General features: G+C 36.5%; 6 protein-coding genes across 12 annotated transcripts in view; 2 read left to right on the forward strand and 4 right to left on the reverse strand.

Annotated features, from left to right (window-relative positions):
* Positions 1 to 1,878: 1,878 nt before the first annotated feature.
* On the reverse strand, positions 1,879 to 20,368 carry LOC109068575 (protein kinase C iota type-like). Its single transcript, XM_042776845.1, has 18 exons — positions 20,008 to 20,368; positions 16,849 to 16,970; positions 13,900 to 13,989; positions 12,501 to 12,551; positions 12,304 to 12,389; positions 12,045 to 12,182; positions 11,754 to 11,811; positions 10,891 to 10,946; positions 8,822 to 8,998; positions 7,955 to 8,052; positions 7,627 to 7,713; positions 7,338 to 7,473; positions 6,268 to 6,355; positions 5,945 to 6,070; positions 5,776 to 5,855; positions 5,481 to 5,570; positions 3,249 to 3,364; positions 1,879 to 2,948 (listed from the first exon to the last, which is right to left on the reverse strand). Exons 1-18 carry the CDS (start codon positions 20,085 to 20,087, stop codon positions 2,861 to 2,863), a joined length of 1,767 nt encoding a protein of 588 aa, XP_042632779.1. The 5' UTR covers positions 20,088 to 20,368; the 3' UTR covers positions 1,879 to 2,860.
* A 3,399-nt stretch (positions 20,369 to 23,767) lies between these two features.
* Positions 23,768 to 37,412, forward strand: LOC109068581 (polyhomeotic-like protein 3). 3 transcript variants are annotated; one of them, XM_042776856.1, is made up of 15 exons: positions 23,768 to 23,873; positions 25,899 to 26,119; positions 26,355 to 26,516; positions 27,908 to 27,997; positions 28,730 to 28,855; positions 28,975 to 29,064; positions 29,598 to 29,829; positions 32,280 to 32,878; positions 33,700 to 33,859; positions 33,942 to 34,186; positions 34,778 to 34,928; positions 35,007 to 35,121; positions 35,593 to 35,731; positions 35,836 to 36,091; positions 36,809 to 37,412. In XM_042776856.1, exons 3-15 carry the CDS (start codon positions 26,412 to 26,414, stop codon positions 36,961 to 36,963), a joined length of 2,463 nt encoding a protein of 820 aa, XP_042632790.1. In that variant the 5' UTR covers positions 23,768 to 23,873; positions 25,899 to 26,119; positions 26,355 to 26,411; the 3' UTR covers positions 36,964 to 37,412. The 3 variants fall into 3 exon arrangements, with proteins under 3 accessions (XP_042632790.1, XP_042632802.1, XP_042632794.1); XM_042776860.1 differs by having other exon boundaries at positions 23,778 to 23,869; positions 25,941 to 26,119; XM_042776868.1 differs by lacking the exon at positions 27,908 to 27,997.
* On the reverse strand, positions 37,374 to 46,642 carry si:dkey-127k13.1 (PWWP domain-containing DNA repair factor 3A). 2 transcript variants are annotated; one of them, XM_042776878.1, is made up of 13 exons: positions 46,496 to 46,642; positions 45,029 to 45,887; positions 44,704 to 44,947; positions 41,600 to 41,755; positions 41,440 to 41,510; positions 41,257 to 41,342; positions 41,029 to 41,089; positions 40,385 to 40,460; positions 40,153 to 40,203; positions 39,574 to 39,812; positions 38,444 to 38,659; positions 38,184 to 38,272; positions 37,374 to 38,097 (listed from the first exon to the last, which is right to left on the reverse strand). In XM_042776878.1, the coding sequence occupies exons 2-13, from the start codon at positions 45,836 to 45,838 to the stop codon at positions 38,022 to 38,024; spliced, it is 2,175 nt and encodes a 724-aa protein (XP_042632812.1). In that variant the 5' UTR covers positions 45,839 to 45,887; positions 46,496 to 46,642; the 3' UTR covers positions 37,374 to 38,021. The 2 variants fall into 2 exon arrangements, with proteins under 2 accessions (XP_042632812.1, XP_042632820.1); XM_042776886.1 differs by lacking the exon at positions 46,496 to 46,642 and adding an exon at positions 46,388 to 46,470.
* Positions 46,643 to 49,558: 2,916 nt separating this feature from the next.
* LOC109068582 (death-associated protein kinase 3) lies at positions 49,559 to 55,296 on the reverse strand. 2 transcript variants are annotated; one of them, XM_042776915.1, is made up of 9 exons: positions 55,174 to 55,296; positions 54,306 to 54,393; positions 53,233 to 53,593; positions 52,204 to 52,333; positions 52,064 to 52,112; positions 51,914 to 51,940; positions 51,636 to 51,788; positions 51,200 to 51,245; positions 49,559 to 51,111 (listed from the first exon to the last, which is right to left on the reverse strand). In XM_042776915.1, exons 2-9 carry the CDS (start codon positions 54,365 to 54,367, stop codon positions 50,578 to 50,580), a joined length of 1,362 nt encoding a protein of 453 aa, XP_042632849.1. In that variant the 5' UTR covers positions 54,368 to 54,393; positions 55,174 to 55,296; the 3' UTR covers positions 49,559 to 50,577. The 2 variants fall into 2 exon arrangements, with proteins under 2 accessions (XP_042632849.1, XP_042632854.1); XM_042776920.1 differs by lacking the exon at positions 55,174 to 55,296 and adding an exon at positions 55,013 to 55,141.
* Positions 55,297 to 59,184: 3,888 nt separating this feature from the next.
* LOC109068577 (signal peptide peptidase-like 2B) lies at positions 59,185 to 67,503 on the forward strand. Of its 2 annotated transcripts, none has more exons than XR_006162651.1 (15): positions 59,185 to 59,343; positions 61,305 to 61,421; positions 61,611 to 61,793; positions 61,883 to 61,972; positions 62,046 to 62,185; positions 62,306 to 62,448; positions 62,547 to 62,643; positions 62,720 to 62,836; positions 62,922 to 63,003; positions 63,088 to 63,162; positions 63,249 to 63,311; positions 63,402 to 63,501; positions 64,641 to 64,718; positions 64,899 to 65,133; positions 66,129 to 66,267. XR_006162651.1 is itself a non-coding variant. In XM_042776899.1 (15 exons), exons 1-15 carry the CDS (start codon positions 59,296 to 59,298, stop codon positions 66,300 to 66,302), a joined length of 1,668 nt encoding a protein of 555 aa, XP_042632833.1. In that variant the 5' UTR covers positions 59,189 to 59,295; the 3' UTR covers positions 66,303 to 67,503. The 2 variants fall into 2 exon arrangements, 1 of the variants encoding a protein (XP_042632833.1); XM_042776899.1 differs by having other exon boundaries at positions 59,189 to 59,343; positions 64,899 to 65,059; positions 66,129 to 67,503.
* Positions 67,504 to 68,925: 1,422 nt separating this feature from the next.
* Positions 68,926 to 70,464, reverse strand: part of LOC109101078 (rho guanine nucleotide exchange factor 18-like) — a 16,113-nt gene continuing 14,574 nt past the window's right edge. For both annotated transcript variants that reach the window (XM_042776956.1, XM_042776950.1), the window contains exons 17-20: positions 69,990 to 70,464; positions 69,649 to 69,907; positions 69,414 to 69,515; positions 68,926 to 69,088 (exon numbers count right to left, since the gene is read on the reverse strand). The exon at positions 69,990 to 70,464 is cut by the window's right edge and continues 35 nt beyond it. In XM_042776956.1, coding sequence (XP_042632890.1) covers positions 68,931 to 69,088; positions 69,414 to 69,515; positions 69,649 to 69,907; positions 69,990 to 70,464 — 994 coding nt within the window. In that variant the 3' untranslated portion in view covers positions 68,926 to 68,930. The remainder of the gene's footprint in view (positions 69,089 to 69,413; positions 69,516 to 69,648; positions 69,908 to 69,989) is intronic.

Here is a 70,464-nt window from a genome sequence, read left to right on the forward strand (position 1 = left end):
TAGTCAGGCAGCTGTCTTCATTACAGACTACGGGACTAAGCCCTAAGCACCCCCTGAGGACGTATTGCTTCAGAGAAAATCTATATAGAAATGCATCATCAGACAGCAAGACAAACAAACGCTTATCGCCAGCACTACTGTTACAAGGCAGACTTGTGCTGCTCTGAAAAGGAGTTTCGGGTTGTTGTTTAAACAGACGATCTAAAGGAAACACACCTGGCTTTAACACTTTTCTCAAGAATGTTTCAGAATAGCAGATGTATTTGTGTAAATACACTGTAAAAATGATTTTTCAAAGTTGTAAATAAAACAATTAATACTACATGAAGAGTAAGTTTTAGAAGACTACTATTTCAGTATTTTTACTTACATTATTTTACATTGCAATTTTTGAGAATGGCCACATTTTTTTCAGTGTACAAAGAATTTTAAGGAGTTGGTGCTTCTATCAAAAATGGAATCACACATACAATACGCAATACAATGAAAATCATACCAATAAAAGCTATAAATGACTCTTTTTTTTTTTTTGTTTTTAAACAAAACAACTATCTGTTCTCTACCGTTAATCAAACAAGGTCACACATCTCTTCTTTAGAGGGCAACCCTGTTCTTTCTTCCACAGGGAATCGTGTGCCCTGCTCTCATAAGAGGACACAGAGACAATGTCACAGAGCACAGTCTGGCACAGAAAAACATTCACACTCATCGTTCCTCACAGATTTACAGTAATGGCCAAAGTCATACAAGGTGAGTCGTTCCACCGGTACTGTCAAAGGCAGACGCGTGAGATGAGGTCCTCAACCATCTGGCCAACAACGTGCAGCTCCACACACAGGCATGTTATACATATGTTTATTTAAATCACAGGAAGTGGATTTAAATATTTTAAACTTTTAAAATCAGATTATATATGCATGGAGACCACTAGTTCACATCACTGTATTAAATTTTTAATATCATGTTTACATATTAGAAAGATTAGTTTTGGTTGCAGACGGCAAAGGAAATTACAGCAACGAAATGGTTTAATGTTGGAACTTCACATTTTTTTGAGCTTCATTTGTTTAGTCTACAAATGCGTATTATGTCTCTTATCAGATCGGTATTGATGTTAAATATGAAACAAGATATACTGTATACATAATAAACTAGCTCAAGATGACAAATGTTCATTTCTTAATCATTTGTTATACTGCTGAGGTTAAAAAAAAATATTTTTGTTTTATTGAACAGATGTTTCATCAAATAATAAAATACACAAAAGTTTTATGTAATCATTTTTGCACAGGAAATTCATTACAAGTAGTTAGATGTGAATTTTGTCACAACAAAACAAATTGCTTTGACACTTTGAGAGATTTAGATTAAAAAAGTGATAGAGTTTATTCTAGTCAGTTGATAGTGTTTTTCCATGTGCATATTAATATACAGAATACACAAAGTAAAAAACAAACAAAAAAACAGGTCCACTTCAGCCCCCTGATGCTTCTTTAAAGCATATTAGCACATCGTTTGTTTTTTTTTCTGGGAATGCATTGAGAGCTTTAAGCGATTCAATCATTTATAACGCCGGGTTGCTAACGAGTTCCTCACAGCTCGAAACCAGTGTGAACATCTGTGAAAATATAAGCGAGTTGATATGTGCGTGATGAGGAATGAGAAAGGGTTATTCTGTTTAAGAGTCGCTTGTGTTTAATGTCATCATTTATTCAACACATAAAAAAACAAAAACAAATCCACACATAAACAAACAAAAACAAATACATACACGAAAATTACCACCCAAAGAACTAAAAACACAATACAAGACCCCTAACTACATCATGCAACTGATCTTTTCCATGACTGTAAGGAGAAACAATGAACTCACATCCGTTGATGCTCAGTATTAAGAAGTATATTAAAGAAATATCTTAACCAGAAAGGCAATGTATCACATTTAACACGAAAAGCAAGAAATAAAAGAAGAAAAAGTGAGAAATACTTCATACATGCAGCAGCTGAAGAGTAAAAACATACGTTTACCTCGTCAATATGGAGAGCACTGATAGGAACATACTAATTTTAGTGTCTTATTTTGGTCCGGTGTTGAAGAAAGCTGTTGTACTTTTCTCCCTCCTTCCCCCTCTATACAGAAAACTTCTCCTTTCACAGTTTGTCAGTATTTACAACAGTTTTCATTAGTGTTCCCTTCTCCATTCTTACAAGTTTGATACCTACTTCAATCTACGACGAGGCCACATGCCCAATCATTTTAAAACAACTTATGGAAAACTCTGATTCAATATATTGTGCACATTCTATATAGATGACAGTAATCTTAAATAATAATAAAAAATAACAATAAAACAAAGTATAAAGTTTTTCTTCCTTACGCTACACTTATTTTCTGAAAGGCAGAACAGATAACCAGAAAAAAAAAAGTCTTTAAAAATATCCCATGTGGTATAGTGTTTAAAAATGGCTTACTATATATGCTCAATGTATTCTCTTTAATATATACAAATAAAATGTGTATCAGACATCATCACCATTAGGAGGTCCTGCGTACCATCCCAGTCATTCTTTTCCTTTAGTTTGCAGAGTGTTCAGTAACCCAAAACTGGTATTCCAACCACGTTGGTCAACGCACAAAGGCACTGATAAATTTCATCAGTGCTGATTTACATGTCACAAAAATAATCAAGAAAAATAGACTTAAGGACTAGTGGTTACAAATCACAGAAAGTGAAAGAAGTTTGGCAAAGTTATTAATGTTTCATCTGGTCCCAGAAAATGAAGTCAGGTTGTTGTTTCCTTTCTGATTGTTTGTGTCCATGCAAGAAAAGGCAGAGATGATATGCACATAACAGGCCGTTCACACACACTCCTCCGCTGACATCAGCAGAGGGTTGATGTACTCAAAGCCTTCAAACTCGGACTGGTCGATCTTCTTTACAGCATCACTGGGAGAGAGACAAAGACACAATCAATCAGTTTTAACTGCTACGGCACATTTAACTCACTAAAGCTTTCAAATAGACTCCAGACTGTAAATCATCTTCCTGGAAAACAGGGATATATGGAAACTAGGGAATCCTGTTCGCAGAACTATAATGTGTCATCAGGGATCGTAAATTTGATACTACTTCCTGATGAAACCTGCATTCCTGTGGCAATGATCTGAAGTAGATTAATGGTGCCTGAGGTCTGATTCAGAAAGCTTGAGGCATGACACAGACAGATACACATGTACAGACACTCACTCATCATCAGGCGTGAGCTGAATGGGCTCATTGGTGAACTGGGCATCAAAGTTATCCAGCCCAAACTCGCCAGAGATGTTGGGCTTGAAGGGCGGAACCACTTGCTTCTGCTCCATCTGAGAAACAGTTAACATGAGTCAATTAATGACTATGAATATGTGTCATAAAACAGTCTCACACTTCAGCTTGCAGTGCTCATCTTACTAAATATTAACCAGTAATTGCACATAGCAATGTTTTTTTTTAAAAAGAAAGAAACAAACAAACAGTAACCTATTTATATTATTTAAAAAGCATTAAGTCTCTTATGCTCATCAAGGTTTCATTTATTTGATAAAAAATACAGTAAAAACAGTAATATTGTGAAATATTATTACAATTTAAAATAACAGTTTACTATTTCTAACAGTTCCCCTGTGATGCAAAGTTGAATTTTCATCAGCCATTACTAGAATCTTCATTGTTACATGATCCTTCAGAAATCATTCCAATATGTTGATTTATTATTAATATTGAAAACAATTGTGCTGCTTACAGGTATAGTTCACCCAAAAATGAAAATTCTTTCATTAATTACTCACCGTCATGTCGTTCCAAACCTGTAAAACCTTTTTTTCTCTTCGGAGCACAAATTAAGATATTTTTGATGAAATCCAACTGTCACGTTCAAGGCCCAGAAAGGTAGTAAAGACATCGTTAAAATAGTCCATGTAACAGCAGAGGTTCAACCGTAATTTTCTAAAGCTGCAAGAATACTATTTGTATGCACAGAAAACAAAAATAACGACTATATTCAACAATTCCTTCTCTTCCGTTTCAGTCATCGAGCGTTCAGAAGACAACCATGATGAATGCGTGTGGTGCTGCTGTGTTGTGTAAAACAATCTTGTTTACAAGCAGAGGAATGTACACACATGCGTCATAGTACTCTCATGAACGCATGTCAAAGACTGACATGGAAGAGAAGAAATTGTTGAATAAAGTTATTTTTGCTTTCTTTGTGCAAAAAAAATTAAAAATTATCATAAAATTATGGTTGAACCACTGATGTCCAATGGACTATTTTAACAATGTCCTTAATATCTTTCTGGGCCTTGAACTTGGCAGTTCTGCTGCTGTCTATGCAGGGTCAGAAAGCTCTAGGATTTTATCAAAAATATCTTAATTTGTGTTCCGAGGATACAGGTTTGGAATGGCATGAGGGTAAGTAATTAATGACAGAATTTTCATTTTTGGGTGAACTATTTTTTGGAACCTGTGATATTTTTTTCAGGATTCTTTGATGAATAAAAAGTTAAAAAAAACAGCAATTATTCAAAATGGAAATCTTTTGTAACAATATACTACCATTTTTCTTTTCTCCAAAAACCACTGAAGAGCAATCTCAGCAAGGATTTAATATTATATTTAGGCAAACCGATCCTCTCCAGGGTTTTTTCAGTACCGCTATTGGTTTGGCCTTCTCTATGCTGTAAACTTAACAGGGCTGCAAGGTCAGGATCTGCTCTCCCTACAGGCTGACTCGGGCACTGCAGCCTGTCTGAGTAGAAAGTGTAATCTGAGCCCTTCAAACTGCCTGACCGCCACTTTGTGTGAGTGTGTGTGTTCACCCAGACCAAACAGGGACAAGAGGTCACTGTGTTCATCTGAGTCTTGTCTGCTGATTTGTCAACATTTAAATCTGCATCACACATGATACAGTTCACTGTCACAACCTCAGACAAGAAAAATCAATGATTTGACACCTTATCACCTTAATTAAACCACCAGCCTTACACATGATAGTTTATGTCATAGTGCAGCTGTATTAAAACAGTGATATATTACTTTCTTATTGATGACGATGATGATAATAATAATAATAATAATGTAAAGACCCACAAAATCATGCAGGAAACACTGTATAAATATATAAAAAAATAACAACAGGTGTGGAAAAAATACAGGTGTAAATATTGACTAGTTTTTAGGTGAACAATACTTTTAAAGCTGATGTTCCTTAAATGCTACTCTAAGTGGTAATAGTGCTGACATCAAATTACATGAATGAGTAATCAAATGGATGGTTACTCAAGGTCATAAACAACACTAAATAGTTCTTCAGGCTCCAGTAAGTCTTCTGTTTAGTTTCACTAACGTCAGGCTACAGAGAATGACTAATGCTTCTGTTGTGGGCTCAAGTCAAAACATCCAATAAGTAAGCTAAAGGAAACAGAGATAGCGGTGACTCACAAGATCCCAGTCTACATTTCGGAAAAAAGGATGGGCCATGATGTCTGCAAAGCCTGTCTGAGGGTGACATCCGAGGCGTTCCTTTGGTTCCTACAAAAAAGGGGGAAAATAAATAAATAAATCAGTGAGAAGAAACAAGAAAAAAAGAGACAAACAGATAAACAAAGAGAGTAGAGAAATTAGAGTGAAAGAAAGAAGTAAAACATAGGTGAGGAAGAAACAATGATTATGACAGCACTATAACAGGTTCATGTGACATAAGGACATTAACATTGATCTGTCTGGTCTGCTTTACCTTGTTGAGGAATCCCTTCAGCACACTAGCAGCTTTAACCGATAATGATCTGGGAATTCTGATCTGCTTCTCCAAAATTACTGCAAATGAGGAGCAGAAAAAAATGAATGGGATATACCAAGAGACATATAAAAATCTTTTTTAAAAAACAATCATTCTCATCAACCACCTAAAAAAAAATAATCATCATTTTTTTCGTCAGGGTTATCAGAGCTGCCGACTATGTCAAAGGGTGACCTCCCAGCCATCATCTCAAACATCAGGACGCCCAGTGCCCACCAATCCACACTAAAACCTGCAGAGAAAACATGCACACACATAAATCCTGAGCCTCTGAAATGGGAAGCTTAGCACTGACATAAACTCAAATGGCAAAAAGTCATGGAGAAGACACTAATAGCAATAAATGGATTAAGCACTGAGTGCTAGTGCACATAGTTGCCAACTCAAAGTCTTTGTGAAAAGGCTTGGCTGTGTGTGAATTGTGCTTACCGTAGTCTTCTCCTCTCAGAATCTCAGGTGCAATGTAATTGGGGGTTCCACAGAAAGTGCTGGTTGTGTCTCCTGGTCTCAGTCCCTCCTGTATAAGAGAGGAATATTGAAAGAAAAAAAAAAACATTCAGGCACAAAATACGACGAGTGATCTTTTTTTCTTTTTTTTTTGATGGCCAATGGCTATACCTTAGAGATCATATACATGGAATTTAGATATCATAATATTTAATAGTAAATGTAGTAAATAGCACATGGATCATTTCTGCAATGAATTGTTTTCTTTTACATAATATTTACTAAAATAAATAAAAGACAAGAAAATTTATAAATTTTTAAAAAACTGCATTTTTAAAACAAAGAGACACATTCTTGATGATTAAGTAATCCTATTATAGTATTTTACACAAATACAGGAACAGAAAAAACACAAATTAAACGAAAGTAAAAACTGTAACCAGCACTGCACTCAGTAATATGTTATGTTTGTGTGCACAGGGAATTAATTTAAAGAGCAGGTAACATTTTTACATACAGTACACAGTGAATCTGAGATAAATATGACAGAGGCAAACTTGATATCTCTTTGAATTCGCCAAAGTTTCAAAATCATTTTTATATTTTTCCATAGTGTTCAACATCCTTGAACACCACATTAGATTTCAAGGATGTTGCTTTGTGCTTATTTACTTCAAGTCCAAAGAACCCACCCTCAAATCTCTGATATTCTGGTCAGTAGGTATGGCTTAATCAAAATGGAGCTTAACTCTTTCCCCGCTGGTTTTTTTTCTGAAGTTGCCAGACCCCACCAGCATTTTTTATCATTTTCACAAAAGTTTAATGGCATCCAGAATATTTTTTTTGTCTTAATATCTGAACATGCAGTTCTGCTTCTTCGCCGTGTTTTGAGCCAGATGTTCAATACCTATTTACAATACACCAGTGAAAACACAGAAAACCAGAAAATTCTGTCAATGGCGGGGAATTGTTGTCTCATAAATAACAAAAAAACTCCATCAATGGCGGGGATAGAGTTAATCAACTGAGACAATGAACATATTCAGACTAACCTTACACATGCCGTAATCAGTGAGTTTGATGTGTCCCTCTGACTCCAGCAAAACATTGTCCAGCTTCAGGTCCCTGTAAATGATTCCACGCTCATGGAGGTAGTTCAAGGCGAGACTGATCTCTGCTGAGTAAAACCTGCCAGCATAAAGAACAATAGAAACAGTTAATGATATCATTTGTGTTTCTGTTCCTGTGGTGTGTCATTCAGACTGAAGTCAATTCCAAACCTGCTCAGGCTGTTCATTAACACTGAACCATGTTACTGATAGACAGCTCACATCCACATACCTGGCATGCTCTTCCGGAAGTTTTCTCTGTCGCTGCATGTGGAACATTAGATCCCCTCCATTCACATATTCGATTACAAAGAATAGCCTGTGAAAGAAAAGCATTAAATATTCATCAGCCCTCACCAGACAAACAAAACAGTTCACACTAAACTGAAGGGGTCAACAATAAGAATGGCCTGAGGACCTATATAAGAGCATTTTGGGGAGGAAGTTGATGGAACTGTTACTCTTATCTATTTACTAAATTTAATTTTTCAAGCCAGTTATTTGTTGTCACTTCGTCTTATACTTGTATTTTTGAATAAAAAGTGTGAGTACGGACAGACCTGCTCTCTGTCTGGAAGCAGGAGTGAAGTCCCACCAGGAAGGGATGGTTGGAAGCCTGCTCAAACACATGCTTTTCTGTTTGAACCCAGTCAATATCCTGAAAAACAAGAAAGAGTAGAACAAACAAACACGCACACAAAAATCAATCTTCCATTCAAAAGCAGAGCATTTTTTCTGTCAGTAGGGGAAACATTTGGAAGGATATTCAGGACTGTATTGAGTAGAAACGCCTCACAAGGCTGAATACTGATAAAGGTTTAAAAGACAGGGGCACCAGGTCTTCCCAAGGAGCTGTTCCTGGATGTGAGGAGACTCACAATGGATAGACACAGAGTGAAAAACTAGGACCTTTCATTGACAGCCTGGTGAAAATATCTCCGACCATGAGACTCTCTTAAAGAAGCACTGCAGGGCCAGTAGAGCGCATCTGCCACTATTGACCATCGACTGCTGCTGTCAATTCATCACACAAGGCTTAAGTACATCTAATCAACATTAAATGCCCATTTCATCAGCATCTAGTAATCTGTACGTCTACTTCAACACATCCTGGAAAGATTAGAGCCAGAGGGGGCTCTTTGCTTGTTTTATTCTCCAAGACTCTAATAGCTCAAATTACTGAGCTGTTCAGTTATTTAGTGTCAAAACAAACATTTCAAGTTGTGAAGTGTCAAGAACGCTTTCATCCTGGAGCACAGAGTTTGTTTGGTGGGCGTGACAGCAGTTTCCTAAAGGTAGTCTGGGATGTGGTTCATTTGAACTTGGTTCATTTTGAAACTGTTATAAATGCAATCTGACATAATTTATATAATGGCATATCAGTGGCATCTTTGCACTTTCCCATTGTATGAAATGTGAAATGTCACCTCATCATCATTAACCAGCTCCTTCTTCACCACCTTCATGGCGTAGATGCGGTCTGTCTTTTTGAGACGCACCAGCAGCACTTTGGCGTAGCTGCCCCTGCCGATCACTCGGAGCAGGTCGAAGTCTGTTAGCCCCAAACTGGACACAGACTTCCCTGAGTCCCGACTGCCCACAGCCTAAGGGATGGACAAGGAGAATATTAAACCACCAACATCTTTCATTTATTTATATTTATTTACACTTTGTGTGATGTAGCCAAATAGAGTGCAGTTATATGCCCCTAAAATTCCAGATATGAGGGCAAACAATGCCCCTGTATGGTTTTTGTTTTTTTTAATAATATGAAATAATTTAGCAAGATCACATGAGCAAGAGTGCTGTTTTTTTTACGCCCTGAATATCTGCACGATTGCAAATGTAATACTGGTTTTATACAACAGTTAACAAGAACAAGAAGTTAATATTGTGTTACATTTTAGACTCCATAGTGTCTGTTATTGCTCAATTTCACTGAAAAAATGTTTCAAACAAAGCCACAGCAGAATGGTTATATGTCTCCAAGCAACACACAGTGGTGTTTCGTTACTGAATGAATCCACGTGTTTTAACAAATGGAGTAAGTTAATGATTCAGTGACAGTCACTTTGCTTCATTCTTGAATCAGCGCTTTGAACAAATTGGCTGAATGAATGACTTGCCGCCACCTACTGGCAGTTTTAGTTTCATATTTAAAGTATAATTTTGTTTTTTAAAAATATTTTCAATATTATTGGCACATTGTAGTCTTAAAGGTTTGTGTGTAATTAATTCTGTTAAATTTAAATTTCTTTCTAAAGCTACTTTTTTGTAATGTCTATGCAATGCTTTACTTATCACAATAAAAACTTGAATTAAAAATTTAAGTTAAACGGAAAAGCATTGTTCGTCTTCGGAACACAATTTAAGATATTTTGGATGAAAACAGGGAGGCTTGAGGCTTGAGACTGTCCCATAGACTGCCAAATAAATAACAGTGTCAAAGGGTCCAGGAAAGTATGAAAAGCATCATCAGAATACTCCATCTGCCATCAGTGATTCAACAGTAACGTTATGAAGCTACAACAATACTTTTTGTACACGAAGAAAATGCTTTCCATACTTTCCTGGACCTTGACACTGTTATTTACTTGGCAGTCTATGGGACAATCTCAAGCCTCCCTGTTTTCATCCAAAATATCTTAAATTGTGTTTCCGAAAACGAACAAAGCTTTTACGGGTTTGGAACAACATGGGGTTAAGTGATTAATGATTAAATGTTCATTTTGGGATGGAGTATCCCTTTAAGGTAATTTCCGCCCAAATTGATTAGTTAATTTCAGATTAATTACATTAATTAATCAGCACATCGTGTAATCAGTTAGATTAAAAATGTTAAATGCTTGACAGCCCTAATATCTATATAATCAGTCAGTCTCTTCTCTCTGGTTTGCATCTCTTGGTGCTCTTCCCTGTCCTTTCCCTCTATTTTTCCCTTAAACTGTAAGATTTCCCATGACTGCAACAGAGCTACAGGAACACGTGCCCTTAATCAGATGCTAATGACCCTGATAGAAGGTTACTTTATTAGCTCCACTAAAGGAAATCAATACAGCGTGAATTCACCTTGTGGACACCCCCATCACTTTCTCTGAGTGACAACTTCAGCCTGATCATCTATCTGAGAATGGACTGCTGAAAGCTCATCTAATCAAACAAAATGTTTATAATGGTCCCATTTACACCTGGTACTAACATTCATTTTGACCAACCGGATCAACAAGTGGAAATTGCTAAAAAACATTTTATGATCTGATTGTTCATACTGCATTAAAAACACATTGCATTAGTAGTGTAAATGCTCATCTGCCTTGGAGCATCTGGGATATCATTAAACATGCAAGTGACCAAAGACAAAAATCGTGTGTCACCTTTTCAAGCTCACAGAGCTTTTAGAGATGGAGTTTGTGAGAAGGAGAATTTACCACTTGCGAACGGATCAATTGAGATGGATGTTAAAACCAAGAGTAAACAAGGCCAAAGCATGTCTTACCTCATGCTCCTCTCCCTCATGATTGATACTTTCCAATGAGTTCTTTTTGTCTAGAACTAGAAAACAACAAAGAGAAACAGGGAAAGTCATCACTCAGTGGCCTGTGGGCATTATTCATTAATATACATATAAAAATCTAATTCCCAAGCCTATAAACCAAACCAGGCACTTTGATTAATAAAGCACTTTGAAAAAACAAGGGGAAGGAAAAGTATCTGACCAGCACTGTAACTAAAGCCATGAGCCCTTTCACGTCATTAATTCCAACAAGCTTAATCTTGTGAGAAGACTCACGCCTGTAGGATGCTCAATGCATCAATCTGTTTCAGTGCAAGCACATGCCTAATTACTAAAGGGAAACATTGTCTTAGCCCAACCAGTCATTTAAAACCCCTCAAGATGATAAACAGTGACATCAATGAGCCACTATAGATCTTAATGAATCAATTTAGTGACTTAATGTATGTAATTAACACCTCTGCATTACAAGTTACTTTTATTTAGTGACTTTGCTAACAAAACACATGGCACGTTTATCTGTTTGACTTTGGATTTTTGCAAATGGATATGTGGGCAGTGTGTTTATGTAGTTATTCAGGACCTCTTGTTCCAGATTATTATGGAAATCAGGGAAAATTTTCAATTCAGGTTCAGAAAAGTATACCTGATTAAACTTTAATATTTATGTTCTGATGCTTGAAAAGTCTGAGTAAGGTACAGAAAGGTTGATTATTATGTGACCCCAGGCAGAATAACGGAATCTCAGATGGAAAGCCTTAAAAGAAAATTCGTTTTGAAAACTAATTGCAAGTTTAAAAAATACTGAGGTATGAATTTTTGCCCATATAGCCTAGCCCTAGTACCTTGATCAGCATGCTCTGATGGAGTGGACCCTGGATCAATTCTTCCAATCATCGGGTCCTAGAAAAATATTACAAACGTCCAAAAATAAAGACAGATTAACAGATTAACAGACTCTAAAAACTGAACATCCAAAGTTTCCCATCCCTTCCAAGTAGATTTATTAAATATCTATCCATTTGGTTATACTTTCAGCTATCAATAAGTCTAATGTCTAGTCTACTTTATATTTAAATTGATTTCACAGAAAATGTGAAAGAAGCATGCAGATTCCATGTGGACTAATGTCTCACCTGTATTACCTGTCTACCACACTCCACTGTGACCAATTTATGGCATTTCTTATGGACCAGCAGTTTACAGTTTATGCACTTATATCCCTGCCTGCCCAGGCCCCAGATACGATCTGTGCAGATGGCACAATGAGCACGCTGTACACAACAGAAAACACAGGAACAGGATAATTAAACTATATTGAAGGCATGTTCATATAATTCATACAAATTAAGTAACATAGCAGGTTTCAGAAATAAAAAAAGAGCATGTCTGTACCCTGTTAAAACGTTTGGCCTGAAATGCATGTCCGTTGGCATAGTAGAGTTTTCTCCAGCGTCGAGCTCCACGACGGTATATGGACTCTGAGTACAACATTAAGGCATTAATTAAATCTACTGATTACTATCATTATAACCCAATGCAAATTATTATGAAAACATTATGATCTAAATGACCATTACAAGAACACATACTGTCTTCTCCAGGACAGGGCATGCCAGGCTTCTCAGGAATACACGGAAACACTGTGGATAGAGAGACTTTGAAAAAAAAAGCACTGACAAACATTTCCAGAATGACCTCTCTGTGACCTCTCCTCATCTGACAGTGGATAAGGACATGGGGGTCAAGAAACAGAGTCTGTCCAGGCCTGCGAGGTCAGCTGGTGTGGAGAGTGGATATTGACGGACAGTCGGCTGGGGCCAGACGTCTCCTCCTCAGCATGACTAATTAACTCACACCGCAGGCAGAACAATGTATCTCTGTCAATCATGCCCTGAATCCTATCTCTCCTGTCCACTAATGATCTAAGGACCTGTATAATGCTGTAGGGTGTGTTATAAATAAATATATGCATGTAACCAAGCCAGAACATCAAAACGTGGAGCTCGGTCTGAGCTCATTAGCAGGGGCCTGCTACACTGCATGTCACATGTCATGCTTTAAAGGACTTGGCTGTTATGACTCTAACACAATGTCTGTTGTGACAAGTTTCTAGCAACAAGCTGAATGCAAAACCTCTGTGCAATGTGACAATCAAACCCAATTCAGTTTAAATGTACAATTTAAAATATATATATATATATATATTTATTTTAGGCATTTTCCTTTTATTTTGAAAGGACAGTGGCTGGGCATAAAGTGAAGCGGGAGAGAGAGATAGAGGGACAGGATTGGGAAAGGTCCTCTTCTGCTCTGAGAGTTCATGTCTCCAGCATTTCACCATAAAAACTATTGTCAGATAAACACAGAACCCCACCAAAATAAAAGTTAGGTTTACCTTAAAGAAATGAAACATAGAAATATATTATTATTGTACAGTAGAATGTACTCATATTTAAACATAATTTTTTTCCCAGGAATATCACAATGTTTCATCCATGTTTTTAATTTAAACATTAAATCTCTGTTGTGCAGCACTCTGCTTACTAAAAATGAGGAATTGTTCAAATTTCATTACAATTTTAAAAACTAATTACATTTTTTTTTAAATTATACATTTGATTATGATTGTTACATTTATAATAAATCAAAACACAATAAAAACAAAAAACAAAAAAACACAAAATTAAAAAAAAAAAAAAAAAAAAAAAACACTACTGTCATTAAAATTATAATAAAATTTTAGGAATTCAATTGATAAGACATAATTTTTCCTTATTAAATTTTATTAAACTATTAAAACAAAAACCAGAAAAATTTAAACGGAAATCACAGAATTTTGGAAAATTCACAGGGTCCTTTTTGTCACTTTTTTACGCCACATCTATATAATTACGCATCTGTCATAATTCTTTCAAGAATCTAAAGAAATACATAGAGTCCAAAAGCATATGAAGCCCACCCCACATCAAAAGCCAAATCCCAGCATACCATGAATAATAAGCTCCGAGTCTTTGTTGAGTTCATAGAGACGTAAGGCCTCCTCCAGCTCCAGCTGAGAAGAAACGGTGCATGGATCCCCTGCAATGACAAGCACAGTGAACCCTTGCAAGAAAACGCTACCAAAGACATCAGCATAAGTGACATATCTGACACTGCAAAGAGAAACAGAGAGAGTGAGAGAATTAAAGCAGAACTGAGAAAGAGACAAGAAACGAGCCACTGTTTGTGATCATATGGATATTGGTAGAACATAAAGCTAAAATCTATTAGTTTTTCACTATGAGCTAGTAACAGGGTTTGTGATGTTGTCCGAAGTTGACGTCAATCCTGTTGTTATCTAAAAAGCAGCCTGTGGCACTGACAGTCTCTGATTGTGTAGACACATGGCTCTGAATCAGACATCACAGCAGAGGCAATGAGTGACGGCAGGCATCGATGCCAAGGCTTGTGCAGACAGACGTGATTAAATCCTCTCCATGACGACCCTCTCAGATCAGCTAGATGCTAATGAGCAGCGTGACTCTGGGCTCAGCGTGGAATGGTGAAGATTTTAGTATTTAAATGAACGTTCCTCCATCTCCATTTCCCATCTAACATGACTAATGCAGCAGTTAATCATCACACACAGTCAATCTTTTCAGAGTTAAGCCTGCTCCCTGCTGTGCGCTGTACTGAGTTTCACTTTATTCCTCATGTAAAATCCATCCATTTTATTTTTGCTAGAGGAGTCCAGGGTAATTTTGAGACTCTAATGCAATCTACCAAAAGTGGGTTCATTTGTAATATATAAAATTCTAGTGCAAATGAAGCAGACATTTCAGCAGAATGGCAGGGGGAAGCTTGTTGATACGGTGACAGTTAGAGGAACAGAATGAGAGGCCACATTTAAACCTGGTATCACCATCTGTCTCAGGGGATCTGATCACAGGTGGACAGCACTAAATATAGGTTCAAACAGAGTTCAAAACATTTTGTGATCACATTAAAACCACAAATGGAGGCAGTCAGAAATGAAAGTGAACATACTGCATTTATAATGTAAATTGGGCTGTGACAGTATGGGATTTTTTCTTACGGTGGTGAAGAAACAACAAATCACGCGGTTTGGTGGTTTATTGCAGGCGGTTTAACAACCTGAGAAAAAACAAGCCGAGCTCAACATGCCCCAACATTGCTTAGTTCTGTTGAGTTGTGCTAAACTTTGATTCCTATTTCTTTAGACATTGTTTTTCAGGTAACAGTCTGTGGATATAAACGCACTTGTCCAAACACAACTTGTTAAAAATTTTAATTATAATATTTAACTATTAATTAGGCTACATTTATAATAACTACAGCCCGACCGATATGGGTTTTTTGGGGGCCGATGCCGATACCGATATTAGGCAGTAAAAAAAGGCAGATGTTCTTTATGTAGGCTATATTATAGTACAGCATAGTGAAAAGTTTGGACACACTTCTCATTCACTAACTTTTGACTGGCACTGTATATAGAATATGGTATAAACCCTACATAAACAGAATATTTTTGCAATGATAACTCAAATGTGGTGATCAAATGGAGTGGAGGCAGTGTTTTTAACAATTTAACAATAAACTTTATTATTCAAAACGAGTCTGACATCAGTGCACTTAACAGTAAACTTCACTTATTATAAATAACTTAAACACAAATAGAACAAAATATTTAAAACTTGAATTAAGAAATTTAAGAAGGTAACTGTGTAAGGCAAGCAAGCTACTGCCAAAACCAACAGGGACAGGTTTATGCAGGAAGCATAGCTTTTCCAAATGTAAACTTCTAAAATGAATAATTAATAATAATGAATGATATTTTTTCACAAATCCTGTGTTGTGTATTTTCTGGTGATCCAATGAACATGCAGAACATCGGTATTTAAATCGTCTTTTTGCAGTTTAATATTCACAGACACGGTATATATATATATCGAACGAGGGATCAGTTTACTGCATTGACTGAGTGGCCGTGATCAGCTCCGTTGGCCGTAACACAGGCTTTAATGCGCCGCAGACACGTGCCGTGATGCGCAGATCAGCTCTAGTTTCTAACATCACTGAATCTGCTGTTAAAAATTAACCATCCAATCATCATATCATCATGCAAAACTAAGAATTAGAATCATTGTAATGTGACAATCAAATATAGGTGCAGGTGGGTGGCAGGAAGATAATTTGAAGCAGCGAACTGGGGTGAAGTACACTTTCCTGAATTGGGTGGCCAGTAGCAAACAGTGGAGCTCGCTCTGCTGAACAAACGAAGTAATTACACCATTCAGAAGCATTTAATCTGCTTTATATGTTCTGTAAAAAAAATATATATTCGCCGATACCAATATATCTGCAACAGGCTCATATCAGCAGGTAATATCGGCAAAATGATATATCAGGCTCTAATAATAACAACCTTTTTTAAAGTGCAACATAATAGAGGCTTTTTTTCTGATTTAGGTTTTTCAAAGTGCAACATAAAAAATGAACATCAGGCTATAACCTGTACAAGGATATATTCCGCACCCACCCGCTCCCGCTATATGTTCACTCTTTGTTCACCTGCTGTCACCGACCATTCCCGCTAAATGTAGATCTCATTTCCAGAATCTCACATATAAATTTCCACTACTGTAACAGAGAGAGATAACAAAAATGTAGTGTGCACAAACATTGTATTTGTTATTTTTGTTTGTCTTGTCCAGAATCAAATTAGTTTTACATTTTGTGACTACATGTGTAGTCATGAGATCAGAGTCTCTCCTTAATGAAATCTGCTCATAAGAGGTCACAGAAGATGCATGCTAATACCAGGTGTACATGGCAATTTTCTCAGCTGACTGCTTGCAATCGGATCACCAGGGACAGATATTAATACCAGCTGTAAATAAGGCCAAATAGGGTAAAGAAACATATGAAATGACAAACCTTCTTCATCAATCCATTTCATGGTGAAGAGCTGGTCATTGTCCATGGAGCACATGTCCCGCACCTCATTGCACAGCCCCTCATAGGAGATGGAGGGATCAAAATGTGTGATCATGATGTCCCTAAAACAGAAAAAGGTGACATTCATTGACAATTTATTTCAATAATATTCTTTATTTTATTTAAGCTGATCATAAATGTGGGGAGACATTCTGTATACTTGTGTAACTCTAAATTTACTCAAAACACTATGAGCCTTTTTAAAAGACCAAAAGACAAATACAGTACAGCAGGGAGTATCATACGGTAAGTTTGTGGGAAGCTGTGTTGTATTACTAGCGCATTCCCAAAGTAGGAAGCACCCTAGCATCTTTCTTCCCTCTGTTGACTATTGTGTTCACACTGTTTTGGTTAATTATTGACAGCAGGGGAGTCCTTCCTGTCTACGAGCCAAAACACAAACCCACACATACCTTAACCAGGACCATTATAAAAAAGACAATGCAACAAAATTACACACCACCTTCTGACAAAGAAAAACACAAGGCTGGTTTTATCTGATCCAGGATCATTATGAAAAAGCTACTGTATGAAAGTTAAAGGGCAGCTCTGTGCTTTCTGTCATGCATATCTTGGACATTCTATAAGCTCTGCGTCAGTGAGCTGTGCTTTGTCTAATATTTACAGAGGGATAAATTTCCTCTTATTGTAGCCTCTTGCAAACTATATAAAATTATTCTGGCATATAATTGCCACTGTACCCACTCTCTTAGCATGAACAGATGCACCCTACAGGAGCTCAGCATCACTGAAAAGAAGGTGGATAAGACACATTCCTCTGTGGAGCATAATGAACATACACTCATCACGCTATCAAATAGGACTCACATAACCTCAAAAACTATTTTCTGAACCTGGAGGTATAAACAAGCTCATGGACACTAAAGTAAAAGGAAAAAATACACAAGGAAATAAGACCATTAATTCAAACCAAACAGTGGGTATGTAACATAAAAAAAAATAATTCTTACTATATTTATTTAGTTAAGAGTTGTTGTGCACTATGTTTTATTACTGACTGTTCATTCATCGTTTACTCACCCTAATATCATTAAAAACAAAAAAAAATATTCAGAAAAAATTCTCATACTCACCCTTATATCATTACAAACCTATATGATTTGGGAGAACCTATTTTGATCTGGGGAGTTTTTTGGAACATAAAATAATATATTCTGAGAAAATTCTCTCTTTTTTTTTTTAAACTAGATGAGGTCAAACAAACCCTAATAACAGTTTAACCATTATCACACAGCCCTATTACAGAAGAAATAATAAAAAGCACTGTTTTAACCATTATCACACAGCCCTATTACAGAAGAAAGAAAGGCATACAGGTTTGGAATGACCTGAGGATTGGTAAACAACTTTCAGTTTTAGTTTTAGTGAACTATCCCTTTAAGTCAGATGACCATGACATTAGGCAGAGACATAAAGCCATAAAGTAACATATCTACTGTATTCAACATCCATAAAAAAAATCAGATATGTGTTGCAATAAAGGTCAAATCTCCTTAAAGACATGCTTATTACAGACCTACAACACATAACAGTGAGCAAAAACAAACAAACAAACAAACAAAAATAACAAAAAAACAGATGAGTGACAGAAAGAGAGCAATCAGTGAATAAGTACAATAAGTACGAGAGAGAACCTAGGGCAGAGGAAGAGAAAGATTAAGGCTGTAAATTACATCTTTGCCAGGCTTCAGGGGGTTTCGAACAGAAGATAAAAATTGCAGGGAGTAAGATGTCCTTCACTCTATTCAAGACTCTACTGCATTCGGGCAGAAACCTGCCATTAAGGCCTCCATACACCAAAGGAACAACCTCTAACTGCCTGCATCACAGCCACAATAGAGGTTTATACAGAATAAGGACGCTGAAACTGGTTCAAAGATTGGCTAAAATGACCTACTGAAAAACAACAGAAACCAAAGAGAACACACATACAGGGACAAATGGTGGGGTTCAAAACTGTCCACACCCAGGAATTCTGTGCTACTATTTTATAAGGCAGGAACCATCAATTCAGGCTCTCCACAGAGCTCTTCTTTAAAGCCAAAACAAAATCAGCTTCACTGAAACTTTCTTTGAAGATCTTTAACATTACTGTGGCCAGTTCAGAGCCACTAATGGTGGTGGACCTGTCACTTTCCTATAATGATGATAGTAATAGTAGTAGTAGTATTAATAATAATAATTATGATGACAAGTATTACTATTATTATTATCACTATCATCAGCAACTGACTGAAACTGATTGAATCATAAAGACAGCTGCACACATACAATAGTGCTCATGGGGAGTGTGAACAGATCAGTCTCCAACAGGTCTGGCAAAAGATACTAGTCATACAAGTATTTCAAGTGATTAACAAGTGCACACGTCATCATGAAAGAAAATCTGATTGAAATCAGTTATACATAAACGTGCTCCTTTATGCACATAAAAGTTATTTCACAGCAAACCAAGAATTGTTCCCTAAACTGTAAGAGGAACAGGAAACAAATTTACAGGTTTACAGGTTGTTACGTCCCAGTCTGATAACAATTCACTGATGTACTCGTTTAGAAATAAACCTGGTACAAATAATATGATGATCTACATATTGTGTTCATAACATGAACGAAATGTTTGCATATATCATTTAACGAATTTCATTTCAGGTACATGTGACTTTAGTTTTGCCTTAATTACACTGTTATACAGAATTACCTAAATGTGACATAGAGAACGCAAATGTTATAATAAACAGGCAGAGAGCTAGCTCCATGACAGGCGCAGCTCTGAAAACATCCCATCATAAGCCATAATCATCTTAACTCACAAACAGTACACAAACATATAATTAGTATGTTTACGTGAACTATGATACGAAAAGAAAACCAGCTGAAGAGGAAGAAATGAAGAAACGGCTGTTTTACTGGAGGTGGTTTCACTTGACAGTTTTGTTTTGGGCTTTGCTAACACTGCCTGCTAGCTGGCTAATTATTTATTTGTGTTTATCCCAACACCACACAAATAAAGAGGTCAAGATAAGATTGTAAGTGTATCGAAACATCTAAAAAGACAGCGCTGGCTCACTGGCTACTCACCCTCTGTAATAAGCTTTTACCCGGACCTGGTGCGGGTTTTCTCCGGGGTGGGACATGGTGCTGTCCCGCAGCGTGGGCATTATGAAGTCTCCGTAACGTTACTCCGGCTAGCGAGCTAACTTAGCTAATGAGGCTATCCCGATGTCGTCCAACGAGAGAGAGAAAAAATAACAACCGGAATTAGAAAACTGGACTTATTCTTTGGTCCAAAATAGTGTTGACCCCGGTCGTAGAATGGGCCTGTCTGAAATAGTATTATTCAAGTTCTGACAGAAATTACTAGGACTAGTAAAACTTCCGTGGCTGACGGGAAACACTCCGTTCTCTTCTCTCGCTCCAGCCTCGAGACGGAATGATCCAAACAGCGGAATGCAGAAGGGGGGGGGGGGGGGGGGATGATTTCCAACAAAAACATTACACATTATTGGTTACTGTTAGTATCAGAAAAAAAATGTTTGTGTAGACAGTTTAGAGAAAGAGAAAATATTAAATGTCCGCTATATGTTTAATGTTATGGCGTATATTTATCATGTTTAATTGAATTCGGTTGGATGGAAGCGTCCGGTGGCATTCCGATTATAGCACCCAGACTTCGAAGAGGGTGGAGAAGAGCAGCAAAGGAAGTAGTTCGCAGATATATATAAATATATATACATATATATATATATATATATATATATATATATATATATATATAGATATATATATATATATATATATATATACAGTACAGACCAAAAGTTTGGAAACATTACTATTTTTAATGTTTTTGAAAGAAGTTTCTTCTGCTCATCAAGCATGCATTAATTGATCAAAAATACAGAAAAAAAGTAATATTGTGAAATATTATTACAACTTAAAATAATAGTTTTCTATTAATTTATTCCTGTGATGCAAAGCTGAATTTTCAGAATCAATACACCATCATTCATATAGCGCTTTAAACAAAAATCTATCACATGATCATTTAGAAATCATTCTAAATATTCTGATTTATTATGAGTGTTGGAAACAGTTCTCTGCTGTCTAATATATTTAATGAATAAAAGGTTAAAAAGAACTGCATTTATTCAAAATTAAAAAAAAATTCTAATAATATATATTCTAATAATATATTTTCTTTACTATCACTTTTTATCAATTTAACACATCCTTGCTGATTAAAAGTATTGATTTTATTTTTTAAAAAAAAAGAAAGAAAAAAAAATTACAAATTACTGACCAGTAGTGAATATTGTTAATTACAAAATATTTATATTTTAAAAACAAATATAAATTTTTTTTTTTTTTTTACTTTTTATTCATCAAAGTATCCTAAAAAAAAGATCACATGTTCTGAAAAAATATTAAGCAGCAGAACTGTTTCCAACTTTGGATAATGAATCATCATATTAGAATGATTTCTAAAGGATCATGTGATAATGATCCTAAAAATTCAGCTTTGCATCACAGAAATAAATGATAATTTAAAGTATAATAAATTTAAAAACAATTATTTTAAATTGTAATAATATAATCACAATATTACATTTTTTCTGTATTTTTGATCAAATAAATGCAGGCTTGATGAGCACTTCTTTCAAAAACATTAAAAATAGTAATGTTTCCAAACTTTTAGTCTGTACTGTATATAAATATAAAATTTAAAAAAATAAATCAAAACACACACACACACACACACACACATTTCAGTCAACAAAACCATAAAATTGTGTTTCTTATTGGTAAATTTACACTTATGAATGTGAAATGTGGTCATCATGAGGCTGTAAGTAAATTAATCAAGTAAAAGTACTGTTCCTCTTGGTCAGAATAGTTCGTAAACTCAAAGAGTAAATTTTCCCATAAGAGTGAAAAAGGTCTTGAACACTGAATATTTTCATGAATACATTTCTGAACCTTACACCATATGTACAGTATGTACAGTGCCAAAACAAGTGCAAGGCAGTTTCTTCATATTTATTACAAAAATAAATACAATTTATATATATGCCTTTTTTTTAAATTTTGTAAATAATGATTTGCTGGATAAAATCTGTGAATAAGATAATAAGAAATTTCTTTAATCTTATTTCTAAGATGATATTTCTGCGGTAACAACCACACATTTCTCCTGCAAATCAATTTTCCATTTAATAAAGAGATCCAATGAGACAAAACATAAAGTACAGTAACTCTTTGTAAAGGGGTACAAATAGTTCTATTGCTATTCTTGGGATTTAATGAAAAACAAATTTTACCAACATAAGATGTTTACATTTTGCATCCTTAGATTTTCTCACGATTTCCACTAGTTCTGAAGAAGAAATATTTGAAATAATTTAATCCAAAGATTTTAATAGAACGGATAACAAATCAGAAAAATACAATTATTGAAAGTAATTGAGATGCTGAATATGTGCAGTCCTTTAAACTGTACTGTACAGCATAACGCAGTAACCGAGTCAGACACGAAGAAGTCATAACTTGTGCATTATTAAGTCAAATTAATTCAGTAACTGTTCCGACTGACTGAATAAAAAGAACCTGCTCGTATAGTCATCTGTTCGGTGTGTTTTTGATTCACTAAAATAACCAACTCATAAGAGTCATTAGTTCGGTAATGGATTATCTTGCGTGATACAAGAATCGTTTTATGACGCACCTTTATAATCCATGGTGTAATGCGCCCCCTCGTGGCAGAACTACCGTCATTACAGTGTCACGAGACCACTGGTTCCCTCTTGAAACAAGAGTCTGTGCACTGTAAATAGTCTACTCACTGAACAGTCATTATGACAATATTATCAAATTGAATGAGCTTAGAGGTTTTAAAAGCATCCTATTATAATACATTTAGACCTTTGCATTTTTTTATTGAAATTGATACGCAAATAAAATGTATGCACTCCTAATGAAACTTCATGTGTTCAAGTTCATTACTTACCAAATTAAAACATTTAAAATCCACCACTAAACATATGGGCCTATGCATGGTACAATCAATCAATAAATAAATCAATCAGAATTATTTGGGGATGAAAATCACAGACTTGCTTTCTTCCTCTTAAATTTCTTTTTTTTTTTTTTTAAAGTGTAACGTTATAAAAATATGCAATTTAAAAGCTACAGGCAACATCATCCTTATTGCATGCTTATTACATAGATATTTCATAAATCATCCCATTTATCAAAAGTTAATGGCTCATTTATTTACTGGTGAAATTTAAGTAGCCTATATGAATGTAGTTCACAGTAAGTTAATAATATGTCTAACACAACGTATAGAAAATCATAAGAAATCATACATAAAGAGCCAAGATTAATGACCTTTTAATAATGTTTAAAATGTTTACAAATGCAAATTAGGTTTTTCGTGAGTTTAAAGAATACATTCACCAAAATATGTCCAATGCATAACTCTCAAAATAACACTGACTTTAACACTGGCATTTAAAGCTGAAGTTCAGATTCTGCATGTTCATGAATGTTATGAATTCACGATTTAAGAGGTGTGTGTGTTTTGTACATTGTCGATAAAGATAAATAGAAGACATAGCCTAGATAGATTAACAAGTAGCCTAAAATCCTCTAGACGTCAAACTATTTCAATACATGTAACCACAATTAGCAGGTTTTAACTACTGAATAAAGAATACAACTAAAATAGCAAAAGAGGAGCAGTGGTGAAAATACATGTGGAGAGCAGCGCTGCACGAAGTCCTCCTACACAGCAAGTGGTGCTGCTGGCTCAGAAATGTCTCAGGCTCAGTAGCGTTTTGTTTTTATCTCCATCTTAGAGCGCGCTGTCGCATTAAGACATGACTGAGCCTGAGGCCGTGACAGAGCACAGCAGCGCGCGCTCACGTCTCATCCCTATCAGGCAGGTAACACTCATCAACTGATGCGCCTTCAACACTGCACGGGGGGAAAGCGTCATGATCGCATGATTCCCCAATGACGGACACGTAAAGTCTTAATAAAAACATATATTTAAAAATGATTCACGTTTGTTAAAACAAATCTCAGTGCCCCACTATAAGAGTGTCATGGTGGGCGTTTCCCATCAGTTTCCCGTTTCCCAGTTAGGACTAGACAGATGACTGAGGCAGACACTCGGGCTGTCGAAATATCTTACAACGCACTTCGTAAGCGACGCCAGTCTGTCTTAATTAAAATGCTGTGTATCCTACTGTAAAAATGTTTAATTGATTTAATTACCCATAACACGCGAGTTCAAGTTGAGTCTATTTCTTTGAATGTATCATTATGTAAGTCATACAAGTAGAAATCAGATTTTATTGATTTTTTTTCAACAAAAGCCTAGGCTATAAATAATAAGAATAGCTATATTTAAATATTTAAGGCTATCTTATAACATTATCAAATAATTGATTTAAATCTAGCTTTGCCTTTAAACGTATTATACCTACACATTCAATTTACAATCGATTGTAATAAGTTCACAATGCCGAGAGAGGGCTGGTTTTTAAGCTTGGTAAATGCTAATAGGCTTTTTATATTTTACTTGGGCTATAGCCTATTAATTCGTCGGTGATCTGCTCCTTCGTCATTAGGCTACATTAAAGAATTTATTTGACTGATTTATGGTAGTCCATAAGGAGATTTAAACATTTTACTGAATGATCTTAAGGGATGGAAAAAGTTTAGAATTCCTAAATATCTCTTTGAAATATTTATGTAGGCTAATATGATATTCTTTATCGGCTAGGTCATATTCTGGATAGTTTGTCTGGATAAAAAATACAGTAGGCTATAGCATAAACTAACAGGCTATTAAACACTAGGACAAAATCACATTTGGAAGGATCGAATTAGGTTTGTGACAAAACAGATATGCATTGTTTCAAATCACAAATCACTGTTTCGATATTTTCATTTATTATAATTAGTTATTTTCCTCAAAAATATTGTAGCAGTATGACATAGAGTGTACTGTACAAATACTGTAAGTCGACATAGAAAATGAATTAAAAAGTTTTAATAGGCTACTAAAACCCGTGAAAGTGCAGGTACAGAAAAGAAGCGACATTTCCGCACAGAAATCGGCCAGTTAACATGCTGAATTTGAAACGTCAGATTTTGAATAAAATATACATTCTATAATTCATTGCTTTTATTGTAAACGTATCATATTAAATAAAAGTTTGCAATAATTAAAAAAAAAAAAAAAGAATGTGTGAAGTTGTATAAATAATTATTACATCTATTTGTAAGTTAAACATTTTAATTATGCAATTTATTTTAATTATAGGTACTTTTTAGTGATATTTTAGGAATTGGGAATTTTGTAAACGTGTGAATTTTCAAGGTATCTTGTAATGTGTAATAAATGTGATATTAATTCATTAATTCATACATTTGTCATACATCCATACATAATTCATACTTATTACATACAGCACAGGCTACATGTTATTGTTTTGTTTTTTGTTTTGTCATCTAATGTCTAGAATAGATAACCTTAAATGCATTTCAGTATATAATTAATAACCTTTTTACCCTAGTATTTTAATGTAAATCTGAGAGCATTTAGTCAAATATTTTAAATGCTAAAGTTGGTTTCTTTTTGATAACTTTAACTGTTGAACTAATTTCTGCAATGTACAGTATTTATGTGTAAACATTTACCTTAAGTAATAGACTAAAAAGGTAACATAGGATAAATTGTTTCATTGTTCTCAAATATACCAATTATAAAAATAAATAAAAAATCTGATTACGTCAACTTCCAAATCAAATTCTAATTCTAATTCAAACTAAAATCAACCTCAGTCAGCTAAATCAACCAGCAAAACATGCAGTTGAACAGAAGTGGATTACAGAATAAAGGATATCCTGTCATTTTTTAAATCTTTCTGTATTTTTAAAATATTTGTCCAAAATTATAGTGGCTAACCGTGGCTAACAAACCACTCTGATGGGCGACACAGATAAACAGAGTCAGGAAGAGATGGAGGATGACGGCTGTGTGACAACAGCCTCCAGCAGCACTGCACCCACCACCAGTGCCACGCCAGTGAGCTCTACACCCAGATCCAACACTCCCACAGGCACTCAGCCCAGCGGCATTCCTCTGGGAAACATCACTTCAGACAGGCAGGCGGTCCAGGTAATTCCCCACCTGTATCAACCAGTAACATATTAAACAAATGATATTACACAATGTTAATGTATCTTGTTTTATTTAACACAGCAGCCTTTTAATGTAGCCAAATTCTGAACATTGCTTTGAGGCTGACCTAATATTCAGATGCCATTTCTTTGTTGTGGTTTTGAGTAAAACATTGGCAAAAAGTTGATCACTTCCAGTGGCGTGTGAAGCCTATGATGTGGTGTTTTGCTAGGTAATCCAGCAGACACTACACAGACCACAGAGCATGACAGCTCAGTACCTACAATAGATGTATGCGGCCCAACAACAGCATATCCTGCTGCAGACGGCTGCACTACAACAGCAGCATCAACAGAACCTCACGGCTACACAAATCCTGACCACTACAGAGCAGGTATGAGAATACATATGAAAATATGTACAATATAATATAATATAATATAATTAGGGATGTCAAATGATTAATCATGTCCAAAATAAAAGTTTGTGTTTACATAATATATGTTTGTGTACTGTGTATATTTATTATGTATCCACTTTAATTTTCCCATAAGTGTGGACAAGTTTATCCCATTTGTAAATTTTATGGGTTTGGCTTTCCGTTTTGCTGCTTGATATATTGCAGATTGGTGTGTCTTACCATATTATTTTAATGTAGGCCTATAATCTTAATTATGAACACACTGGTTTGTAGTACAAACAGGTGTACTGTTTACTGCACATTATTATTCTTTTCGTTATTTCCCTATTGCGGCTAATGAAACAGGAGTCTCAGAATCAGAATCAGAAAGAGATGTATTGCCAAGTGTGCAATATACAAATTATGCAAGGGAATGTGGATAGATGTAAGATGTATTAAATCAATAACATACATCTAATAAATATAATAAATATATTATATTTATTATATCGCCCATAGGCTTACTTTCACGTTGAAGAATAAGGTGGATATATAAATACACACACATGCATGTATATATTTAAGAAAAATAAGTTATATTTATATACAAAATATTTATATTTATAATATAGATTACACACACACACACACACACACACACATATATATATATATATATTTTTTTTTTTTTTTTTTGTACATGTATGTGTGTGTATGTATATATGCATAATAAATCTACACAGTACACATACATATATTATGTAAACACAAGCTTTTATTTTGGATGTGATTAATCACAATTAATCATTTGGCAGCCCTAAATCATAATATAATATATCATATCATAACATAACATAACATAACATAACATAACATAACATAACAAAACATAACATAACAAAACATAACATAACATAACATAACATAACATAACATAATTCGCCTTCGCCGCTTTGTACCGCCAGTCTGACAAGCGGGTCTGTGACCAGCGCCGTAGGGCTGCAGGACCGGATGGCTGCTTGCCTGTGCTGGATTACCTCGACCCCCCTTTTCCCCTCCCCTGTTGCAAAGTTGTGTGTTATGCTGTATTGATTATGTGCTTTTGTTGCTGAGGTGTTTTTCCTGTTCTCACACTGTACTCCCAATGGAGAATAGTCTGGGTGTTGTTTTTTTCTCCTCCCTTCCCTAATGTTATGTGGTATTTCTTCTCCCCCTGTACTGCATTTCGTTGCCTTGTACCCACATGTGCAATGACAATAAAGTTGAATCTAATCTAATCTAATAACATAACATAACATAACATAACATAACATATAACATAACATAACATAACATAACATAACATAACATAACATAACATAATATAATATAATGCTACTTATCAGGCCACACAGACTAATGGCAGGCAGCCCACCTCCTCCCCTCCATCATCCAATGGGAATGTAACTCAGCTGGCTAGTATGTCTCAAACATCAGTAAGTGCTTTTGTTCTTTATACACTTTTGTCACAAACCCACTTTTGTTTCACAAAGATGAACTATGTGCTCTCATTTGGACACTATGTTGGAATATTAGCAAATAGTTTCAGGCTTTATCCAAACATTTAAAGGGATACTACAATTCTGTCATCATTTACTCACCCTCATGATGTTCCAAACATGTGTGAGTTCCTCTCTTCCGTTGAACTCAAAAAATATATTTTGGAAAATGTTGGTCACCAAACAGTTGATGGAAACCATTGACTTCCACAGTATTTCCTTTTTTCCATAGTGTGAGAGTCAATGACTACCATCAACGGTTTGGTTATTAATACTTTTGAAATATATTTATTTTTGTATTCAACAGAAAAAAATTAATTCATACAGGTTTAGAATGACTTGGGTAAATGATGACAGAATTTTCATTTTTAGTTGAAATAGCCCCTTAAGATTTGATCAAAGATGAATTACACAGGAAAACACCTCTCACCCTCTAGATCAGTGGTTTTCAAACCCTCCATGATGTACCCCCAGTACTGCACATTTTGTATGTCTCCCTATATCTGACACACCCACTTCAGGTCTTGCAGTCTCCACTAATGAGCTGATGAGTTGAATCAGGTGTGATAGATGAGGGAGACATACAGAATGTGCAGGGCTGGGGGTACTCCAGGACAGGTTTGAGAACCACTGCTCTAGATCACCATGCCAACCTCTCCTGTAACACAGCCAATAGGTCGCATCCAGGTCACTAGCTCCAATAGCACAGCAGGAGCCATATCCCAGCTGGCCATGCTTCTAGGAAACAGCTCTCCCACAGGTAGCCAGGCCCAAATGTATCTACGCACTCAGATGGTAAGCAGATATTTACTAAAAATAAAAGTCATTGGTTCTCTGAAGTCTCAACTGACTTGCCCTGATTCTGTTTTGTCTTCTTTCTTCCTATTGTCGTGTCATTGTCTCTTAACCTGTAGCTGATTCTTACTCCTGCTGCCACTGTAGCTGCTGTTCAACCTGATCTGACGGTCGTAAGTTCAGTGTCCTCTCAATCAGCATCATCACAGGTAAGACAGAGGTTTTTTTGTCAATTTATTGGACATTTTTAAAGAAATGGTGCCATTTGTGTCATATTTATATATGCATTTAATTATGTAATATATAATAATATAATATTTAAAATATATGATAGTACAATTTAATTGTTTATTTGATAAGGTTACTGATGTATAATGGATAAAGATTAAATCACATTTTCCCCACTTCAGAGTTATTTTATTTAGATTGTTGTTGCAATTTAAATTAATTAATTTAATCCAGTCATTTATATATTTGCATATATAGAAATAAATAAGCATTAAGCACTTTATAAATAAAATGTCATGTAATAATGGGGGAATGCAATAATTGTTTTGCAATAATAATTTAACAACATTTAACTAAACAGAGTTAAATCTTTATGATTTATGACAATCTTCATCAAGTATCCTGTTTATTAAATCAGTACCAAGTCATGGACACACAAAGAATTACCCAGTATGTTGCAATAAAATGATCAATGATGCTCCACATTCATTGAGTATGTTTTGTCCTCTGCCAGGTTCAAAGTCTGGCTCTCCGTACGCATCTTCCTGGAGCTCTTGCTACTCCCCAGAACGTCCAGATCAAGCCTTCTCTTCAAGGCCAGACGCTGGTGTCCCCCCTGCCCAAGATGTCCATTTGCCCACTGAAGTCCACACAGCTGTCCCAGAACCTGGCAGAAGCTTCTAGAAGTGAGTCACTGTTGACCGATGTTACTCAGCCACCATCAGCCCAACCATTCATTCCTCCTTGTAAGTCACAAGATCAAGATTTCCATCCACATTACTTTCACTGTTGTTAATGCAGAATAATGTAAATGTAGTAAATATTGGAGAAAGCAGAATAATTTCATTTGCAAAAGAACTAAAATAATTTCATGTTGTTCAACTAGGGGGCCCCAACACACTTTCAAGGGGGCCACAAGATGGTTTAAAGGGGTCCTATTATGCTCTTTTACAAAGTCTTGATTTTGTTTTGGGGGTGTACTAGAATACATGTACATGCTCTCATGCTTAGTGGTTTGAAAAAAAAAATCATATAATTTACATTATTACAATACCTTTCTCCCCAGCCTGGCACAAACGGATCGATTAGTTCCGGGTTTGATGAAGGCCCGCCTTCCGAAAAACTAAATTTGTTTTGATTGGTTAGCTGTCCCAGGGCGTTGTGATTGTATATACGTATCTATGGTGGTACTGTTATTTTTGTTGTTTTTTTTTTTTTGCTTTTTTTTTAGATAGGATATCAACAACCACTTAAAAATAACTGCATTTACTATGTACAGATAAATGAAATGAAATCAAGTATGTTTATTGTTCTTTAATTCTAACATTATAACATGAATTGCAGTGAAACTTTTATACAGCAATTTACAGCAATTTATAAAAATGTTTTCATAATTGTAACATGCATATTTACATACAAAATTATTCAGGTGCCTGTAATAACTTGCAAAAACTTGACAACATACAAACTACACACTGACTAAAATTCAAAAAGTGAAAAAGCATAATAGGACCCCTTTAAAGGGGTCATCGGATGCCCATTTTCCACAAGCTGATATGATTCTTTAGGGTTTTAATGAAAAAATGTCTGTAAAATAGTTTGGTTAAAATTTCTCAATGGTAGTGTAAAACAACACCTTTTTTACCCTGTCAAAAACAGCTCTTTTTAGAGCAAGCCGTTTTGTAGCATTTTCCTTTAAATGCAAATGAGCTCTTCTGACCCCGCCCCTCTCTTCCAAGCCACTCTCATAAATACTAAAGGCGATTTGCAAAATTCATAAAAAAATTTAAAAAAAAAACAACAACATAAAATAACATTTCCTATAATTAATTCTAAAACCTTATACTCACTACCAATAAAGATTAGCACGAACAAAAAAATATATGCACAAACATAAACCAATCCATTCAAAAAGGCAAACATAATCCACTGAAAAAAAAAAAAACGTAATCCACTGCGGCTTAGATGTCAGAAGTAAATGACGACTGCTATCTTCATTATAAGGTAGGACGCCAGTCCAGTCTGTGCTGAAACACCACTGTCAATAAAACTATCATTGGAGGGACCATCTGAGATTAGCTCGATTTGAGAAAGGGGAAATTATTTAACGGGATAAAAAAAAAAAAACTGGGTGGATTTTTATTATTATAGGGTGGTTGTGTACACACACTGTTCAAACATCTTGTAAAAGTGCATGTAGCATCCGATGACCCCTTTAAAATTATTTATTCATCTTATAAAATTATTTTTTTTATATCTGGAAAGGTTAAGGAAATTAATAATACAAAATTATAAATGAATGAATGAATAAATAAGTGTATGTATTAATATTTAAAATGATATTATATATATATTCTAATTATATCAAATAGAAATTAATTATGTTAATGTTGGTTAGAAAATGCTGAGAAATTGCTATTTGTGAGTAAAACACAGTTTAAAAAAAAACATTATCCTGTCATCATTAACAGCTGGAAAAATCATGGAAATTAATTTGCCATAAAGAATGTGAACCATGAAGAACAATCAATCAAAAAAAAAAATATAATAATCCTAAATAAATAATCAAACATAATGATTTTAACTCCAAACACAAATCCAGCAAAACACAAAAAATTCTAGGCCAAAATCTAAACTCCTGAGACACATTTAGCAAAACCAAAACCATACCTACAACCCTAGTCAAAAAACTTTACTCTTTGATCATTAGTTTGACATGTTTACCGACAACCTGCTTGATGACCATTGCGATCAAATTTGACTTCCGACAAAATTCTGGCAGTGTCAGAAGATTTGCTACACAGCCCTGCAGTGTGACTTCTCCTGCGACGGATGTCAAACTTTCATAGATTTTCATGATAGCCAATATTTCAGCCCCACGTGTAATGCAGCTCACTGTCACTGAATGTGTATGGTTTGATAATGTAAAACTCCGGACAAGTTTTCTTGCGCGCATCTGTTTTTAACACATCTTGACATTAATGACAACGAACATGTTCGTACAGTCTGACAGGCAACAATTGTAAAGGACTATTATAAATCACACAGTGTGCACCTGGCTTAAGTTTTAAAAAAGAAAAAAGGTCAAAACTATTGAGATTCACTGCTATAAGTCCTCTGTTTTTATTTTCAAACATCTCAGAGCTATTAAAACTGAACACTTACTGTTTGCTCCTAATGACTGTCTCTACTGCAGCAACCTTCACACCAGTTCAGTCTCATACATTGGTCAGACACCAGTTGCATTGCCCTTCTGGCCAGAGGGTGGCACCACATCAGCTCATCATCCAGCAAAGCTCCACCGCTCAAAGACAGATCCAGCCCAGTGTCATGCCACAGGACAGCACTCCTCCACCCCTTGCCCTGAAGACCCGAACCACTCCCACTACAGCCACCATCCAATCACAGCACACTGAGTTCCTCTCAGTGCCCTCCTCTGCAAATCAGCCTACCAATCAATCAGCAGTGGGGTCTACATCCACAGCTCCCCCTGCAAGGCTCCCTGACCCTCCACCGCTTCATCTGGGCCCAGTGCTAGAGCCGGTCTCCCAGTACTCACCTCTGTCCAGCCCCCCTCCTCTCACCATGGCACTGCACAGGCTGGTCCAGCCACAGAGACTGTCTCTACGCTCAGTCCCGAATGTAGCTGTCCAGTCAGACCACATACTGGTGTCTGAAGAGGAGCTCCCAGTCGCTGAAGCAGTAGTTCAGTTGCCTTTTCAGAATCTGCCGCCACCACAGACAGTGGCAGTGGACCTAAAGGTGCAACCTGCCACACAAACAGAAGCTCCCTCGGTTAGTCTTATTCAAAACAGCTGAATTCATAATGCAGCTAAAATTCCATTCATTTCTGTCATTTACTCACATTCATTTTGTCTGAAACATTTTCTTTTTACAGTGGAAGATAAAACGATATTTTTATGTAAGGAGTGTCCAGGCTGCTTTTTTTCCATAAATGAAAATTTGAACATGTCCTGTGGCTTGAATGAATGAAATCAATGACCAATGAATTTCAGTCTGTTCCTCACACAAAGCTATCATACGGTTACAGAAGTCTCAGAATATACCATATTACATAAATTTAGGATCAGTAAGATTTTGTTCTTTAAAGAAATTAATACTTTTATGAAACATTAAATTGATCAAAAGTGCCAACACAGGAATAAATTACATTTTAAATACATTAGGATAGGCCAGTTACTTTAAATTGTAATAATATTTTAAAATATTAACATTTTTATGGGGTTTTTAATTAAATAAATGCCTTGGTGAGCAGAAGAAACTTCTTTCAAAAACATTTAAAAATCTTACCAACCCCAAACCTTTGAATGGTTGTGAATAGGTGAATGGAAAAGAGCAACTTATTATTCTTCAGAACCAGTAATAATTTTTACACAGTTACACCCTGTCTTCTCTATCATTGACAAAAAAAAAATGTTGACGAGATGAACAGTGTATTCTATTGTGTTCCATGGAAGAAAGAAAATCATAGAGGTTTGGAAAAACACTGAGGATAAGTCAGTGGTAACAGAATATATTTTGTGTGAATTATTCATTTGAATGTATTATTTGTATTCATTTAAATATACCATTATGCTTATTATGAAATTTGGCAGGCAACACCACTGTTGAAGGAGAGTGGAAGCATGGATTTGGTGAAGGATGTAGAACATGCATGTCCTCAGAACAGAACGCCCACCACGCCACCACTGTCCCCACCAGACGAGCCCCAGGGAAGCTCTGATGATGCAACAACACAACCAGAAAACTGTACAGGTACCTTATATATATATTAAAGACTGGTAGAGTGGTCTTCAGTTTCTGCAGAACTCTGACCTGACCTCTACTCTAACCATAGCTGATCTGGACCAACCAAGCATACCATCGAGCAGATCTGTGATCCGGTCACCAGAGGACCCCACATATGCCAACGGTTCCCCCACTCCCTTCCTCTCCTCTGCGGTAAGAAGCACCAGCAGGCCTACCCCAGCCAGCCTTCCAGGGAATCCTGAGGGTCGGCCCTCACAGGCCATCGTTAGACCTCACATCCTCACACACTTCATTGAGGGCTTCGTCGTCCGAGAGGGCCTGAAGCCGTTCCCGGTATGAAAGTGAAAGTGACGTGACATAGCCAAATATGGTGTCCCATACTCGGAATTTGTGCTATGCATTTAACCAATCCAAATGCACACACACAGCAGTGAGTAATGCACACACACCCGGAGCAGTGGGCAGCCATTTTTGCTGCGGCACCCAGGGAGCAGTTGGGGGTTCACTGCCTTGCTCAAGAGTCTCACCTCAGTTGTGGTATTGAGGATAGATCATTCATTCCCCCCACATACAATTCCTGCCAGTACTGAGACTCAAAAGTGACCTTTGGGTTACAAGTCTGACTCTCTAACCATCAGGCCACGACTGCCCCCTAATGTCCACTGTTTGAAAATGTAGCATATGCAGCTGCCATGAGGCCCTAATGAAGTCCATGGTTCTCTAGTGTTGCCGTGAAGCTCAAAGATCCCTCACTCCCTGAGAGCAGAGAATAAGACACCGCCAAACATTCAGATCAACCAGTTATTGAAGTCCCCTTTGGGACCTCTCACAAAGTGCTCCATATTGTTTTCCAAAGTCGAAACCACAAAAAGCATCTAAAAAACTGAGTAGATCCAATATTGATGTGTTGGTCTTTTTCATCAGGTGAGACATGCTTCCTTAGAGATGAACTTACAGGCCACACTGCCAGAAGATAGAGAGAACGGAGAATCAGCACAGGATGACTGCCTGATGGATGCGGACCAACCAGAGAACTCCACCGATTCCGAGATTGATAACCCACCTGCTGAGGATGGTGGGCTCATTAGCACATTTCTTATTTACACATTCATGTCAATATGAGCATTTCTTGCAGAAACTCTTCTTCTTACAGAACAGACAGTTGAAAACCTCCTTGATGTACTCAAATGCGAGTTCTGTGGGAAGAGAGGCTTTGCTCGTACCTTCCTCAGGTCCAAACGCTTCTGCTCCATGACATGCGTCAGAAGGTAAAGAGCTCTATGGGTAGCATTAATGACACTTCTTGTGTCTCTATCTTTTTGTAGTTTTTTTGTAGCATCAGTGGAATTATTATTATTACTTTTGGGATTATTATTGCTCATACTTCAAGGTTCAAGGATTGTTCTAAAGCTCTAAGCTTTAGTATTGAACTTTGGCGTGTAACTCATTCTGTACCATTTGTGCCAAAGACATGAATGGTTGTTGAGGAGAAGTGTACTATTACATTTCTCAATGAAAAAAATAATTATTTTTAAATATTAACAGTACTGTACATATATTCATGTCTACATTAAGAATGTATGCATATAATGATGAAAACACATTTAAGATATCTGCCTTTTTGCCAGTCCAATCTGATGTAAACATACTTTTTTTTTTTTACTAAATTCAAAAAGTTTGTGTTCATAAAATTGTACACTGCAGCACACACAGCCTTGTTCATCTCTCACACCTCACAGATTCAATGTAAGCTGTAAAAAGCGCCTAAACCTGTTCAGCTCAGAAAAAGTTGGCCGTTGGCCCCACAGGCCCACGGGCAAGCGGGGGAGACCAACTAGTCACATAAACGGCAGGTCCAAGGAACACTTCCTCAGGCAGGTCAGTGAAAAATAAGAAATAACCATTTAACCAAACTATACAATCCAATGCAATAGCATAATTAATAAGTGGACGTGACCTATTGTAACACATTATTTCCTCAGCAGCAGCAACACTCCCATCGTACCAACAACAACCCGAGGGTCTCTAATTCAATTTGGATTGATAAAGAAGAGGAGGAGGATCCACCAGGCCCGATGACGACAAGGCTGCGTTTCCAGGCCGAAAGAGAGAAGGAGCAAGACAGAGAAAGAGAACAGAGCAGAGTGGAGAGCAGCAGCAGCTCTGTCTGTCTTCTTGACTCAAGTCCCTCACAGTGGAGCGTGGAGCAAGTGTGCTCTTTCATCAGCTCTTTACCAGGTAGCCACACAGCTTTCAGAAGCTCAGTTCACCTTCTGCTGAGTGGATCACTAAAACGTTTGAATGTAGAGAAGTGTGAAAGTTATTTTCCATTCAATCTTCTTCTGCCATTTTCTATTCAAGCTTCGACTGTTTAGTATAGCCTATAGCCTAGTCAGTATAATAGTTAGTATGTATAGCTGATACTGGAGTCAGTAAGACTTTTTTAGACTAATTAATACTAGTTAGATATGAGATATTTTTAAATCTAGCATTAGAAATTAATACTAGTATTCAGCAAGAAGAATGCATTAAATTGTTAAAAAGTTTACAATGTTACAAATAAATGCTGCTCTTTTTTTATTGATCAAATCCTAACAAACAAAAATATGAAGCAGCACAACTGTTTTAAACACTGATAATAAGTTTCTTGAGCAGCAAATCAAAATGATTTCTGAAGGATCATGTGACACTGAAAACAAATAATATCTACAGAAAATACAGCTTTTCATCACAGGAATAAATTACATTCTAAAATATATTAAAATAGAAAAAAGTTTGTTTAAATTGTAATACAATTTCACAATATTAGTTTTTTTTATTGTATCAAATACAGCCAATACAGATCAATGGATGGATGGATGGCTGGTTTCTGCCAAACTGATAAAATAATGTCATAGCTTTCTGTATGATCTTTAGAATCATGTGCTAATCTTTACATCTCCTCCACTTGCTCTGGGTGCCATGATATTGCTGCAGAGTTCTGCTCACAGGAGATTGACGGACAGGCCCTGTTGCTGCTTACGGAGGACCATCTCATGAGCGCTATGAACATTAGACTCGGCCCTGCACTCAAAATCTGTGCGCAGATCAATGCTCTCAAAGAACATTAGACAGGCTCGTCTTTACACTCTCAGTATGTGTGTCATATTCTGTCACACAATATTCCTCTAAAGTGCCATGATATCAGTGTGTGACCATTCTACAAATACTGCAGACACATGGGGACCGTCTTCATATATCTCTAAGTTTCATGGTAGACTTATTTTGGATTTCATTCCATTCGGTGAAAAGTTTTATAGTATCTGAAACTAAATTCTGATCTTGTATATTACATTTATAGTTAACAGACCAACTGGAAAGGCAGATTATGAAGAATGATGCAGCTGAGCAGCCACAATTTCTGGAAGCTGACACATAATGTACAAAGTATTTAAAAAAAAAATACTATTTACACAACACTGTTTAAATATAAAGAAACTCTTTTCAAATTATGTAATTGTTTACAAAAATACAGAGTATATAATGTGTTGAAAAATAAAGATTTATTGATAAACATCAATTGCAAAGTCCTGAATTTTTTTTTTTTTTTTTTTTTTTATGTGCATTAGTCCAGAATTCAGTTGCAATAAAATGCAAAACAACTTTGGCATCTTTTTGTACATTGGTGTTTGAAAAGCCTCTATGCAAGGAAAAGTTATAGTGAATTGTCAGGTGGCTAAAAAGGCAGCACATTTTGGAGACATTAGTTATGTTGATTGTAAATGCAGCTTAACAGTGTTCAATTAGTTACAAGCACACAAGCATTTTCAAAACAAGTAGCAACCACATGTGTTACTCAGTCTGAGGAATACCACATTATATTATAAAAATGTTGTATTTATGTATTAGCACAAGGCATTTACTTATTATACACTGCACACATTAAAAGCACCAGATTTTGCATCAAGATGTCAGAGATATACCATTCAGCTCATAAAGTCTGAGCTTTGATATTAAACATTTAATATCAGGTTAATTTATTTACAAAGGAAAATCTTTTTTGCCATGAAAAATCATTCAATTCAACCATCATTCAACTAATTTTCTTATATACTATGATTAGAAGGAAAATATTGAAGAAAATATTCTTATTCATAAAAGATGATGTATGTTTAAAATAGAGGGGCCGTCACTGCCTATGATTCCGGGTGATTTCCTTGAGCTTCATCTGCTGTTCAATCATCATGTCAAATTCCTGTCTTTCTCTAAAACACAATGAAATAAAAACAGCTGCAAGTTACACAGAAACAAGATTCAGTTTTTCAAGTGAGTTCAAGTTCAAGTACTCTACCTGTTACTAAAGCACGGCCCTCTGCGATACTTCTCCTCTGCCTTCTCCAGGGAAAGCTTGTGGACTCCAGCAATGGCATAGATAATGGCCTAAAAAGCAAAACTGTCATTGAAGCATAGCAATGCATGATGCTAGAATGTGGTTAGTTCGAAGTATTAGACTAGCGTTATTAGACTTGGTGAGCACAAGAGACTTAAAAACATAAAACCTTACCAACCCCAAACGGTAGTGTTAAATGCGTTTAAAATAAAGGCGTTTACCTCAGGCAGGAGCACATCAAGAATAAGCCGGATCCGGTCAGCTTGGATGTTTTCTAGGCAGGTGTTTATTTGAGGGGCGCTATCACAGACTTTATTCAGGTAGCGGTACACCTTATCAACCTGCTCCTCATCTTCCAGGTAGACGTCAACCACTGGGCGAGAAGGCTTCTGGAGGGCTTGCATCCATTTAGAAGACTCACGACCGCTGATGACTGCCTGCGAGCACCAGACAGAAGGGTTAGTTGTTAGGGATGGGCGATATGGACTTAAAATTATATCACAATATTTTCTGGTATTTATTGTGATAATGATATCAATGATAATAATTCATATGCATCCACTGAGAGACAAAAAAACCCTTCTGTTTCTTTAGAGAGAAGTATTATATACATCTACAATATGTGACCCTGGACCACAAAAGCAGTCATAAGGGTCAATTTTGCGAAATTAAGATTAATACATAATCTGAAAGCTGAATAGGATAAGACAATATTTGGCCGAGATACAACTATTTGAAAATCTGGAATCTGGGGGTGCAAAAAAATCTAAATATTGAGAAAATTGCCTTAAAAGTTGTCCAAATGAATTTCTTAGCAATGCATATTACTAATCAAAAAATAAGTTTTTATATATTTACAGTAGAACATTTACAAAATATCTTCATGGAACATGATCTTTACTTAATATCCTAATGATTTTTGTCATAAAAGAAAAATCTATAATTTTGACCCATAACAATGTATTTCTGGCAACTTATACCACAGCAACTTAAGACTGGTTTTATGGTCCAGGTTCACATATCGCAACAGGTTTGTTAACAGGCAAAACTGTATCGCACGTGCTACTGTAGTACATTTATTCATTATACAGACTGTTTTTTTTTTGCCACACTGTACAGCCCTGACCAAACCAGTTCCATACTGTAGAAGCAACTCCTCATTTAGCGATAAATTTCTCAGTTTCACGTCAGCCTTCCACCATGTCACTCCACACGGTCGCACACATAAATATGTCAACAACTAGGTTTTATCATTCTTATTGTGGGGAGAATGTATTGAACTGAACATTTCTCAAATTAAAAAATACTGAAATTATAAATATATTTATGAATATATCAGTAGAAATCATACCAATAAGCGGTTTTCGACTTTTCGTCTGATGATGAAGTCAACCAACTGCTTGTTGGCACGGTTGCGTGCAGCCTTGGATCGGTCAGGCAGCACTTTCTTGGAGAGGAGCTCATCTTGCTCTTCCACGACGATGTCCTCTGTGTTATTATCAGAGTTGTCACACTCAAAACCCAGAATCTCCTGAATGGGGAAGGTCAGCGCAGATTTGCCCTCTGAGTATTTCCTCCGCACTGGACAACCTGAGACCATCGGACCAAAACACCATTTCTGTTAAACCAGCACTGGTGTATGAGCATCATTTGTTTCATTTAACATTAATTTATTACTGTTGATAAATGAATAAACTCAGAGAAACTTAAATGAATCATTATTACTATTTTATTTATTAATAAATTAACCACCTGTAATATACACTATACATTTTACATCGTTTTATTTGTGCAATTCTTTTTTTACTTATAGCATACAATGACAATGCATCTTAAAACTTACATTTTAACAGCTAATTTATTATCATACCAAACATGCTATTAAAAACATGTTAGATGAGTATAACATTTTTAATGAAAGGAAACCTACTGATGTCAGCAGCACAGTATTCGATGAAAGAGCCAGAGAAGGATCCACATCCTGCCAGAAAACATCTGAATTCAATATCTCAACATTTGCAAAAAATTTTTGAGTTGCTTTTTTAAATTGATTGCCGTTTTCAAAAAAATTATTTTGCTAAACATTATTTTTACTTTATTAAAATGTTTAAATGTACTTTCAAGTTCTAAAAACAAACAAACAATCGAACAGAGATAAATACCAATGCGGATCCTATAGTCCGATATCAGCTCCAGAGACCAGGTAATAGCATTTCCATACTTCTCTTTTGCAATGTCCTATTTAAAATAAATACACTTTTTTTTAATCGCGATTACAATTATGGATGCCACAATTACGTAATCGTTCAAAGCGGCAATTAATCGTTCAAAGTCCACTTATGTTATTCTGCACGCTTAAGATATGTTTTTTTTCTTTCTACATGTTATCTTAAGTGTTTTTCCATTGTTTTAGTTTTAGTATAACATTATAATACCATGTATATTTTTACTTTTTTATAATTTAAAGAAGAAACCAATCCGATGTAAAGTTGACATTTGAGGCTTAATACTATAGAAAAGCACTAAATTTTTTTCAGTTAGAGTGTTTTCAACTTATTTTCATATAAAAATATGGCATGCAGTTGCATCAAACAATGGTATAGACATCATTCAGTGTAAATTGTGATAATCGTAATTAATAATCGCAATTACAATTTCAAGGAAATAATCAACAATTATGATTTTTGTCATAATTGTGCAGCCCTAATTTTCAGTATAGCAAATGTTTGCTAATGGCAGAAATAGGTAAATAGTAAGTACGCAATCAGAAAAAGCAAAATCAAAAGGCAAGTCAAAGAGATTTTACCACCAGTTTTTCATACTCTTCACAATCAAGAGGTTTTAGGGTTCGCAGAGATACAGAAAACCTATGGATAAAAAAAATAAATAAATAAAAAGAGTGAAGATGTTAAGACCTATCAAATTTACTATGTGGTGTACTATATGCACACACACACACACACACACACACACACATATATATTCTATATACACACTAAAAACAAGTGCTATTAAGACAATGATGAATTCTTACCCTTTTCTAATTCGCTTTTGGTCGATTAGGTAACAATCAATAAATACAATGCTGGCTTTTTTGTTCTTGCGATTCACACTTTTAACCTGTGGCACAGATGAGCAACTTGTCATCACCTACAGTCTAAAATCAAGAGCTACAATCTGCACAACATCTATAGTTAGCACAGGGAGCTTAACTTACCACTGCAGGCCAGTAGGGATACTTCCTCAATTTGCACCACACACAAAGTCCCTCTGAGATCGACAAAGGCTCTGGAAACCAAAGACATCAAAGCACTAGCCAAAATATATACACATTGGATACATATACACACTTTTTCTTATTTTTATTGTTCACTCACTTTTATTGTCCTGTTGCAAAAAGCTGGGCAGCTCCTCATCATCGTCGTCTAGGTCCTCTTCCTCCTCTTCCTCCTCCATGTAGAGAGAGTTGTTAAGAGGATGAGGTTCCTCCTGCAGGCTCAGCTCGATGGAGAGGTCAGAGGACATGTTTGGATCTGATGGGTACATAACATTATACTGACTGATTTCAAAAGACAACAACATCATCTCCATTTACAATTATTAACACTAACTTACAGATATGCATATTTATGATAAAGGCACAAGAACAACTTTGTCATGACAATTGAAGTTGTAACACTGCATATAAATTTACAATATTATTTATAACTTTTGTTTCATTGAATATTTAATTTTTAAATATAATTTAACTGAATAATCATTATTAATTATCGGATATTTGAAATAAATATTTAATTAAATTACTATTAAATATTTGGATCAAAGTCAAAATTCATAAAAGTGATTTTATATACATAGAAAGCTTATTAAATGCTATTTATTATTAATTAATTTTCTTTTAGGTTATTATTCTAAACGTTTGTTTTCTTGTTGCACCTCTAACACTGCTGAAACTATCCACTGTAAAAAAAAATTACAATAAAAAAAGTAGCCTACAATCAGCTTAGCTGTATAAGTCATTTCAACTTTAATTACATTAAACTGACTTAAAAACATGAGTGTTTTGATGTTTCTTAACACTCCTCTGTCTAGATAAGGACAAGACATTTTGTTATTCGTCCTAACACAGAAAGTTTGTTGAAATTTTTTACGCACTAATGTGTTAAAGTTACACAATTTGTGTCAAGTATGTGTTAATTTTGATCAAACATTGTATGCAATAAAAACAAAGCAAACTCACATAGTTTATAGTGTGAGGAAACTTGCTCTTGAGCGGCTCATGAAGTGATGCAAGCAGCAATGTGATTGGCTGATAAATAACACACTGTGTTGGACGCACTGCATTGCATTTTTTTCTTTTTAACAAACAATTATTAAAAATGAACATCTTTTTTTAAAGAGTGCATGACTTATTGATCAAACCATACTTTTACTTTACATTTATATTTGCATATTACTAAGAATTTGTATAAAAAAATTAAATTATATTTTACTGAGATTCTCTCATGAATTTTAACTGCCTTTTAACAGTATTCCTAGAATAGAAAAGTTGAGCAGCTGAATAGTTAGAGATGAGTTATGATTTGAGCTATGATATTTTACTGGTCAGATTCAGTGACGGCATCATATGCATTTGTAAGGAGCAAACTGTGGGATCTTTTATTGGGTAATTAAAGTAAACAGTAATAAAAAAGACCTGCATTTGTCAGATAATCAGAATATGTTATACATAATAAGCATTAAACATCTCATAAGGAAACCATTCTAAGTAGTAGGCTAACATATTAGCAGACAGCAGCAGCATTAATGTTTCATTTCTTTTCTATATAAGCATTATTTAGATGCTCGTGACAATATCTAGTTTGTCCAATGGACATTTTCTCTTGTATTAAGACATGAAACATCTTTTTACAGCTCCTCTGACGCTGATCGTTCCGGTTCAACATCTAATCTAACGTATTTGCTGAACAGCGACCCCTGGTCAGTTTTCGCTAGGTTACTGATTTCGGCGCAACTCTGGTTACGCCCCCACCGACTTTTTGATTTATTTTTTTATGGTAATAAAAATCATTTAGTTCAGCTGAAGAACAGACACTACAATTAAAAACTGAATGCGGCTGCTCAACGCAGCGTGCCGAACAACAGTCGCATTACAGATCAGCAGCAGCAGGAGTCAGACTTCATTTATCATGTGAGGAGAGTGAGTTGAGCCAAATAGTATCCGTCTGCAGACCCAAGAAGAGTGAGGTAAAAAGACAAGACGATGGTGGAAGATTTAGTTTCGAAACGAAATGCAAAAGCTTCTTTTTGGCAATAATTTTTTTATTTAAACTTTAATATTTTACTTTATTTAAACTGTGTGTAATTTAACAATTTCACTATTTTTAATATAAGTGAGTTTGTCGTTGCACCGTCTTCTTGTTGTCCATTCAAGCAATTGACGCTGAATTGCCGTTAAATTGACGCTAATTTGAAAGTGAAAGTAAAATGCGCACGGGCATGTACAAGCTATTTAAAGTGAAGAAGAGCGAGGAAAAGAGAGACAACCCCAATGAACCCCACTGCCCGATGATATCGGTATTACCAGTGTTGTCAGACGCTGAACGTCTGATGCATACGGCACACAAAACTGAACACACTTTGGGAGATTCAAAGTCGTCATCAGATTGGTTGAATAATACGGATTTCCGAGAGACGTGCGTGTCACGTTCTTTAATGTTCTGCCTGGAAACAAATATGCCGTGTCGCCAAACCCCCTCATGTTAGAAGAAAGCCGTCGTGTTTACAACTGTGATAATAAGCGCTTATCAGGATCAACTAAGCGCTGGATTTTCAAAAGTATGTGAAATATTTAAAGTTTGCGGCATAGAACCTTTAAAATATGTCCAAGAGCTTTGCAAACCGGTCTGTTATTGTGGGGACATTTCCACGCCCCTAAACATGACGTGGCTCAAAATGAAATGTGATTGGTAGCTTTATCTGTCAGTCATACGGCATCTTGGGCCGGCCTTAGCCATTCAAAGTGGCCAAGGTTCCCAGAGCTTCTGCTGTCAGTCTGAAGGTCTGGCTACGTGAGACTACACGTCGAATAACCGGTGGGAAAATCTAATCACCGCCACAACCATACTTCCTTTTAAATTGTAAACATTCATATTTAATATGAAAAGATTTTGTTTCATTTAATATGAATTTATTACTGTTAATAAATGAATTAACTCACAGGTACTTTAATTATTATGATCATTTTATTCATTAATAAATTAACAACCTATAATATGAATAAAAAAAAAAGTTTAATTGTAAAATAATTAAACAAGACATTCTAACATGCAGAAAAAAAAATTACAGCTTTATTAAGCTTATATTATTTTGATGCTTGAAAAGTCCTTTTACGCTTTGACACATTAATATAATTTTAAAAAAGTGACCAGGCACAAGCCAGACTATATTATTTTTAAGAAGACAAAAAAATTCCACATACCTGATTTCTGTGGCTCTGGCACCTGGGTTTCAAGGTGAGCTTTATTTGGAGGCGGCGTCTCAATGGATGGCTCTTCCTGAGGAGATTCTAGAGGAGATGCTGCACACTTCCTGCCGCGTTTCACTGGTGGAGAGGGAATAGGCTGTTCCTTGACATTCTTTTTCTTGCGACCTCTTGGACTCCCTGCTGCCGCGGGCCTCTGGCATCTAACCCGTCTAGATGGTGTACGGTCTGTAGGAGGCGTCTAACACGTGAAAAATACTTAAGCCAGGAATTTCATACAACAGTTAGCAGTCGATAATGCAATAATGACTATCACACAAACCTTTACTAGACTGGACTTTTTGACGTTCTGTGGTGTTGTACAACTATTCTTAGCAATTTTTGGAGAGAAGGGTTGGAGGTCTGAGGTGGGTGTGGAGCTGAAGGGAGGTCTGGACCGGGGTCTGCCCCGTTTCGGGGTGTGTGGTATGGAACTACAATCACTGTTAGTGTGGCAGGCGGAGATCTCCTTGTGATGAAGAGGAGATAATGTAGTACATGTGTGAAGCCCTGTAGAAACATCAGAAGGGGTCTGATTGTTTTGAGTTTTTTTAGAGTGCCGATAACGTGTCCCTTTTGTTTTTTGAGAGCTTAAGTGTTGTTCTGGGCAAGAATTGTGTTCAGAATTGTCCAGTTCATCTGAACAAGCTTTGCTAGCAGCTACTTCTTTCTCACTGGGTTGAAGTAATTTCTTTTTTCTCCCCCTCTGGGGTCTTTTTGATGTTTCTGATGGACATTTGGGGGTGGTAATTTTTTGACGCACCATCGGCTCAAGTTCATGTGACTTTGAAGACACCAGTCCATTTGTACCCGTTAGTTGATGTGTTGACTTCTGTAAACAAGACGATGAGTCAGGAAGAGCATTTTGGTTTGCTTTAGGTTTCTCCTTCTTGGTTGTTCTCTGTCCATGTGATTCTGCAGGATTCAGATCTTGAGACGCTGTGGTTTCTTTACTCTGCAAGATGGAAGCTTTGTCACCTGAAACATGTTTGTTAAGTTCTGGGAGAACTTGCGAAATGGGGCGACAGGTCCTGGGAGGATTCCTTCGACGATGACAAGAGAAGTTATCTGATGAGCTCATTCCTGCAACCATAGATGTCTCAACGTGTCGGCACAACCAAGTTTGGTCTCATTATGCTGGGCTGCAAAGACACCCAAAGTGAGGTCTATTACTCACTTGTAACCAAATGCAACTAGTTTTACAGGGGTAAAAAGTCTCATAGCAACAAACAGCCTGACAATAAAGCTGATCAACTAAGAGCTTTTACTGTAAAGATATAAACCCATGAAGTTAAATGCATTAGGCTATATTATATATATATCAAATAAGCTATAAGACCGATCCAGCAACTGCATCACACACTATGGTAAACTTAACAATGATCATACAGAGAAATTTAGCCTTTATAGCAGCTGTTAGTTCCTGTAAATACATAATCCAAGTGCATTAGCTTGAAATATTCGCAAACAGTCAACCGTTTAAGATGACGAATACAATGATGCATACATTCAAAATGCAACATAAAGTCAGGAAACGTTATATAAAGACATCAGACGCGTTGACTAGGAGCGCTGTGTATTAGCATTAGCAGCTCCAAGGAAAACCAACGTAAACACGGTCAGGCAGCATGCGTTACAGTACCCTCAACCTGCAGAAGCACGTTTAGTTGCTGCTTATTGAAAAGTGTAAAATGAAATTAACTGTAACATAAAATGTGTGCGCTCATATGAATGATTAGTATCTGATCACCTTCTCGTTTTCAGCTGTTTACGATCGCTCGGTCGTCATCAGTTGATCAGCGTTTCTGTTTCAATCAGGAAGTTGAGAGTTCTGCTATTCCCTGCAAAAACCACGCAAAGCCCACGCCACGTCTCGTCTCGTCTCGTCTCGCCTCGCCTTTCTTTTGTTTGAGTCATTATAGCAATTTTATATTTATTATATTAAAAACTGGTATGTTTTAAGAGAAGGAATTAATTAATTAAAAAAATATCAAATTCAAATGTTAATGTCCACCCAACTTTATTCACACATAACAACAACAATATATCATAATTTATTTAATTTACCATGGAAATATCTCAGAATGTCTCATTATGAAGACCGTGTCAGTATATTTTATAGCACTTGTACTAATTTACTTTTTTTTTTAAATCAAAGTAAAATATTTTCATGTCATCCCAACTTTATTCACACATAATGATGATGATTGATATTATTATTTAATAATTATTGTTTTTATAATAATGATACTTTATTATTATTTCACATAACTGTATATGTCAGAACGTCTCAATATGAAGGAAATTATGTCAGTATACTTTATACCACTTTCTATGATAATAGGCTACATACAGTCCAAAAAGTTTCGTCCTCTTTGCATATTAACTAAGTATAGTATAACATCTTCTGTAGGCAATAATTCAAGTTTATTGTAGAGGCCATATTGTGATGACGTTTTCTGTTGTTATGGAAGTCTTCTGTTCTTCACAAATTAACCTTGCAGTTCTCTCTGTAAAATGAATAAAGAAACGAATGAAAGCGCGCACTGTAAAATAAAGGTCTTGTATGATATACTGTACGGTCGATGTATAATCACTCACACTTGCTTGTCAAGGTAAGCTGTTTTGGATTCACAGGCTTTCCGCTGACTCTCTGCTGCCACCTGCTGGCTCCTCGCGGCATCCTGTAAAGCTGCGCATGAATCCAAGTGATGCGATTCACTGGTCAGATTCACCCACAGAATCTCAGAAAGAGCTGCGCAAATCAAAATAGGCTAATGACACGTTTTCATACATTTATTATCGGTCATATTCTGAAGTAAATTGTAAGTTATTTAAGCTCATGCAATAATAAAAATAAATAAAATGTCACGATAAACTTGCCAACATTTAGGAAACAAAAGGACACTTTAACCTAATGAAAATGATTTTATATATATATATATATATATATATATATATATATATATATATATATATATATATATATATATATATCTATAGTATTATTTATCACAAAATCTGGATGGCACACTACATTATGCTCCTTAAAAACAGATAACTATGCTCTCGTGGAAAAACATGCAGATGACGTCTTTGGGTACACCAACTTTATCATTTGTGAAAAATATTTCCATTTTAGGCTCTCTTACCCTCCTGTTGAGCCAGCTCAGAAAAAAGTCTTGCATGTTCGCTCTGGTGCATGAATCTTTGATTTTCCAAAGCTGTTAAATTTTTCTTTAGGATCAACTAAAATAGGGGGAAATATCCAATAAAATCATTATTACCATAATAAAAACAAATTCAATTAATTATTTCGTCTCTATATCAGTTTTTTTTAATTATCCTTAAACAATAGTACAGTGGTTAAAAGATTCAACACACATTCATAACTTTCTCACTCACTTTCAGTCGCAGACTATCAGTTAGAGATGCATCTGTTGTCCGCTGACCCTCTAGAAGATTTCCCAGCTCTTCTTGCAGTTTGGTCTGGTTCTCCAAGCTCAGCTTCAGTGCAGATTTTAAGACCGCTTGCTCTTTTTCCTTCATTACTTTGGCTCCCTCCATCTTTTCAATTAAGGCCCGTTGTGCTTCTCTGCATTGTGTTACACCAGCCAAGGGGGGCCAGGTGGCCCAAACCAATATGATGATCAGAGAGACCATGGACCACAGAGCCAGGAGAGCCATAATCCAGTTACAGGCGTTCTGGGCTGAATTGGACCTGGCCATCCTGAAAAAAGACACAAACTAAAGAGATCTTCTGCGGTCTGGTCTGACAGGGAGGGAATCAGTGTTCAACCAGCTGTGTTTTGCTCGGTGAGGCTGGGCTCTGGATATGAGTGGATTCTACGTCAACATAAGGACCTTATCAGTGCTCTGCGAAATAATACTGTTTTAGAAAACATCCAGTTTTTCTTTCATGTCCTCGTGGCATTATGGTTCTTAAATCAGTGTAATGATCCATAATGCAATAATGAGATGAGTATGGTGTGATTAAGACTAACTAAAATGTAGTAAAGGGAATAGTTTACCCAAAAATTAATATTGTCTCAACATTTCCTCACTCTATTTCTGTCAAATGCACTGAAAAAAAAATTTGGTGTAGGATTTCCTTTGAACCAACTGTCACTCAGAAACTGCTAGTAAATTTTTCAAATAATTAAAAAGAAACAGCAAGTAACACATTAAATTATATGTGAAATTATTGAAGTACAACAACTGCACAAAAGATTATATTTTGAAAAATCTCTATGCGTATTTGGACCCCACTGAGTTTCATTATATGGACAAAAACAGTTGAAACATTATTTAAAATATAATGCAAGTCATAAGTTTAAAACATGATTGTGAAAAATTTACAGCATTTTTGGTTGAATTATCCACTTTAAATGAACTTATGACAGAATAAATTCATTTAAAATTGACCAAAGAAACTAAAAAATAAAAATGTTTATGTCGCCAGAGCTAAACAGAGACATGCACTGTTGATTGATGTCAACATATCTCATGGGAAGCTAACAGTTCTCAGACTATTCATTGATGTCCTGTGGTTTGAAATTTCAAAGTAAACAGTTGCATTTACAAGACCCCCAAAATCCAAATGTTTATCTGAATAGCAAAACACGATTATGTTACAATGGAGATGGAAAAATCTTTTGTTTAATTAGAACTCGGGGACTTTCAACATCTCTGGACATGTTGAAAATTAAGATAAAAAGGTTGACAAATGCTCAGAGTTATAAAACACTATATTTCATCTCCCAGTGGATTCCTCAGCCCACACACACACCAAATAAAGACACTGTAACTCTAATCTTCTTCAATTCTTTTATTTAAATGGACTTTTCTGATGTATATTTATATATATAGAAACTTGTTGTAAATAAAACAATATAATAACAGGTACAGTACTGTAAGCCAACAGATATGAATATTGCTATGACTTGACTAAAAATGAGCACAACCACTTCCAGATACTGATGCTCACTTGCATATGGAATGTCATATAAAAAATGGAATGTTTGAAGTGTGTGTTTTGAACAAAAGAAAAGCGTTAAAGCAATAGTTCACCCAAAAATGAAAATTATTTTATCACTTACTCACCCTCATGTCGTTCCAAACCTCAAAACTTCCTTTTTTTCTGCAGAACAGAATGTTTCAACTGTTTTGAACATACTATGACTATATAAACACTAAGACATTTTTTAAAAATAGAATTTTTGTTTTCCACAGGGGAAAATAAGTCACACGGATTTGGAATGGTATGAAGGTAAGTAAATTACAGATTACAGATCATTCAAGACAGCATTTAGGACTATCGTAAGTGTAGAAGTCATTTTCTTTGTCTCATATCATAAAATTAGAATTCGATTTGCACAGGAAAAGTGGACATGCAGAGCAACAAAAGCAACCGGCATCTTGAGATTTTTCAATTCCTCATAGAGGACTGTGTAGTGCATTAGTCACAATGTACATTAATAATATGCTTTGCTCTGAGTGCTGTAATAGAACTGTAAATAAACTCATTTTTATCTACTGATCCAGCATGTATATTTTTTGAGGTGACAATTAAAAATACTAAAATGCTTGCTTCAGCTGTAACAGACCGGCATCACATAAGGATACTGCAATGCACAAGCGAAACACATGCACACCCTCACTCACTCAGCATTTATAGAAAATATAATTTTGCAATGCTTTTGTTCTAGGAGTAATATGAACTCTACAGGCTTACATGAAGCTTATTGCGAAGTTTAATACTCTATATATGCCCTGCACATACCAAGCGAAGATATTAGATAGTCACTGCGTTCAGAAAACAAACAGAGCAGCTCAAGCCACGCTGGTGCTGCGAGTGTCATTTTCAGCTGAAATCGAGCGCACCAGCTCTTCCACCCAGCGCACCTCGGAGACCATCTGCTCAGCGAGCACTTCGTAGCGGTTCTCCAACCGGCCAAACTTGCGTTTGAGGGCATTGGCTGACAGCATGGCGGCACGGGCCTCTTCTTGGCTCTGTCTGCGCAGGGCTTGTGCTTTCTGCAGCTCCTGTTTGATCTGATTCAGATCTGCAGCGATGCTTTCGTTCTCCTCCTTGTACCAGCTTTCTTTCTCCTCATAGATGGAGAGCAGAGCGGCCACGTCCTCAGCGCAGGAGCGCTGGTTCTTCTCCAGCTCTCGTAGACCTTCCTCGGCTGCTGAGATCTCCTCCATGACCTGGGAGAAGCGCTCAAAGTTGACGTAGGTGTTGTTGGGAGGCATGCTGGAGTGGGATTTGATGGTGTACTCCTTTAGACGGGTGGTCTTCAGACGCCTGCGCTCTGTCTTGCGCTCGCACTCCTCAGGCCGAACATTACGCCTCTTAATCACCTGTATGGGGGGGATGGGATGAGAACTAGTCCAGCACAGCACAAATGGTAACTAAACTCAAGAGGGAGGAAAAGAGAAACATTCGAACCTTGATCCAGGGATGCTGGAGACTGTCTTCGATTGTCATTCTCTTCCTGAATGTTAAAAGCAAATATTAAATTAAATATTAATAAACAGGAATTAAATTCTTCATATTAAACAAATGAGCCTTAGTTATTTTAGTGTTATTTATGTACTATTATACTATTTATTAATATGTTGTATCAGTTTTTATATTTTCTGTTTTCATTTTAATTTTAGTTAAGATATTAGTAATTTTGTTGTGCACTTTTGTCCAGTTTTATATTTTTTTTTTCATATTTCTATTTAGCTTTATTTTTTCAGTTTTAGTAATTTTAAATACAACAACTTAAAATGATTATTTTTTCATTTACATTTTTTATCTAATATTTATTTTTTATTTTTTATATTTACTTTATTCCATAATTTTGATAGCTTTAGTAACAACACTGGATTTTACTAACTTAGGATCCTTGACCAGCAGTCGGCGAATGAAGTCCTTGGCGAGCTCACTTGTGTTACTGAAGTACTCTTCATCAAAGTCATAGTTGACAGCTGAAATGTTGGTAAGTGTTTCTTGTTTGGTCTCGCCAAGAAACGGAGAAGCACCACTCAAGCTACAGACAATTAATAATACATTAATATTAGTAAAGCAAAATAAAACAGCATCATCTGGGTGTGGAAAGCATGTAATCAATTGCAGCCAAACAAGTCATTTATGTGACATTACATTATAACTTACAGTATATATGTGATAACTCCAATGCTCCTGCAGGTAAGAAAATCACAAGGAAATTAACTCTGAGCAAAAATTTACAACTGGTATACTGAATATCATTTAATAATAACCTAACCAATATTTAAAAAAAAATCATTCATAGCTATGACTAACCACATATCTGCTTCCAGGCCAAGAGGCTCATAATTCACAATTTCCGGTGCTACAAAAAATAAAAGATATGGCAAAGATTAAGGACTCCTAATAAAGTTATCATAAGGATAAAAAGTGTTATAATAATCTCAAGTTCTCACCAACAAACTCAGGAGTTCCGAAGATGTTTTTAAATTCATTTCCATCCTTAATCTGATGAGCAATTCCAAAATCTATCAGCTTGATTCTGGGGTTCGGCACATTTTTATCCAGCAGCATTATGTTCTCAGGCTGAAAACAAAGATGTAGATGAGTTTGTTTCTTTATCTGAACAGCTTTGGAGAAATTTAGCATTACATCACTTGCTGACCAATAGACCATCTGCAGTGAATGAAGTTTTTTTACTGAAGGAGGCATTATTATTTACATTTACATTTAGTCATTTATCAGAAGCTTTTATCCAAAGCGACTTACAAATGAGGACAATGGAAGCATTCACAATCAACAAAAGAGCAGTGCTATACAAGTGCTATAACAAGTCTCAGTTAGCTTAACACAGTACACGTACCAAGAGCTTTTTAAATAATATAATAAATAAAAAAGAAAACAGATAGAACAGAAAAAGAATAGAGCAAGCTAGTGTTAGAGGTCTTTTTGCTTTTGTTAATTGTATAATAAATGAAAAGAAAACAGAGAATACAAAAAGATTAGAAAGCTAATTATTTATTTTTTTTTAAGAAAACACCAGCAAATTAATAGAGTGCAAGTCTAAAAGGGACAAGTGTTTAAGAATAGAATTAGAATAGCGAGTGCATTATTATGATAATATCATTATTATGGATTATGTATATAAGCCGGAAGCAACGATTTGAAGTTAAAAACACCTTATTGATGGATTTATTACAAACATGCAGCTTTTCACTTCCCAAGATGTTAACTGATGGACTATGGACTACTTGTGGATTAATATTTTGTTTTTATGAGCTGTCTGAACTCTCATTCTGACAGCACACATTGACTGCAGAGGATCCATTGGTGAGCAAGTGATGTAATGCCTAATTTCTCCGAAGCTGATGCGATGAAGTAACAAATTCATCTACATATTGGATGGCCTGACATTGAGTAAGGTTTCAGCAAATTTTCATTTTTGGGTGAACTATTCTTCTACAACAAATCATCGTAGTGCTCACCTTCAAGTCAAAGTGTGCTATGCGTTTCGAGTGGAGGTAGTGAACTCCATCCAGGATCTGCTTGAGGAACTGTGTGGCCTCCTCCTCAGTCAGTGACTCCTTCTCAGCCAGGAAGTCAAACAGCTCCCCTCCAGACACCAGCTCCAGAATCAGGATCACGTCGGTCTTGTTCTCAAAGATGTCATGGAGGGTGATGATGTTGCTGTGTTGGATCTCTCGAAGGATGTTCACTTCTCGCTCAATCTCCTCTCGGCTCACGCCTCGTCGGCTGGATGACAGGCGTCTCTTCTTGATAAACTTGGCGGCGTATTCTGTTCCGGTGCTCTTTTCTTTACATTTACGCACAATGGCAAACTGCCCACTGGGAAACATGGTACAGAGAAAACAGAAATTAAAAAAGAAGAAATCATGTCATTGCATATAGAACATAAGGATATAGAATGGGTATATATGTGAACTATTATATGTAAACAGAAGTACATACACTGCACAAAACCAAACTCTAGTAACTTTATAAAAGAGTTAGAAAGTATCTTATTTAGGTAAATGGTATAAATGCTACATAATGCAACCAAGGAAACTATAAAAAAAGTGGTTAAAGCATTCCCCTGATGGCTCCTCTCTGGCCAATCTGTAGTCTCATTTGCACTACAGCTGTTCTCGGGCTCAGAGAGCAAGCATATGCATTGTAAAGCAATGATGTCATGCCGCAGCAGCACAGCACAGAAACCTCCACGTCCATATATAGAAAAAAGGCCAGGCTTGATTCAGTGTTTGCAGATTATTTAGTCACTGTGCTGGGGACTTTTAAATTGCAGGGCTCTCATAATGTTTGTTGTTACACCACACTGATAAGCACAAACACTACGTCGACTTGGCAACTCTAAGCCAAACACTATGATGTATTCACTTACCTTTTATTAAAGTTCTTTTGTAATTACATAATTATACTGCTTAATCAAACATTAAGATCTTAGGCTAATTCATAGTTTTATTCACTATGTGTGAGATCACTTTAAATCAGGTTAAACTAGTTTTTACAGAGTTTTAAGGAGGGAAATGACATCTCTTACCTTCCTAACTCCTCTCCCATTTCATAGTACAGCTCCACATTCTCCTGCCTGAAGCCAGCCATGATTTGCTGACTTCAAATGTATCAATCTGTTAGAAAATGACCAGAAATAGTACCTAGCTTAGTTTCACGGTTTTGACTTTGTCTTCAGTCCACTATAGACTTTGACATTTTGTTGTCAATCACTATAAATGGTTCCTAACTGTTCATAAGTGTGCACATGTGTTGGTATTTACTCTTGACCTCACGGGATGTTGGATTTTAAACTGACGTGCAGAATGTGGACATTCTATTCCTACTTACGTCATTACCTAAAGTCATAAACCATGGTTGCCAGATTTTTTTTTTGTAACATTCTTTTCTTTCTTTATCATAGACCTTTAGCAGCTAATATTTTAACAATGCATTGCAGTGCAATATAAACTTAAACTTACACACACACACACACACACACACACACACACACACACACACACACAAAATTACATCTCAAAAGCTATGCTGGAAGTCATGTTTGAACCTTAATCTGTAAAGATAACTACAACAAGCATTTATATTAGCTCAGAAGTACAGTTTCACAGCCAAAGTAAGTTAAAATGTGGCAAATATGTTCGTAAGAGAAATATAATACAAACGAGTATATTATGATAATCCACAAAATATCTAAAAGTTACAAAAGCACTATTTCCAGATAGCCATCTGGCTAACCTTTAAAAGCAACAACCAACGAAGACCGGTAAGCTTCGTACGCTGACACACAAAACATATTACGGAATAAATATGTAAGGTTTTCTCTTAGATTGTTTTTAATAATGTTATCTATAACAATGCTATCTAGAATAAGAAAAAGCCGAGAGTTTGTCACATACCTCAACGTCGCCGCATTCCTCAGTATTTTATTTTCCGGTTGCTGCGCTCTGGAGAGGCGTGGCTTTTTCAGTGACATCATTGAGACTCCGCTGCAGGATGATGTCAGCTTGTGTGTACCTGTTATTAAGAGTCTGCCAGGTGTTCGCACACTGATCTAAGTTCAAAACTACTTGTATGGGCTTGTTTTGCACTGTTCCTTTCTCAGTGAGTGAAAGAATGAGTTTACATGAGTGAAAGAGTGAGTTTGGCTGGAAAATATAATAATAAAGGAACAAAAATAAAGAAAGAAATACTTTTTGTTATGAATCAGTGTTTCACAAGATAGACATCCAAAGCGCACAATGGAAGGGACCGACTTTAATCTCACTGCCAGTGTCAAATCCTCATTATTTATTGAGCACGTGTACTAAGTGAACTAAAGATATGTGTGCTTCACATAATTAGTGGTGCTTGCCGAAGGCAAAGCATCACTATTACTATGCTCCATACTTATTATTCTTATTATTATTCTTCCGTACAAATTTCGGCGCGTAACTAGTCCCGCAGTTTTTGTCACAGACCCGCAAAAGTGGCGTCAAATCGTGCGGCCTATACGGGAATGGTGTGCTATGACTTTTATAAGCGATCGGGCGTACGATGTTCGCACACCGGGCGAAATATCGCCCGAAAAATCGCATAGACAATGCATTGCGGCCAACTTTAACGGATCGTAGCTCCGAGAGAGAATTTCGCAGAAACTTGTGAATCACCACATTTGGAGAGGCTATCAGGCTGTGCGAGAACATACCCCGCAGTGGGGTATAAGTTGTACCCCTGGGGCGCAAGAGCCCCCCAAAGTTGCCCCATATACATACTATGGTGAGGGATCGCCCATGAAACAGCGCGTTTTTCCTACTATGGTACTTTACCTAGGAGTTTTGCATTGAACATAACTCTGGATCACAATGTCATAGAGACATGGGGGAGGGCTCATTTTACTCAGACAACCAATCAGTCTATCAAGATCATTGTGAAGCAGTCAAGCCACGCCCTAGCAACCATTTAGGGCCCCTTAGTAACAAGCTCCATACACTTCCATTGAAATAGATCTAATTAATATCTTTGGATAGAAGTGTCATAGAAACATGAGGTTGAGCTCGTTTGATTCGGGGCAGCAAACGACCAATCACAAATCACCTTCAAGACTTCATAGCCACGCCCTAGCAACCATTTAAACCACCCTAGCAACCCAAAGAATAGATCGATATCTTCAAATCTGAATATCATAAAGGCATGGGGGTTGGTTTATACCATTTATACTAGAAAGCAGCCATCATTCCCAGCTGCCAAGCCACTCCCTAGCAACCAAACAGAGTACCCTAGCAACCGTTTTGCAAGACCTATCTCTCTGCATCAAAACATCCTAGAGACATGGGGGTTGGCTTATATTGTCAAGCATCCTTTGGAGTATCATCATTGGGAGATGCAAGGCAACTCCCTAGCAACCAAACAGAGTACCCTAGCAACCATTTTGCAAGACCCATATCTCTGCATCAGAACAATGTACAGACATGGGGGTTGGTTTATATTGTCAAGCAGCCTTTGGAGTATCATCATTGGCAGCTGTCAGGCCACTCCCTAGCAACCAAACAGAGTAACCTAGCAACCATTTTGCAAGACCTATATCTCTGCATCAGAACAATGTACAGACATGGGGTTTGGCTTAAACTGTCAAGCAGCCTTTGGAGTATCGTCATTGGGAGCTGTCAGGCCACTCCCTAGCAACCAAACAGAGTACCCTAGCAACCGTTTTGCAAAACCTATATCTCTGAATCAGAACATCGTAAAGACATGGCGGTTGGCTCTTTTGACTCATGCTAGCAAACTGGAATTCCAACATGCTAGTCATGCTAGCAGTGAATAGCTACATGCTAATAGTGAGTAGCTAAGAGATAAATCAGGCTATGAACTCTATAAAAAGACCTAAGCAACCGAGGGCAGAGTTTTGCCACTGCAAGCACCACTCACATTTTCTTCAGGAAATGTACATTCTAGTTGTGTTTGCTGTTGTGTGCACAGTACATAGCCTATGTATGTAAAGTGTGAGTCTGTAATTGTGTCAATTATTCAAGACAATCACATAAAGCATTTTCAGCCCACATTTTAGATGTTTATCATACTGTGTAAAGAAACAATAGCTGCAACATCTAAGTTTTTGGAAAAACCACAAATTCTTTTTGACTTCATGGAAAATGTTCTACAAAGTCAGTGTTTTTGGGCAGAATTATGAGAGAGTCCACTCCCTTGGTTAAAAAGCAACCCCACACATGGATGGTCTCGGGATGCTTCACTGCTGGCACAACACAGGACTCATAGCGTTCACCTTTTCTTCTCTGAACAATCGATTTTCCAGATGTCCCAAACAGTGGGAAGGGATCTTCATCAGAGAAAATAACTTTGCACCAGTCTTCTGCTGTCCAATCCTTGTACTTTCTACAGAATTTCAGTCTGTCCTTGACGTCTTTCTTGTAGAGAAGTGGTTCTTTGCTGCCCTTCTTGATACCAGGCTGTTGTCCAAAAGACTTGGCCTCACTGTGCGTACAGATGATCTCACACAAACCTGCTCTCATTCCTGAGCTAGCTCTGCGCTGCTGGAGACACGATTCTGTAGCTGACTACTCAGGAGGAGAAAGTCCTGGCGCTTGCTGGACACTCCGGGACGTCCTGAAGACTTCTTCAATGCAGTCGAACCTCTCCTTGAAGTTCTTGATGATCTGGTAAATGATTCTTTCAGGTGCAATATTCTTTGTAGCAACTTCCTTGCATGTGAGGCTATTTTAATGAAAAGCGATGATGGCTGCATGTGTTTCTTTGGAGGTAACCATTGCTAACAGTAACACAATGATTGGAAGCACTTTCTCCTTCCTTAGTCTGCTTTTACAATCTAATTAGTATGATGATAGTGATTAACCTGACTAGTTCTCAATCACACATTCACATGTGCTGCTGATATGACTAGTCAGTTAATGTTAGCTGGTCATTTTGTGTCTGGATCAAAAAAGAGTGAAATTTGTGTGAAAAGTTGATTTTTTGGCCAATGAAGCTTTTAGCAATTATTTATAATGCAACTGATCACTCTACACAATAATCTAGAAACAATGTGAATGAACATCACAACAGCTTAAGCAGCAAACTTTGCAAAACACAAAATTTATGTCACTGCCAAAACTTTTGGCAATGACTGTACTATGGAAATCAATGGCTCCAACTGTATTCTTACCAACATTCTTCAAAATATCCTCTTATGTTTTCAGCAGAAGAAATACCATTTGGGAAAATGCATTTGGTCTGACAAAATGACAAATCATATTCAAATATTATATATATTTATATTATAAAATTAATTCTATCCATTCTAATTTTTAATTCTTAACACAAACCAATGACTCTTGACACTTGGCAACCTTTGAAAAGTGGAAGAGAGAAAGACAGTCAATAATATGTGGCCAGTAAAGCCATCTTCTGTCATGTGACAATATGCTCATGCACGGATAATGTCTGTTAGTGCAGAAAGAAAATGATCATATTCTACTTCTAAAAGATCCAATCACTTGTAGAGTCATTACAATTACGTGATTCTTTTGTAAAAAAAAAATTAATAAATCATTTATGTATTTATATATTCTCTTAAAAATACCATTAGAAAAAAAAACATTGAAATAGCCTATTATAATATGATTAAATATGATAATGTAAACATATCAATAATTAAAAGGAAACAGCGAAAACATAGAACAAAAATAAATGACCAGATGCTGTGAAGTAGTTAGAAAAAAAAAATCAATCATCAAAGGGAAAAACAACAAAGGACTTAAATGCATTAGGCCTAATGGTTTAGCAAAACTGGCCGTGAAATATGATGTCACTAAAGAAATTACAAATGTGGACGTTAAGAAGTGGAGGCGTGACTAAAACTTGATTGATTAGCGCGAAAGCCAACAGGCCAATAGTGGACGTTCGGAAGCGGACGAAGTTAGCCAATCGGCAACGTACTGCAAAATGTGGGCGGGATATGCTTAACAGCTGATCGTTGAGTCGGAGAAAGGCAGTGCGGATGAGAGAGACGACGACAATCAGGCATCATGCGATCTTTGTCAAGTCTCCTTTGGGCAGCTCTTTTGATCGAACAGGTAAGACGTAAGAAAACACAAAAGAATCCTTAAGCTTTCTGGTGCATGCCTCAACAGGTCTGTTCCCAGTTTGTTTTATTTTTGCCGATGACTACTAGCTACATGCTATGTGCGCTTAGCTTGCGGTGGACTTCCATAGGACTTCAGTAGGATGTGCTCGTGCATGTTTCGGGGCCGCGTGGCCGAGTCCTCTCTCACTCCTGTTGACACTAAAAACACACACGACACCACGACACCGATCAAACGAGCGACAAACTGTCATTTTCGATGATAAACCTTTATTTTAATTGGATTATTTATTTTGTAAGCAATAATACTGTATACCAAAAACATCACTGACTTTAACGTAAAAATAATGTAAACATAAGTTAAAACCCTTTCGTTTGAAAACTGTGAGTTAAAGTACCTTATTATTTACAGTACCTTACTCAAATATATTTATATTTAGTAAGAAGTATGAATTTCCCGAAAAAGTAATAGTGAAAGTAAGGCAACATATGTTATAACCAGCTCTGGGGAGCTAGTTACAGAAATAATACTTATTTTTGTAGTAACTAGTAGTCTAACTAATTACTAATAAGATTTCAGTAATAATATTAGAGTTACAATCCATAAAACAGCTAGTTACTTAGTTACTTTTGATGCCTCAACCCCTACTGATTTGAAATCCAACAATAATTCCTTTATTTTCATAATTTTCATGACTCGCACATGAAGTCACCAGTGCATCAGTAAAAGCATGGAATATGGAAAAGCTTACATTCAGGGGATGGAAATATTGCCATTACACTGATTTTGTCAGGAGAAAAGCTGATCTGAACACAGATGTGTAAGTTGTGGCATTACACGGCTTGTCCACCCACATCCCTCTGATCCCCATATAAATTATATTACTATAATTTTATGAGCTTATGTGATTTCTTTGGATAAAATACTTAATGAAATATAATTGTATATGGGTAACAGAGAAATTATAGCTACAGTTAGCTTCAAGCTACGCATGACAATTAATACAACACTTTTACTTAAAAGTCACTATCAGTAGTGTTTGTAAAAACTTCTGACATGCGAGCCAATGTCGTTTTTGGTCAAATGATGAGATATATTGTTAGTGACATTTTAGAAGAATTTTATGGGGAAGATACACAATTACTGTGGGGTGTGAAGGAAAAGCAATGTAACTAGTAGTGTAACTAATTACTGTTGCCAGAAAGTAATAAGTATAATAATAATATTACTTTTGAAAGGAGTAACTAGTAACGAGTAATAAACTACATTTTTGGAGTAACAAGCTCAACACTGATTATAACAATATTTTACAGTTAAAGGACTGACTTTGTCGGGATTCCTTGTGTGAACAACCAATTTGGTTACATTTTAAAAATGTAGGGTATTCTTTTATTCTCTTTATCCATTTATTTTAGTGTATATTATTAACTTGTGTTGTGTTTGTGTGGGTGACAGTGAGCTCTGTCTTTATGTAATTATTGTTCACAGTTGCTGGAAAGGCCAATAATAATGATCTGTAAGTCATTGTATGGCTTTTTATTGTACTTTCATGGCCATTTCATTGTACTTTTGTTTTGTTATTATCAGATATATTTACTTAGATGTTATAAGAACATGTAATGACACACACACACATGTATGCATTCGTGTGATTATTAATGCTTATAAATAATTAAACTCTACTTAAATGAGTAAATTATTCATTATTCAGTGAATAGTGTAATATATTAATAATCTCAGTAACACTAAAGCAAAAGCAACACAATTTCTAAACATAATTCATGTTCTTTTGTATTAAGTTTTGAAAGTTTTAAAAACCTTCATGCAAGTTCATATCACCCATTAGCTACAGACGTATACACACTTCTCTCCTTTTGCCAAGGTTCCCCTCTTTGCACAGCATTCTTATGCACAAACCTGTTAACCTATGCAGTATCTGTTCTGATTCCCAGGTTTTAGGTGAATATGGCATGGCACATTTCAGCGATGGGGGGAAAAGTAAAGGCAAAGATTACTGCATATTCTTCAACTCTCAGTGGGCTCGACTACCTCAGGACCTCAGTAAAGCAGTTAGTAGCAATTTACATTTACACACACACACACAAACATAGAAAGACCCAAATCTCTTACTGTTGGCTTTCAAATCAATTGCAGCATTTCCAACAAAACCCCTGCTGTATCAGAAACTGCAGTTACAATTTGGATGCAGTTTAGTATCACAGTGCTGCCCCTCATTCACCCTTTATTGTTTTCCTCAGACACGGCTGCAGACTTATGATCTCACCACCTCTGTGCTGTGCTCCGCCTCTGATGTACCTGAGGGTGGCTTCCCAAACAGCATCCCAATGGTGATGAGAGGAAATTGCACTTTCTATGAGAAAGTCAGATTGGCCCAGATCAATGGTGCCAAGGGACTTCTGATTGTCAGCAAAGATAGACTGGTAACACACCATTAATGGCACCATGAACATTCATCGAAACATTTTCACATGAGTCACACATAAATGAACTTGTTTGAAATGATTTACAGACTCCACCCTCAGGCAACAAGTCCCAGTATGAGGAGATAGGCATCCCAGTGGCCTTGCTAAGCTATAAAGACATGCTGGACATCAGTAAGGTAAGTTCAGAATCACTTAAACACATATCATTTTGTAATTACAAAGGCAACAACGACAGAAATGTGTCTGTAGACGTTTGGGGAGAAAATGCAGGTGGCAATGTATGCACCCAATGAACCAGTGGTGGACTACAACATGGTGCTCATCTTCCTGATGGCGGTGGGCACAGTGGCTGTCGGAGGATACTGGGCTGGCAGCAGGGACATTAAAAAGTAAGAATTGTGCCCTTGTAACAGTGTGAACCCTTGAGGCACAGGCTGCAAGATAAATTAGTGATAAAGCTGACAGCCTGGAGAATTTATTTAACTAAACCCACATCTGTGTGCCTTTAGACGTTACATGAAGCACAAGAGGGACGACAGTGCTGAGAAACAAGACGAGGAGACCGTTGACGTCACCCCCATTATGATTTGTGTGTTTGTAGTCATGTGTTGCTCTATGCTGGTGCTCTTGTATTTCTTCTATGATCAATTGGGTAAATAAATGATTCGGTTATTATTGTCTTTTAATAAACTGTCAGCATTTCATTTGATTTTGATGCTTTAATGTATTCCTCACCCTTTTCTCTCTCAGTGTATATGACTATCGCGACGTTCTGTCTGGCATCTGCTGTTGGTCTGTACAGCTGTCTTTGGCCTTTTGTCCGAAGGATACCGTTTGGGAAATGCAGGTTAGAGATGTGCATGAGAAAGACTAGATAAAATTCTTTTTGGCTTTGATTTGAAGGAAATGCTTTGTGTTGACAGGATACCTGAGAATAACCTGCCATACTGCCACAAGCGGCCACAGGTGCGCATGCTGATCCTTTCAGCCTTCTGTATAGGAGTCAGTGTCACTTGGGGAGTTTTCCGCAATGAAGACCAGTAAGAATAGTAAAAAAAAAACACACTTTAGGTTTTGACACTTTCAGCACTATTACGGTGTCTGATCAAATATCATGTTCCTTAGGTGGGCGTGGATACTTCAGGATGCGTTAGGCATCGTGTTCTGTCTCTACATGCTGAAAACAATCAGGCTGCCCACTTTCAAGGTGAGTTTAAATGCAGATGGATGCTGCCAATTGCCAGCATAACATCTTTAGGATGTGGAGATGATACATTTCTTCTTTTTGTAGGCTTGCACTCTGCTGCTGGTCGTGCTGTTCGTGTATGACGTGTTTTTTGTTTTCATAACACCACTCTTAACTAAGGTATGAGATTTTTTTTTAACTAAAACGGATGGAATGATAAAATAGAGTTTTATATTATTTTGCATATTTTTGTGTGTTTTGTACAGAGTGGGGAAAGTATCATGGTAGAGGTGGCAGCTGGTCCATCAGATTCCTCTACTCATGAGAAGGTAGGAAGGTGTTTTTTGGAATTTGCATACATTTAAATATGTATTTGTAATATTTTTAGATGTCAAATTTGGCGCCTCTGTCTTCATTAGCTTCCCATGGTGCTGAAAGTGCCCAGGTTGAATTCATCTCCTCTGGTCCTGTGTGACCGGCCCTTCTCTCTCCTGGGCTTTGGGGATATCTTAGTCCCAGGTAATGTCACTGCTGTTGTTGCATAAGCTGCATGATGAACAGATTTCCAGGGTTTAAGGAAAAAAAGCAGTGATGCACCAAAATATCTGTCACAGTAAAATGTATCCACACTGCTGATATTTTTACCTGTTGTAGCTTTTCCATGCTGTGTGCATGAAAAAGAAGATGACATGGTCGGGGAGGTCTAATGCTATTACATGTTTCGGAAAGTTTTTTTTTTTTTGAGTATGGCGCTGTATGATGTCATAAAGGGTGGAATCCCTTGTAATGAGCACTTCTCCCGGAAGAGCACGCGTAAACGTCAACCAGAGCGAGAGCAAGTACAGCCCATCAACATTCTTCATTCGTGTTATGGAAACCCGAAAAAAGGATTTGTCATTTTGTTTTTAGATCTTGTTCAGCATCTCAAAGAACCCAGCATTAAGGGAACAGTTGCATTAAGGACGCAGTTTGTTTCTCCGGGGCAGCAATGGAGTTGTGCAAATGTGTTTGTTTGTTCCCGGCATTTCGGTGACAAATGTTTTATAAACAGATTAAATAAAATTTAAGTCAGTATTTTTTTTTTTATGTTTTATTTATGTTGATGTCACAGCTTGCAGACGATCGCTGTGCAAAAGCTTCGCGTGCTTGTGAATCTTTAGCTCCGCCCACAGCACGCCTCCAGGAGCTCGGCTGTTTTCAGAGAGAAATGTAAAGCTGTATCTGTCTTTTATAAATCTGAGAAAACTAAAGACTCTTTGAAGATATGAAGGAAGCAATAGGTACTCAAGATTAACATGAGATTGGCAGAAACTGTTTTATGTCCTCTTTTAAATGTCACTGTTTTGGTCAGTGGTTTTGGCCGTTAATATAATTTTCTTTCTTTTATATTTTAGCCGAATATTTTTGGTTGCTGAAATTTTTATATTTTTATCTTTGAAATAAAATTCAAATATTAGGCAAACTTAGTTGTCTTGCTCTGATTGTCAAACCTGATAAAAAGATGTTATGATATAGACAAAAAATCTTCAAATAAACAATGTTTGTATCTGATTTTGAATTCAGACTTCACCATCCTTCTGTTTTTTTTCTTTTCATCCTTTTAAGCCCTCTTGCACTTTAATAATGCACTTTTTAATAATGACATTTTGTTTCTTCAGGTCTGCTGGTAGCGTATTGTCACAGATTTGACATTCTCATGCAGACTTCTCGAATATACTTTCTGGCCTGCACTATTGGTAAGACACTGACTTCCTTTTAAATTCAGATGTGTTGTATGTGGTAATTTACTGGCTGACAAACTTTATAGCAGTATTTTTATTTTCAAGCTTTTATTTAGTTTTATTTGGTATCTTTAACACGTGTACAGTATATTGTGCGTCTCATTTAAAGACACTGAATCTGATCTGTTTGTGTAGGCTATGGCATTGGTCTTCTCATCACATTTGTGGCTCTGGCGCTGATGCAGATGGGTCAGCCTGCCCTCTTATACCTTGTGCCTTGCACGCTCCTCACCAGCCTTGCGGTGGCACTGTGGCGCAAAGAACTGCCTTTGTTCTGGACAGGAAGTGGATTTGTGGTGAATACCAGTTTGATATGAGTGCCTTCTTCAGTCGGAAAATTCTAGGGTTATGTACAGTTACTAGACTAACAGTTGAGTAAATTCACCCACGTGTTTTTGTTCCGCTCTTAATTTGCTCTCATTTTTACTGTGGGTGTTTTCTTTAAAAGAGGGGTTCGGTGTCAACCTTCCAGTTGTATTTCTTTAAACCACAGTATGAGGAATTGCTGTGCTACAGACTGATAAACACGAGTTAAAACCAGCGTTTGATAAACAGCAGATCTCTCCTGTAGGTCTGGTAAGAGATGCCAGAAGAGGGCTTGTTTCATTTCCTCGGCTCTTAGCTAACAGTGTTCAAGCTTTTAATCTAATAATCGTTCTGGAAATTTGTTGGTCTTGAGTTAATCTATGGTGATTTCCTATATGAGAAGACTGATCCGTGTTATCTCCTCTGATTTTTCACTTCTTCACTAAGTTACAGATCAGAAGCCATTTTCTCATTCTCACTCCTGAAGTGATTCTACCATTTTTCTTCTGCTTTAAATTGCAATCACATTGGTCTTATATTTTTATATACACTGCCATTTGAAAGGGGGCTTTTTTAATCATTTTGGAAGAAGTAATCAAGTCTGCATTAATTTGATCAAAAGTACAATTTAAAATAGTTTTCTATTTGAATATATTTTGAAAATGTAATTTATTTCTGTCTGTGACTCCCGTCTTCAGTGTCACATGGTTCTTCAGGAATATGCTAATGTGATGCTCAAGAAAGATTTGTTTTTTTAATAATTATTATCAGTGTTGAAAATGTTCAAAACAATTGTTCTGCTCAGTGTTTTCTGGACACACTTTTTCTTCAGGATTCTTTGATGAATAAAAAGTAGATAAGTGTTTATTTGATGTGTCCTTGCTGAATAAAAGTATACATTTTTATTCAAATGAATAAAAGTGTTTAAAAAAATTTACTAACCCTAAAATTGTGAATGGTAGTGTATATTTATATTAAATATTAAGAATTTAATTAAAACAATTTATTTTAATTACAAATTTGACTTCTATTTCATCATATGTCTCATTTCATCCTCAGCCGCCTCCTATTGTCATGGAACAAATCAACTGTACACAAACCCCAGGACCGTCCACGGATGAACCCCAGTCCAATCCTGAGCTGCCGGACTCTGAAACGACCAATCAGTGTGAGGACCCTCCTCCACCAGCACAAGAGGAAGTTCCACATCTTACAGATGGATCTACTACATAAAGACAAAAGACTTGAAGGATGCTATTTTCTTTATTATTTTTTGAAGTCAGTTATATATCTGACCATATACGTAATATACTTGAACGGAATGAACATCTCAGTGCACTTGTTTTAAGCCATTGACATTGTACAGTCCATTTGAATCAGAGATGGAGGAAACACAACAACATCAGCTGTGCTTCATCCAGCTTGCTTCAAGTTCACGTTTGGTGGCATTAGGAAGGCATCGAATGGACTGTTTTTATCTTCTTCACAAGGATCTCAACTCTGAGTGCTATTTTTGGTCTCCCTCTTTGTTTTCCGTGAATTAAAATTCTCTCAGTACATGAGACAAAGTGCAGCTAGACATTTTAAAACAAATGTCAAGAAAATTCAAGACAGCGCACTGAAAATATTTCTATTTGGCTTCCTGTTGATAATGCATTAATGACAGGTTCTGTCCTTGTCATAACAGCACTGAAGTATTGCATCCTTTAAAATACGGTGCTAATAAGGACTGAATGAGCCAAAGGCTTTGGGAATAAAGATTTATTAGTTTCATCCTCAGTTTTGAGATACAAATGCTGTGGGTTGATTAGATTGTTTATTCAGAGCAGCACTGTTACACAAGGCCACATAATTTAACAAAAACGTCCTTATTGGTTTGGAATGTGATTTCAGTTTTAGTTGCATTGAAATAGATCATAATCATATGCTCATGGCTTATTGAAAGCATTGTATTTAGAATGTGCTGTTTACTTGATGGAAGGGACGGTTGAGATTTCAAAATAAAAAGTGTAAAGATTTTTTAAAAGAAGTGCAGTTTTTAAGAATAATTTCCTGCCCAACTATTGAGTGACAGTCCTTCTGTTTTATAGTAGGATTTTTGTATTCACGGTACTTTTTAAATTAGTTTTTTCAGTGAAAAGCACTGCTATTATTTTCTCTGTATGATTTAAGTTTTAAGTTACATCAAGTTTATTTAAGAAGTTTATGTGGCACTGTCGTCTCATTGAAATCTTTCTGACTTGGCTACAGTGTGTTTTGCTTTTATTGGGGCACTGTGATCATGTTTATTAATACTCCTGATGTCTGGAGGTCATGTGTCATAGATCTTTGGAGTCATGTATGCTGAAGCTTCTCCATTAGAGATCAACGTGCTGTAAAAGTGTGATTTTGAGAAGTTGTTAAAGAGAGCACATATTAAAGAAATAATGCATTATGTTATGTGGTGATTTAATGTGTGATCACTTGAGAAATACTTAGGATATTCACTGGCAAAAATGTATTGTAAAATAGTTCATGAGTTCTTCCTCCCACATTAAAAGGTTGGCAGTAAAGTGTAACAGTATAATTGTGGGTTATATGTTATCAAATTATGAGTCATTGTGGTTGGTACCAGAAAATGACCCTGACTAAACTGTGGTTATACCACCAGAGCACTTGTTTCACTGTCTCTCATCTGGTTCATGTGACATTTCCCAATCAGGCGGCAAGTGCTACCAATCACAACACACACTGGCCCAGCTAACCAATCACAGCACAGTTCTTATTTCAGAAGGCGGGTCTTCATTTGACGCAGAAACTATTCCAGCCGTTCATGCCAGACTGGGGAGAGAGGTCAAACAAACAAAATCAACACTTTGTAAAAAAGCATAATAAGACCTCTTTAAAGGACACGTGAGAAGACCAGTGGAATTTGGCGTCAATGTGGAAAAAGGCAGCGTGGACATCTTAAAGACCACGTGAGGTTGAATAAATGAGTAAATTATCGCTTTTGGGTGAAGTAGACCAATTTTTTTGTGAATAATGACAAACAGTGTGAAGTAAAACTGAGTACATACACAGGTTTTATGTTTGTTCATGTTACAGCAAATGGCAAGCACTTAGAAGTGCAACAGTTCTCTATGAGAGATAAAAAGCTGTTTCTTCTGCACAATGTACATTTCTAATTAAGACGGTCTGTATTTTCTCAGAATAAAACAATGTATAAAATAAAATTAATGATCCAACAGAATTATGCTATGCAGTATAAAATGAATTTAGAAACTAAAAGAAATAAGCAGTGTTACCTTTGACATTCAGTAGTGATGAGCATTTACCCCCAACTCATAAAAGGAAAACAAAGGCTCTTTTCCCACCAAAACACTACTAAATATTTGCTCAAATATAAAAATTTTCCAGTTTCTACAGAACCAAAACAATGTAAAAGATCCCTTGATTTGTACAGAAACTCGATAAAAACTCCAAAAGTAAATTTAAACTTTAAACTAAAACTCTATACCACATATTAAATAGGTCTACACTTTTTTTTTGAGAGAAGCTCTTGGTCACATGACTCCTAAAAAGAGTCCAGGAAGAACGCTAAAACTTTCCAGTCCAACACTTGTGGGACCAAACATCCCTGAATTAAAATCACAATAAATAACTAAAAACAGCTATTTACAGGAACAACAAATCATTGAGACGGACCTGAACAGGATTTTGTTCTGATATACTTTGACTGTCGACTGTTAAGATCACAAAACCTTTAGGACACAGACAAAGTAAGAGGCCTAAAAATGATTTCATTTCAAAAAAAAATTAAATCAATGCAAGTCAAATAATAACACAGCAACAATAAAAGAAAAATATGTCTTCACAGGGTTATTAAAAGAAAAATATGTCTTCTGCAGTTGTGTTGTCTTTGGTTTTACTGTGTCCTGGCTGGGTACTGTGTGTGTTATGATTGTGGCTGTGTTTCCTGATGTAATTTCCTGATTGAGAGGGTACGGCGCTGGAAAACTGCTCTGGTTGGACAAACATATCTACAGAAACACCACATAAATGGATTTACTAATGCAGAAACTCATATGAATGGTGAATAGTTTACATTTCTAAAACAGTGCTGCTTTGAAGTAATATGAAGGCAGAGAAAGAGAATAAAAGGCAGAATAAGAAATTATAATTGACCACCCCAAAAAAATCATACAGGTTTGGATTAAAATGAGGGTGAGTAAATAAATGAATTACATTTCGGTGTACTATTCCTTTAAACAAAGAAAACTGGACTTTTTAAACAGGAACAGACCAATCCCAAGAGAGAAAGCAGATGAACTTAAGGTGAGATACAGAATCAGGGTCAAGTTTCACCTGGATGGAGCCGGTTGGGACTTTTGGATTTCATGGCTCGTAAACTGCCTCCTTCCTTTCCTAGACCTGTTATGGGAAATACCTGAGACACCTCTATGCCAGCTAAAAGTGTGAAAAGACATTTGAGTTCAATTAAAATCAACTACATCTTACTGATACATATTTACTACTGCCCACAAAAAAAAAAAAACCATCAGCTCACAGAATGTAATGGAGTTAGTAAAGCAGGTCATACCTGCGCTCTTGGTGCGATGGTGGGAGTTCCTTTGCTTGCTGTGCTTCTCCTTGACTTTAGTTTGGGCAGCCAGCTTGGTGGGGATCTTCTGCTGGACAGAGCTGGCTTTGTGGAATTGGTTGGTGGTGCTATTGAGGTGTATGGGCACTTCTGGTTTAACTGAAAGGTTGGGGATGCTCTCCCTGCGTGGTGGTACCAGAGGAGGCTTCTCGTTGAAGCCGGGAGTAACCATATTCAATACAGAGTAAGGTGGAGGTAGCTAGAAAGGCATGCAAAGTTTATGCATATACACATATTAGGTACTTTAATTGTGATTTGTATTATTTTGTCACCCATTATACCTGTATCCATTCATTCTCTATGGGAAAGGTTGCAGTGTTCAGTACATTCTCATTTTTCTTATACTTCTTCTCCAGCTGCTCCAGCCTTTCTCTGTCCTTCTCTAGCTTCTCTCTGTCCTTCTCCAGCTTTTCTTTGTCCTTCTCTACAGAGCGCGTGGAGTCTCGGAGCCGCTCCAGACGCTCCTGGTATTCTGATTTGTCACTGGCCAGGACCTGTTTATCCACCGCCAGCTTTTTTTCCCGTTCGCTGCATTCCAGCTCTCTATCCCTCAGCTCCTTCTCCCTGATCTCTGCCTGCACCCTCTGCTGCTCTCTTTCCTGCTCCCACTGGACCTGCTCCTGTCGGTGCTGATTCTGGAGCCGCTGGAAGTTGGCCAGCTCCTCGCGCTGCTTTTCCAGGTTCCGATGCTTTTCCTTTTCCAAGAGAGTATTGCCCCGGGGTCGGGACATCAGCTCCTCAATAGTGGCGCGTTGA

This window comes from Cyprinus carpio, chromosome A2 (assembly GCF_018340385.1).
Source record: "Cyprinus carpio isolate SPL01 chromosome A2, ASM1834038v1, whole genome shotgun sequence".
NCBI lineage: Eukaryota > Metazoa > Chordata > Actinopteri > Cypriniformes > Cyprinidae > Cyprinus > Cyprinus carpio.

What these genes read in the sequence shown, in the direction of transcription:
- LOC109068575 (XM_042776845.1), bottom strand. Translation starts at nt 20,087, where the DNA reads ATGCCCACGCTGCGGGACAGCACCATGTCCCACCCCGGAGAAAACCCG. An exon ending in GAAATGGATTGATGAAGAAG is followed by an intron (nt 13,990 to 16,848) that starts GTTTGTCATTTC and finishes TTGTCATTGCAG; the next exon opens with GGGATCCATGCACCGTTTCT. An exon ending in GAAATGTAGACTGGGATCTT is followed by an intron (nt 3,365 to 5,480) that starts GTGAGTCACCGC and finishes ACTGTTTCTCAG; the next exon opens with ATGGAGCAGAAGCAAGTGGT.
- LOC109068581 (XM_042776856.1), top strand. Translation starts at nt 26,412, where the DNA reads ATGTATGCGGCCCAACAACAGCATATCCTGCTGCAGACGGCTGCACTA. An exon ending in ACAACCAGAAAACTGTACAG is followed by an intron (nt 33,860 to 33,941) that starts GTACCTTATATA and finishes CTCTAACCATAG; the next exon opens with CTGATCTGGACCAACCAAGC. An exon ending in TTTCATCAGCTCTTTACCAG is followed by an intron (nt 36,092 to 36,808) that starts GTAGCCACACAG and finishes CCACTTGCTCTG; the next exon opens with GGTGCCATGATATTGCTGCA.
- si:dkey-127k13.1 (XM_042776878.1), bottom strand. Translation starts at nt 45,838, where the DNA reads ATGGTTGCAGGAATGAGCTCATCAGATAACTTCTCTTGTCATCGTCGA. An exon ending in TTTGCAACAGGACAATAAAA is followed by an intron (nt 41,511 to 41,599) that starts GTGAGTGAACAA and finishes TTTGGTTTCCAG; the next exon opens with AGCCTTTGTCGATCTCAGAG. An exon ending in ATCCCTACTGGCCTGCAGTG is followed by an intron (nt 41,343 to 41,439) that starts GTAAGTTAAGCT and finishes TCTGTGCCACAG; the next exon opens with GTTAAAAGTGTGAATCGCAA.
- LOC109068582 (XM_042776915.1), bottom strand. Translation starts at nt 54,367, where the DNA reads ATGGCTGGCTTCAGGCAGGAGAATGTGGAGCTGTACTATGAAATGGGA. An exon ending in CTGCTGGTCAAGGATCCTAA is followed by an intron (nt 51,246 to 51,635) that starts GTTAGTAAAATC and finishes TTTAACATTCAG; the next exon opens with GAAGAGAATGACAATCGAAG. An exon ending in TCCAGCATCCCTGGATCAAG is followed by an intron (nt 51,112 to 51,199) that starts GTTCGAATGTTT and finishes CCCCCCATACAG; the next exon opens with GTGATTAAGAGGCGTAATGT.
- LOC109068577 (XM_042776899.1), top strand. Translation starts at nt 59,296, where the DNA reads ATGCGATCTTTGTCAAGTCTCCTTTGGGCAGCTCTTTTGATCGAACAG. An exon ending in TTGTCAGCAAAGATAGACTG is followed by an intron (nt 61,794 to 61,882) that starts GTAACACACCAT and finishes AATGATTTACAG; the next exon opens with ACTCCACCCTCAGGCAACAA. An exon ending in GTTTTCCGCAATGAAGACCA is followed by an intron (nt 62,837 to 62,921) that starts GTAAGAATAGTA and finishes CATGTTCCTTAG; the next exon opens with GTGGGCGTGGATACTTCAGG.